At 38.9% G+C, this 72,089-nt stretch overlaps 2 protein-coding genes and 1 pseudogene across 3 annotated transcripts; 1 reads left to right on the forward strand and 2 right to left on the reverse strand.

Annotated features, from left to right (window-relative positions):
- Positions 1 to 4,224: 4,224 nt before the first annotated feature.
- Positions 4,225 to 19,782, forward strand: LOC127788457 (probable ADP-ribosylation factor GTPase-activating protein AGD6). Its single transcript, XM_052316730.1, has 3 exons — positions 4,225 to 5,203; positions 5,294 to 5,383; positions 18,900 to 19,782. The coding sequence occupies exons 1-3, from the start codon at positions 4,421 to 4,423 to the stop codon at positions 19,467 to 19,469; spliced, it is 1,443 nt and encodes a 480-aa protein (XP_052172690.1). The 5' UTR covers positions 4,225 to 4,420; the 3' UTR covers positions 19,470 to 19,782.
- A 168-nt stretch (positions 19,783 to 19,950) lies between these two features.
- On the reverse strand, positions 19,951 to 22,780 carry LOC127788020 (cation/H(+) antiporter 20-like; annotated as a pseudogene).
- Positions 22,781 to 36,215: 13,435 nt separating this feature from the next.
- On the reverse strand, positions 36,216 to 45,958 carry LOC127788305 (cation/H(+) antiporter 20). 2 transcript variants are annotated; one of them, XM_052316440.1, is made up of 5 exons: positions 45,720 to 45,958; positions 45,041 to 45,613; positions 44,330 to 44,779; positions 36,936 to 37,865; positions 36,216 to 36,731 (listed from the first exon to the last, which is right to left on the reverse strand). In XM_052316440.1, the coding sequence occupies exons 1-5, from the start codon at positions 45,897 to 45,899 to the stop codon at positions 36,333 to 36,335; spliced, it is 2,532 nt and encodes an 843-aa protein (XP_052172400.1). In that variant the 5' UTR covers positions 45,900 to 45,958; the 3' UTR covers positions 36,216 to 36,332. The 2 variants fall into 2 exon arrangements, with proteins under 2 accessions (XP_052172400.1, XP_052172399.1); XM_052316439.1 differs by having other exon boundaries at positions 36,216 to 36,740.
- Positions 45,959 to 72,089: the final 26,131 nt, after the last annotated feature.

The following is a 72,089-nucleotide window of genomic DNA, read 5'->3' on the forward strand; positions in this document are numbered from 1 at the left end:
GTTTTGAATAATTAGAGTCATTTTTAACTTGACAAAATTTCTTTTAAGAGTTTGAGCAACGAACAATTACAAAATGAAAAATAATTTTGAGTACACGAATATTTTAGAGTGGTTCGACATCAAGCCTAGTCCACTACCTTCAAGTTTTCAATCCCAATCACTTTTGACAAAGAAAACAAGGGTTTTACCAAGGTTCACCCCAAAAACTTTACATATAGTGAGTTTTTCAGGTTAAACTCAAACCTCACAACAAATGGTAAAATAAAAAAAATTAATTTTACACCCCAAACAACTATGATATGACTAAAATTCTTATAGCTTCTAATCTTACTACTGGTGCATAACGGTTTCATCATAGTCAATACCTTCTTCTTGACTATATTCTTGAGCAACTAACCTTGTTTTATTTCTTGTCATGTTCCCACTTTCATCAAGCTTGTCTCTAAAAACCCATTTTGTTCCTATAATTGGGTGATCTGATGGTTTAGGCACAAGAGACCAAACTTCATTCTTTTCAAATTGGTTTAGCTCTTCTTGCATCGCCTTAACCCATCCATCATCATTTAAAGCTTCTTGAATATTTTTGGATTCTATTTGAGAGATTAGAGCTAGATTGTTACCTAATCTAAGAGAGGACCTAGTTGATACTCCTTTACTAAGGTCTCCTAAGATTTTATTTTCTTTAACATAGCTTCTTTCTCTTGGAAATGAAACTTCTTTTGGGTCTTCTGAATTTTTGTTATCATTTTGATCCTCACATTTATTTGAATTTGCTTCATTTTATTTGAAATACCTTCTAGGTCATCATTATATCTTATTTTTGGTTTGTCATCAAACCCTACATGAATTGATTCCTCTATGACTAGTGTTCTTTTGTTAAACACTCTATAGGTTTTACTTTCCGAGGAATAGCCCATAAAGATCCCTTCATCACTCTTAGCATTAAATTTTCCTAATTGATCTTTTCCATTGCTTAGGATAAAACACTTACACCCAAAGGGATGAAAATATGAAATATTAGGTTTCTTGTGTTTATATAATTCATATGGTGTTCTTTTGTATGATTGGTCTTATTGATACTCTATTTAGGATGTAGCAAGCTGTATTTACGACTTCGGCTCAAAAATATTTTGACAAATTATTTTCTAATAACATAGTTTTAGACATCTCTATTAGAGTTCTATTTTTTCTTTCAACAACGCCATTTGTTGTGGTGTCCTTAAGACTGAAAAATTATGGTGGATTCCATTTTCTTCATAATAGGCTTGAAAATATTGATTTTCGAACTCACCACCATGATCACTTCTTATTTGCCTTATTTTTAAATCTTGCTCAGTTTGAATTTTTTTACACAATCTAGTGAATGATTTAAAGGCATCATTTTTATTTCCCAAAAATAGCATCCATGAAAACTTTGAGAAATCATCTACTATAACTAAGGTATAAGATTTTATTCCTAAGTTTTGAGTTCTCATGGGACCAAACAAATCTAGATGAAGCAATTCTAATGGTCTCGCTGTGCTCACTGAATTTATGGACTTGAATGGAGATATAGTTTATTTTCCCTTCATACATGTGTCACAAACATGGTCCTTTTCAAATTTTATGTTTGGCAAGCCTCTAACTAGATATTTTCTAGCTAATTTATCTATCAGGCTCATGCTTGCATGTAGGGGTGGCAATTCGTGTTGGCGGGTCGTAATCGTGTCGTGTCGAAACATACATATAACACGTATCAGGTTAACCCGAACACGACCCGTTTAATAATTGTGTCAAATTCTTTAAACCCGAACATGACACGTTTATTAAACGTGTAACACGACACAACCCATTTAACTAAACGTGTCGTGTCGTGTCACTTGTTAACCTGTTTAATTTAAATGGGTCGTGTTGTGTCACCTATTAAACGTGTTATTTAGTTTTAAACGTGTTATTTCGTGTATAATCGTGTTAATGTGTTCAGATCAACCCACTAACCCTTTTAATTAAACGTGTCATTTCGTATATAATCGTGTTAACGTGTTCGGGTCAACCCGTTAACACGTTTAATTAAACGTGTCATTTCATGTCTAAACGGGTTAGACGGGTTGACCCGCCTAAGACACGAAAATAATCGTGTCATAAACGGGTTGACCCGTTTATGACCCGAACCCGATTAACCCCAACCCTAACCCGCTTAACTCCGTGTCGTGTCATGTCGTGTAATCGGGTCATGTCCAAAATTGCCAGCCCTACTTACATGGCCTAATTTTTTATGCTATTCCCATGATAAATTTGCGTTTGATGCAATCAAGCAATAGGAGTATTTTGATTCTTTTTTAATCTATCTTGTGTTTATCCTTGTGTCAACCAAACATAAGTTAAAGATTAAACACAACATGGCCCCCAGGGCATAGGTCGAGCAGTTAGGGAAGCGATATGTCGAATTCGCACTAGTGAGTTGTGAGTTCGATTCTCGCTCTATATAGTATGACAAAACCTCATACTTGCGATTTACCTTATCTGCCAGAATCGAGGGCACGAGTGACAGGAGCCATGCGAGGGTGGTATCCCAAGATTAAACACAACATGCCCCAAGGACAGAACCCAGCAGATCAAGGGTTTGCACGAAAGGTCACATCGCTCTCACGTAAAGTAACAAGACTTGTGTTCAATCCTTGGCCGTGGGGACTCCCTGATTTACCTCCTTTACCATTCCTTTGGAGTTGGGTGGTATGGGGCGTTCGCGATGGGACGTCATCCCAAGATTAAACACAACATATCCTATAATATAATCCTTCTAACTAAACATTTCGCCTCTGTAACTAAAAATTGTAATGATAAACAATAATTCTTGATTACTTATCCTGAACCAAAAAAAAAAAAAATCTAAAAGAACAAAATGTATTACTTTTCGATCTTATTTTACTATTGTTATTGCTTGGATATAATAATAAATTTAGTTGATTACAAACGTTGTCGTCAAGTCACTTGAATTTACAAAAATAAAAAAAAACAATCAGAGAGTGCGAGGAGGTCCCCATATAAATATTCTGATATTTAAGTCAAATACTGAATATGATGAAAGAAACTATATTGAAACTAGTATTAAAGACGTCATACATTTCTAGAAATGAGTGATTGTTTATTTATAGAGAAATATGGAGTGATCTAAAGTGTAATAGAATTATAATTCTTTTAGATAACGCTTATCTTGATTAATCATAGTCTGGCTGAGACTAAATTTATTGTAAATGACATCTATCTTTTATAAACGATATTTATCTTGATTAATCATAGTATGATTGAGACTAGATTTGTTATATATGACATCTATTTTTATAGATGATGTTTATCTTGATCAATTCTAGTCTAATTAAGGTTAAAATTGTTATGGATAGCATTTATTTTTTATGGATGACATTTATTCTAATATTTTAAAATTATTTTAGAATTATAATTCTCTATGGATAATTGATTATATTCTCGAAGAAATTTTTAGATATCAAAATTAGTTTGTGTGAGATCCCTTATATGTGAGAAATTTAGATTGCGTTCTTTTTACTTTTCAATTTTCAATTTTGAATTCATTTTTAGTTTTTTGTTTTGATAGTCTATTTTTAGAAAATTGAAAACACGTTCTCTTTATCATTTTAAAAAACTATTTATCAAAATAGAAAATTAAAAAATACGTTCTCTTTGAACTTTTGAAAATAATTTTTTAATAATATTTTATTCAATAAATTTGATTATTCAGTAAATTAAAAATATTCAATGTTAACATATTATTAAAAAATATATATATTTTAAAGTTAATGAATTTTATAATATTTTTTATTATAATAATAAAATACAAATAAATAAATGTGTTTTGATTTTTGAGTTTGTTTTGCATGAAAATTTCTTTTTGTTTTCAAAAATGTATTTTTAAAAATAGTAAAGAGAATGAGTTTTCTTTATTTTAAAAAACTAAAAATTAAAAATAACTTGAAAACAATAAAGAGAACGAAATCTTATTTCAACCCAAAATATTATTTTAGACTTCTAATCTTTTAACTTGCCTTTGTTTATTATACAACAATTATTCACTATTTGTTTATTAGAATGAAAAAAAATAATAAAAATGACTTGGAGACCATGTGTGTGGGTTACAGACCGAGACAGCTCATCAAAGTGCACATAATTTGTGTGCACCTGAGGCCGAGCGGTTACCAACCTGGTGCGTTTTTAACGCTGTCGGCAATCCCGCACCATCCCTCTTCTCCCCTCGCAATCCCTGAGAAAGAGGAAGAAAGGTCGTCCTCAGACGCCTCTCTTTCTCGATCCATCCTTCTCTCTCAAGGATCCAATAGCTAGCCATTTTTCTCCAGACAAAGATATCAGATCTTTAGGTTTATCTGCAGATCCAAATCGTCAGGGATCGAATCGGACGATTGCGACAATGGCGGCATCAAGACGCCTCCGGGATCTGCAATCGCAGCCGGCGAACAAGATATGCGTCGACTGCGCGCAGAAGAATCCGCAGTGGGCTTCGGTTTCATACGGCGTTTTCATGTGCTTGGAGTGCTCGGGGAAGCACCGGGGCCTCGGAGTTCACATCAGCTTCGTCCGATCGGTCACCATGGACTCGTGGTCGGAGATCCAGCTGAAGAAAATGGAGGCTGGTGGCAACGAGAAGCTTAACGCCTTCCTTTCTCAGTACGGGATTCCTAAGGAAACCGATATCGTCGCAAAATATAATTCTAAGGCCGCGTCTGTTTACCGTGATCGCATTCAAGCCCTCGCGGAGGGGCGCCCCTGGCGCGATCCACCCGTCGTGAAGGAAAATTTACAGAAACCGCCGTTGAGCGGTGGCGGCGGCAGTGGTACTAATTTTGGGGGTGGATGGGATAGTTGGGATAGTTATGACGAGGGAGGAGCCAGATCGGCTGGTGCTGATGTGAGGAGAAACCAGTCAGTGAGCGATTTCAGGAGCACCGGTAGCGGCGGCGGCCGGGGCGGGCCTGCGAGGTCAAAGTCTACGGAGGATATATATACGCGGTCGCAGTTGGAAGCTTCGGCTGCGAATAAGGAGACCTTTTTTGCGAGGAAAAAGGCGGAAAACGAGTCGCGGCCCGAAGGTCTGCCGCCCTCGCAAGGTGGGAAGTATGTAGGTTTTGGGTCGAGTCCGGCCCCAGCGCCAAGAAATAATTCGCAAGGCGATGTGTTGTCTGCTGTTACGCAGGTGAGTTGAATGGTGTATTTCAACGTAATTTAAAGGATTGATCTTTTTGTTTATTGCTTAATCTTGTTTGATTTAATACGTGTTGTGCAGGGATTTGGTAGGTTCTCTGTGGTAGCTGCATCTGCAGCTCAGTCCGCGGCCACTGCTGTTCAAGCAGGCACAAAGGAATTCAGTTCCAAGGTACTTGGCTCTTTATTTGCTTCAATTTGCATAAGATTTTGCTATACCAGTACTTCTGATTCTTGTCAAATGACTAATTAAAGGGATTTCTTATAAATGAAAGTTTTTTGCTATACAATCTTTGTTCTTTGTGTTTATATTGCCTCAACTGCTTGCACAACAAGGATCTTCAACTCCTTTAGATTTTCTTGTAGTGTTAAATTTCGTTGATATTTATTTAGCTTCTGATTTCTTTATATAGGCCCAATAGTTCTGATTATTTTATAAATGAAAGTTTCTTGCCACACAATCTTTCTTCTTTGTGTTGATATTGTCTCAACTGCTTGCACAACTAGGAATTTCAAGTCCTTTAGATTTTCTTATATTGTTAAATTTTGTTGATATTTAGTTAACTTTTGCACAACTTTGGTTTTCAACTCTTTTTAGATTTTCTTCTTTGCTAATGATCATTATTGAGCATGTTGGTTGGAGAGCCTTATTCATGGATGCTTCTTTGAGTCATATAATGAGAGACATCTTAGACTTTGATTATCTACAATGCCATGACCATTTTTCAATTGCTTTTTCTTATAAGTAAAATGCATTGGGGAAGAACTACTTAAGGGTGAACCAGGTAAAAACAAATACAAAAAAAGAAACTGAGTATTATGTTTCTGTAGGCATGGACAACCCATTCAAGAACAGCATAAAAAAAAAGAAAATAAAAGAATAGAAAAGAAAAGGGAGCAACTGTTCATGGTGAAGAATAAAGGAAAATAAGATAGTTAGAGAATCGGATTCTCTGAACCATCTAGCACAAAGGTTTTTTTACAATGCATACATCACACCACATAGAAGGGAGTGATAAGCTAGGCAAGTCTATACCTCCTTGAAGGGCAACCTCTACTCTTTGAGATTCAATAATTTAAAACAATAGCCATCAAATAGATATAATCAGACCCTGTATGCCAAAGCCACCAGGCAATGAAAGATGTGGTGGTTCAGTCATTTTCGCTTCTTTTCTCCTTGAATTATTAATTGTGAGAATGGCGGCATGACTGGTTCATCATCACTAGCTTTAATCCTACAATGTGAGGTTGGATCCACAACGTTTTAGCTTTCCAATCATGTCTATCAATGACTATATCTTTTGTAAAGCTATTAGATTTCATGTCACGTCAAAGAGTTTATTGCCAATTTTCTTCTTTCTCTGTCTTTTTAATATCTTTTTATTTTAAATCTCTTTTACCATTCTTCTTCCATTCCATTTGCTTTCCTGGTAGGTAAGTCTTCAACTTACAATTCATGCAGCTAGTAGAAGGATTTCCTCAACCATAAAGTACAAGAGTGGATTGAAATGATTGCATTTTTCCCTGGAATTTTCTAATGTGTATATAATCAATCTCCCAATCTTTCATGTTTTGTCTAAACATTTGTGACAAGATATTGGGATTAGAGAGTAACATGAAACATTAGTGATGGTAACCTCCTTAGTCGTAGCTAATTGAGAAATGTTAGAGAAGACATTGCAAGAGCCTTAGGCTCGCAGCAACTAACCAACAAGAATGTGTCCCAACTCATTCACTACAAGGACTTGGGTAAACCTTGAGAACTCTTCTAAGTAAATATGATATCCTATGAAAGAAATGAACAATAAGGGCTCCTAATTGCCCAAGCTGCCCAAACATCATATTTGGCTACTCACTACTGGCATTGTCCTTTGGTGGCAAAGTTGTAAAACGGTGCGAGGTGCAGCTCTATGTGCCTCATCACCATTAAGGTGTTGTGCCATGCTTGAGGTGTTGCCTGGGCGCGGCGTGTGCTTGCTCAAGGTGCATGAGGCACGTTCCTTGTATATGTAAGTGTGCTAAAACTCTATTTCTTTTCCATTTGTCATCTTAGATCTTCTTTCTTGTTGATTTGATTGCATATTCTTGTATATCAGTGAGAGGCAAACCTAGCGGTGTAAGTCGGAGGTTTGTCGGATCTCCTAGTTGCTAGGATCCTTTGGTAGTGATGTTCACTCGCTGGAGAACTACTCATGTCAGCGTTTTGCTTCATTTTTGTTTTTTACTTCTAATTTCTTTTGCAATTTTTCTAAACTAATTCTATGTTGGAATTGTTTTTTTGCTATGCGTTCTAGTCTAATTTTTTTTTTTCTTTCTTCTAATTTGTGTTGCAATTGGGAAGAAACTAATTGCTAAGAAACAAAATTTTCATTGTGTGATCTATTGATTTTTTTTTCTCTTCTAATTTCTTTCTCAATTTAAAAGAAACTAATTGTTTTTTTACAACTTTTTATTCTGTGTGTTTTGCTGTAATTTTTTTCTTTCTTCTAATTTATTTTACAATTAGAAGAAACTAATTGTTTTCCTGTAATTGTTTTTGTTATGTGTTTTGCTATAATTTTTCTTTCTTCTAATCTCTTTTGCAGTTAGAAGAAACTAATTGCAAAAAGGAACTTTTTTCTTTTTGCAATAATATTAGTTGTTATTATAGGGTGGGTTAGTTGTCATTTATGATTTTATGAGTTTTTATCTACCTCCTTATACATATTGAAAAGAATAGTGTATAAGTATTTATGTGCTTGAGGCTCATGCTTTGCCTTGGCCCTCACACTTGGGTCCCAAATACAAATTTGTGCCTTAGTGTGTCTTGGACCTTTGACAATCATGCTTTATGGACTATTGACCTATAAAGTGAACCTCCATTGCCATTTATTGGAAGCCCTTTGTTGAAAAAGCCAATCTTCCTAATATCCAAACCACCTTTTGCAATTGATAAATAAATTTATCCTTGGACACTAAATGTTAACTTAGAGGTTGGTTGGCTTAGCTCAAATTATGGGAGCTTATAAGCTCTAGAGCTTTCTGTCGTAAATTTTAGATTTTAAGAAAGGCATTTTGGTCTTTAACTTGGTCAACTCTAGGCTCTAGCTTTTTTGAGATAGCTTATAAACTATACAAAAAAAGCTAGAGCTTTCTCCCTTTCGTTTGAACAATTGATTCAAGATATTTTAAACTGATTTTTTTTTCTTAGGCTAACTTGATTTCCAAGTCTCACAATGACATCATCCAGAATAGATATATATTTTTTTACTAAACTTACATTTCACATATTCAGTTTTCAACCTACCCAACTTTCAGCCTTTGAATTTTAAGGTTTTTCTCCATATTTAAAATTTATTATTCATGCCTTATTTTTATTTCATCCATGAAGATACTGTCGTCTACAAATAGGATATACCAAACTTTTCTTAGATGTACTTTTGTGAGTTCATCCATTACAAAAGTAAGAGGTAAAGTTTCTATGTAGGTCTCAGATGTGATCCAATTGTAATCGAAAAGTTTCAATATCTCCTCTATAAGTCTTAGTACATATTTTTGCCTGATGATAGATGTCCTAGACAACTTGTATATAAGAAATATGGTCTCTTTTCTTCTATAACACATTCCTTAGGTGTCATAGGCCTTTCTTTTCTCATTTGTAAATATCATATGCCAATCTTTTTGTTTATCTCTAAATTAGATTTTTCAATATGTAAATAAATTAAGTTCTTGACCTACCCGACTCAACTAAATTGGTTTTCAAAGATCTTGGTTTTTATCCTTAAACCTCTGGTTGATTATTCTCTCCTAAAGTTTCGTAGTGTGACTCATTGGCTTGATCTCTCTTAGTTTTACAACTTTGAACATTTTCTTTTTTCTTAAATAGGCACTAAAGTGCTCTTTCTCTACTCTTTTGGTTTCTTTTTTGATTTAAAGATCACATTAAATAATTTGGTTAACTAAAAAAATGCCATCTCTTGTATATATCCATGCTTTTGTAAGGATATTATCTGATCCAATTATTTAACCACAAATACTTGTCATGACCCAAGGATATAGTAGTAATTAGATAATATTTGAATTCCCTTTTAGTTGTATGGTAGTTGTAGTAGGTTATAACTAAAGGACAAATGCCTTCAACTATACTGATTTGAATATTTGGCAGCCCTATTGGTGCCAAACCTTAGCTGCTAGATCGTATATAAGGCTGTTCCAATCTCATTCAAGACATAGAAGAATATTTTGAATGAAATCTGATTTCCATCTCTCTCAATTTCCCTCTCGTTCTCCCGGTTCTCCCTAATCTCTTTGTTTCTGTTCTTCCCTAATTCCCTCCCATTTCTTCTGATCTAACTCCCCCAATTCCTTTCAATTACCTTTTAAACCCTAGGTCTATGACAATTGGTATCAGAGCAGTCGTTCTTCGATTGTGGTTCATGAAATTTTGGTAGTTGATTTCGACGACTCTCGGCGGAATTGATTGAGCAGAGATTCGTCGATTCTAGCGAATTCGATAAAGTTGGCGAATTCAAGAATTCTGGTGATTCAACAATCTCGATAGCTAGCAGGTTTAGGCGATCTTTGATCAATTTGCCACTGTGAATTTTGGTCTTTCCTGTTTGGAATTGATAGAGAAGCAAGGTGGGCGGGCTCCGACTATGATTTCAACGAACTCTCTTAGTTGTGACAGAATCGACGAACTCCAGCTGCTACAGTTGCAATTCAAGAAGGCAACCTCAGAGCATTTAGTGATTTAGGAAGGCGACTTCAGAAGTAGGTCTAGCGAATCCAATTCCTATGTTCCAAGCAAGTATACGTTGATTGATAGGCGAAGTAGATCCTGGCGCGCTAGGCTAATTTCTGGCAGTTTGCGTTCGAATTTTGCAATTGAAACAGGAAGCATTGCAGTTGAACAAGGAAGGCGAAGCAGAGCCAGTTGATTGCAACTGTAATAGGCGATTTATAAAAGCCGTTTCAGTGACGAAATTTTGGTGACTTTGGAAGTGGAGAGTAGGCGACCCTTAGGAAGCCACAATAGAGCTGATTGAGTATCTATCCAGGCAATTTCCGATTGATTCCTGGCCGCAACAAAAATCGATCGTATTGTTAAAAAGAGTGCAACAGAGCATATTGATTTGCGGAGGTAATTTAGATCTATTTGATTCAAGTGAGTAGAGGAGATTGAATTGCTGATTTTTAGGATATCTGACTAGAGCAAGGTCTTTGGCTAATGATCTCATTAGCAACCTCTTCACAATGGCTGACGACACTCGAATGAAGCAAATGGAGTCGCAGTTACAACTAGTCACGACTATGGTGACAGACATACAGGTTCGATTGGGAACTTTGGAGGCATCTATGGAATTAGTGGTGGAAAGGAGGATAGGAGGAGTAATGGAACGATGGAGCAAGGAGAGTCGAAATCAGCACAATTTGCTACGCGATCAAATGCATGAATAGATGCAGCAATTCATGATGATGATCACTGGCTAAAATTTGGTAAGGCTATTTCTTAGATTTCCTCCTAGAGAGAGGTCATAGCCAATCCTTCCCAGGCATGGAATGGCCCATCGGTCCGAGGGCTCGTCTGAATTTGATGTGGATCCACCATTGGTAGAAGAAAATACTTTGGAGAGGAGGCGAGGAGCTCCAGCTACCACTAATCAGCCCGATTTCCCTATGTCGAAACTAGAGATTCCATTGTTTGATGGCCAAAACCCAAGATGGTGGGTGAGGCGTTGTGAACGAATGTTTAGTGTGTATAATGTGCCCGAACATCAGAAGGTCACTTTGGCCACTGCCTACCTCAATGATGTTGGAGATGCCTGGTTTTAGGGGTGGAGTCGGGGAAAGGAAGGCTATTAGTGGGCAGAATTCGTGGATGACCTGTTCGAGCATTTTGGAGATTGGAATATGATGGATGTTGTGGAAGAATTTGAAAAACTGAGGCAGGAGGGGACAGTACAGTCGTATTAGCTTAAGTTTGGGGAACTTAAATTGCTCATGTTGATCCTTAATCCCTACCTAACGGAAGGGTACTACGTTTCAAGCTTCATCAGCGGCTTGAGCGAAGAATTGAGACCTACAATCAAGATGTTTCAGCCACAGTCCGTCAAACATGCTGTAGAAAGTGCGTGATTACAGGAAATGACCGAGGAAGCCCTTATGAAGAAACACTAGCCCCTAATCAAAATTCATCTTGCAAATAGTTCTCAACTGAAGGGAAATCCAAATCATGGGATTTATACTAACCCTAATTCAACTAAGTCTCTTCTAATTCAACTAAGTCTCTTCTAATGGAACAAAGGAGATAGGCAGGGTTGTGCTACTGTTGTGGAGAACAGTTTAGCCCAGGTCATAGGTGTAGGGAACGGTTACTACATATAGAAGGGCTAGAGGATGAAAGAGAAGGAGAGGAAGAGCAAGTCAGGATTGGGTGACGAAATGGGACCAACTGCAGCAAGTTCTTGGGGACAAGAACTCTTTCTAAGTAGGAAAAATTGTCATGACCCAAGAACATAGTAATAATTAGATAATATTTGAATTCCCTTTTAGTTGTATGGTAGTTGTAGTGGGTTGTAACTAAAGGATAAATGCCTTCAATTGTACTGATTTGAATATTTGACGGCTTTATTGGCACTAAACCTTAGCTACCAGATCAGTATATAAGGCTGATCCAATCTCATTCAAGACATAGAAGAATATTTTTGAATGAAATCTGATTTTCGTCCCTCTCAATTTCCCTCTCGTTCTCCCGGTTCTCCCTAATCTCTCTCTTTGTTTTTGTTCTTCCCTAATTCCCTCCCATTTCTTATGATCTAACTCCCCCAATTCCTTCCAATTACCTTTTAAACCTTGGGCTAAACCTTAGGTCCATGACAATACCATCTTCCAATTGTTTTAATAATAGCTTGCTTTATTGATTTAGACAAAATACTTCTAGTGAACATGTATTCATATTTTCTTTTGAGTTACTAAGATAACTTCATTGAGTAACTTTCATAAATACTCTTCCCATTTCTCCTTGATCACTCCCTCATTTACTCGCATGTTTTGATTTTCATAATTATGTAGTTCACTTGGTTTAGATTCTTTATTTTTGTTTCTCTTGCTTTAGCCAACACACACACACATGCACACATATTCCTTTCATCACCTGTGTCAAGTTGGTTTTATATTCATAAGATTTTGACTTTACTTCATTAATTGCTATCTTTTCTTCTTCTTTTGCCAAAATATGCCTTTTTAAGTTTCTTTGTTATGACATATGTAAAGTCTTGTTGCAAGCTCTATTGATTTTGTTTTTTGTTTTTTTTCAAAACTCTTTATTCTACCACCATAACTTTTCTTGGTTTGAAGCTTTTCTTGTTGACTCTCCCATAACTATTGTTGTTGCATTTCAAATAGCAGTAGCCATCTCAATCTGCTTTCAGGTTAGCTTCTTCTTCCGTAGTCCAATCTCTTTTGCCACGCACGCATACACACATATTGAAAATAACTTGTTTTTCACCTTTTAAATCCCACCATCTGATCACGGTCTTCATTTTATGTCATTTTCTATTCTCCATTTTTCGTATGACATCAAGGACCATAAGCCTATGTTGAGTGGTTAGGCAATAGGCATCTCTTGATATAATTTTGCAATCCTTACAACACAAGTGATAATTTTTCATAAGAAAAGTAATCTATAATGTAGATGGTAAGCCATTTTTGTATGTGACCAAGTGCTCATTTCACTTCTTTGAACATAGTATAAGCATGATGAGCTCATTTACAAAAAAAGGCATTTTGAGGGCACAAAAAGTTTCCCACTTTGCGAGGGTTAGGGGAGGTCATTTTTGCGAAGCATTACTCTTGCTTTAGAAAGAGTCTGTTACCATAACTTGAACACATAACCTTCCAATCACAATGAGCAACCTTATCGTTGCTATCAAGGCTCACCCCCTATAAATAGGGCATTTTGATAGCATGTTGTTGAACCTTGCTCCAACTGAGGCACAATCCTGTGACACTTCTATGAGAATTGCTAGGGATTCTAACTTCTAGCCTGTTGGTGTTAGAATTTCTTTCATTTACATGCAACAGTTTCCAGCCTACTTGAACTGCTGGGCTTATGTTGTTAGGCCCAATATTATGCTTTGAGGTCCCATTTAATCCATCTGTATGATCAATGTTATAGTCCTTGACTTTGCCGGTGTCTAGGCCCTTGGATTTCAGTTGTACCCTCCGATTGGTGAAACTTTAATCCTAACCATCGATAGTAGACTGCTGTTTCTTGGTAGTTACAATGCCCAGTTGACATCTTCTAGGTACCCTCTATAATGCTTGTTATAATAGAATCATCTTTTCACTAAGTATCACATTCATTATCACATGCATGTGATAAAGTGCTCCCAACCCAATACACGCATACAAGATGCGTGCTTGTTACAATTAGGTGTGTGCACGGTTTTGTTTGGTCCGGTTTGAAAGAATTTAGAAACCAGACCACAGATTACAGTTTGAAGAAATTCCATATCAAACCAAACCAAACTGTTATACTAATGAAATCAGACCAAATCAAACTATAAAAATTGCAGTTTGGTTTGGTTCAAAATGTGGTTTGAACAATATAAAAGTTATATATATTCTTTGTAAACAACATATTTTATTTTTTTTTGATGAAGCAACATATTTTATTAATACATTAATTATCATTGTTTGAGTGTTTATATTGCTTTAGGTTTTTAATAAGTTTAGATTGTTACTCTTTTTGATTTTCTACCCTTAGTATTTTTTGTTTGGAATTCTTTGCTCTTAGTTATTAGATTTTTGCTTTTTATGATAGTTTTTTTTTATATAAATTTTTGTGCAAAGTTAAAATGAAAATGATTTGCATAATGTATTTATATAAAGTTTATATACAAATTTTTAAACTAAAAGATTAATCCTTTTGTCATTAGAATAATTTTTTGGTACAAGATAAAAGATATATTTTTAAGTAAATATATAATATGTAAAATCGTTTAAAATGGTTTATGGATTGGTTTGTGGTTTTCTGTGACATAAATCAAAACCAAACTATAAACTGTTTTTTTATAAGAAATGCCAAACCAAATTGATTTGTAAAAAAACATAAACCATGGTTTAACAGTTTGGACCAAATTATGCACACCCCTTCTTGGAGAAACTCGGAAAAAGTGATAAGAATCTAGAAGCTGCTCCAGTTTTAAAAATAGATAATTCCAAGAGTTTAAATGTTGTATTTTTAAATTATAGATATTGTTGTATAAGTTTGAATTTATTTCCTAAGTTTTAGGAGATAAAATTCCTAGTTTCTAGGAAGTAGATACTTTATATCTTCTCCTAAATTGTAGGAGAATTATTAGCAGCTAGGGTGTATATATTACATTCATGCCTATAGGACAATTATTCAAGCTTTTTCAGCTATCTCAAGCTTGTTTCACCCCTAAATACAATTCATTGACTATAAACTTTGATGCATGCCCAATTGCATTGCCATACATACCATAGAGGTTTTCAGTTACATGACCCAGATTTGTTAACAAGACATCAAAACATATGTCCAGTGGCATCCAGAAACAGTAGCCAAAAGTACGACCTAACAGCATATGCTACTGCATGTAGGTCCAACACATAACAGTGAGCCCACAAGTCCTCAAAATACATCTGGTCAGTGGCATCTCCTGCCCAATATCTGTGGTTAACATAAACCACAAGAGCTGCAAGGCCTAGTAAGATAACAGTGCAGATGTGACACATATGCAACATGCACCGCATAACATGCTACTGTGCCAACTTTTTGCTGAGTTCTTGTTCTCACTTCAACAAGATAGCTTCTTGGCTCTCAGCTGGACCCTTTGAATGTCCAGCAGCTGGTTACTTTCCAATCCAGCAACAAACCGAAGAATTGCAGTTTCTGTCTGTCATATATCAATCAACTTCTATTCCAGCAAGCAAAACTTACCTCACAGGAAATAGAATACTAAAACCAGTTGATTCATCTCCTTGTTTAGCTCTTCTTCAAAATTCTAATAAACTGTGAGAGTGTCTCCTTCTATTTCCACCTTCCTCTGCATATCTCTCTTGCACTCTCTTTTCCAGCCAATACAAGAGTTTCTTCAAGGAAAAGGGCCACACAACTCATCATAGAGCTCCACCTCTTGCTTATCCAAACAATTACATGATATATGTCACTCTCTCAAAGTCACAATGGAGCTCAAAGACGTGCCCTGTATCACTTTAATACACAAATTCACCTAAAACCAGAGTGACATCACTTCCAGCTCAGAAAACTATTGGCACTTTGTCCAACTTTCAATTGGTTGACCAGAACTGTTGACAGTGTCGTTCTTCTTTCAACAGTTCATCAATTCTTCTGATTGTCTCACTCATACTGTTGTCTATTCTTCAGATTGGTGACACCTGTCTATTGTTTACAACTTTTGACAGCTTCTCCTTGCCTTTTGATAATCTTGAGTCTACTCACTTTTTCATTTGATTCACCAGCTTAAAGTGTTAAGGGATATTCTGACCTCTTGATAGGCTTATAATCATAGTATGAATACTGTATCGGACCTAATTTGGTACATGAAATTGTGTGTTCCACCCCAACTTAAAAACTAGATGTTACTAGCATTAATTAGTAGGTAGCAGTGTACCATTGGTACTAGAAATCTCTTTAATCCACAGGGGCCTTTGTCCCTGCATGTTTTTTATTTTTATAAATATGTAAAGTATATACTATATATTGTAGACCATATTTTTATAATGTATATGCAAAGTGTTATATATATTATTTGACATCTATCCTTTTTAATTTTCTTTTTGTAATTTTTTGACCTTTAACATCTAAATGCAAAATACCAATAATTATCTTTTTGTTTATATTTTTTTTTGTAATTTTGTGGTAAAAAGAAAATTACAAAAAAAAAAGATAACTACTGGTATTTTGCATTTAGATGTTAAAGGTATGAATTACATTTCTTAATCCTGAGTCTTTGTAAAAAAAGATATCTTTTTATGTCACATTTATGTGTTATATTATTAACTGTATAATTTAACAGTCTGTATAATTTGTATATTGATTTGAATGCATTTAAATCAATGAATCATTATATTACTACTTTATATTATTTGTTTATGATAAATTTTTGATAATAGTGATTGTTTTTATATGTTTTTATGTCATTTTATATGTAAAATTTCTTATGACCATATATACTTTTATAACATATTCTTTAATTTTATTATAGTGATATTTTTGAAACAATACTGAATGTTGTCCGGTAATATTGTACCAATGCAATCTGGTACTTTGTCCAGTATTGTATTGCCAACTATGCTTATAATCTAAAATCTTTAATTCATGATTTTCTTCATTAATTTCTCAAATACTCCAAAGCAACGGAGTGTTACACATAAGATGGTCTCACATTCCACAACAATAATTACAAGCTTTAATCTGATTAGGTGGGTTCGACTACATGGGTTCTAGATTTTTTCAATCAGCTCTATCCATGGTCATATCCTATGTAAGACCATTATATCCTATGTTAAGAGTTTTCCTCTTTTAGTTGTAGGAACTATAGTGTATGGAGGATACTTTTAAATATAGTCGCAACCCTTTGTGATCATAGGTTTGACCATCAAAATATATTGTGAACATAGAATGGAGAATAATAACTTTAGAGTCCTTTGTCTCTACATGAGATAATAACTCTTTTAACTTAGTGAATTCATTATTTATTCAAGGGGAGGAATCAAGTTGCAACGAGAGAAAAAATGGTTATACAGAGGTATTTACACAACAATGATAGAATGCTGGGACTCATAAAAGGTACAATGGCGGTAAAATTATGTGCTGCCATATCCAGCACACTTGGCTTTGTTTGCTTTGGAGAAGCAAAAGAGCATCATTTTGTATTGGATATCTTCATAATAATCTCTTAATGAGAAAAGAAAGGGTAAATAATATAGTTGGGCCTTCTGTTTGTACTTCAATTTGTCTTATAGAAACTATTAAACTTTTAATTTTGTTACAATTTAGTTCCTCTTTAAAAAAAATTTTGTCGGACTCTATTAAAAAATTATCACATTGTGGATATATAAAATAAAAAAAATAAAAAATGAAAACAAATAAGTACTGGTTGTCGGCAACTGTCACTAACTTTTTGAAGATTCTATTCTATACATACATATATATATACATACATAGTTTCACATATATATGAAATTGCAGTAAAATTTTGGTAGGCAAAGAGAAGAATCTCTTTGATTTTGGCAGGAATTTTCTGAGAAATTAAAGGAAAAGTGACTTGGAAGAAAAGCCAACAATTTTTGAATAAGAAAGAACCCAACAATGGGTTCTTCCACTGTTGGGTCAGTAGCGGTGGCTCTTGGCAATCACTACTTTTGTATTTTTCATTTTCTTTATTTTATGTATCTTCTATATCATAATTTTTTGAAGGAATTTTTAATAGGGGACTAAATTGTAACAAGATTAAAAGTTTAATGTTTGTTAATAGACAAGTTAAAATACACAGACTAATTTGTTACGAAGCATAAAGTTTAGGAACCAATAATGTTGTTTACCCAAAAAAGTACGAAGCCAAGTACTAAATGCATCTGCTGGTCTTCCTTACTCCATGGAAAAGAAATACCTGATCTCATGATTATTTATTATTTATTCACTTGGACTTAATAAATACATCTTTGTTTGAAGAAGCTCTTGGCTTTCCTAACAACCAACGAAAACATGCTAAACCTTAATCCCACTTGGAGTGTGCCGTGTGGTCGGTGACATGGATTCTAATGATTTCTGTGATCCCATTATAATCCATGTTATACTTCAGACTTTCTCACCTAATTTTTTTTTTAAGTTTTTAGTTTTCCTCCACTCCTTTGCTACACACTTCTTTCATTTTATTCACTCCCCTTACAGGAACATTTATTTTTATTCTTCTTGTTTGATCAAATTATCTTGATTGAGTCACACATATCTCAATAGGAGGCACATATTACAGATAACTTCTAATTTTGTCTTTTCTTGTATGGCCGCACATTCGCCTAACTTCCTCATCTCATTTACGCATATTTTGCACATGCTAATACTTCATTGCCCAACATTTTGTGCCATACAATAGTGTTGATTTTATAGTTATTTGATAAAACTTCTCTTTTACCTTTAAAAAAGGATCCTACAGCTCTATAAAGCACCAGAAACACTTCTCCATTTTAATCATCATGCCTTAATTTTGTGAGTAACATTTTTAATATCGTTGTCATCTTTTTGGATAATTACTTCAATATCTTTGAACTGATTTTTCTTAGAGTGACTTGATTTTCAAGTCTCACCATAACATTATTAAAATCTCTAGTTTTACTAAATGTACGTTCCATACATTTGGTTTTGGATCTGCTCAACTCGAAGCCTTTGGATTTTATGGCGTCTCTGTATATCCTGGGCTTTTTTCCTCCATCCACCAAGACAATATTTCATTTTCAATGTCTGTTTGGCAATTTTTCTTGAATTTCCCTTTTGCCAAAATGTGTTTTGTTCACTGGAAGTTCTTTGTTAATCTATTGCGTGCTTGTAACTATCTTGGGCTTGCCAACAATAAAATATAAATTATTATTGCTAAATATGAATAGATCAACAATTACCTTCTTTTTCTTTTGATAATTATTTGGAAAGTCATGTCCTATAGGTCAAAGAAGGGGGCTATGATACCAAGGTGAACGAAACAGTCAATATCGTCACGGCAAAAACAACAGAGATTGGACAGAGGACATGGGGAATCATGAAAGGGGTCATGGCATTGGCCTCACAGAAGGTGGAAGAGTACACCAAGGACGGTGTTAACTGGAAGGCTGATGGGTGGCAAGGAAACGAGAGTGGAGGAAACGGGTACTATCAGGAGTTTTCACACGAGTCAAAAGGAGGATGGAATTCTGGAGGAGGGCAATCCTCGTCTGGTTCACATTTTAATTCTGCCATTTCGGGCTCTTGGGATGATTGGGACAGCAAAGACAATAGAAAAGGTGATTCACATTTTAATTCTGTTAGTTCAGGCTCTTGGGATGATTGGGACCACAAAGACAATAGAAAAGCCGAACCTGCTAAGGGTGCAGCACCTACCAATGGGGATGCCTGGTCCGGTTGGGATGATGAAAAAGATGATGGATTTGATAATTTTTACCAGAGCGCACCTAATGTCAAAGCTGTTGGCCAGAATGGAAAATCAGATGACAAGTGGACTGATGGCGGCTTTCTTTAAGGTTAGTACACTATGATCAAATTTCTTGCCCTTTTTTATTCCTCTAATTTTTTTGGGTCAGGACCTCAATAGAATTTTCCTTTGCACCCAGTTGGGAAGGATTTTCTATCAGAGAATAGTTTACATATATGTATAATTGTGAACACCCGTGGGCTAAATTGCCCAACACAAGAGGACATCTGCTTGCGTTGAGTGTGTTGAGGATTACTGTTTGTGACTTGTGAATTTAGATTGCTCTCAAATTTGTAACTGTAGTTCAATGGATTTCTTATAATTTCCATCAATTGTACTTATTATTTTTTTTCTCTTTAAACCGGTGCATCATGTGATTTGAATGGGGTTCTTAGTAATTGCAAGATTTCCGTTACTTCAGGACAAGGTATTGTTAGGCATATGATACCAAAAATCACCACCAGTACTACATATTCTACTTCCACTCTCAAGAGTCAGTCAAGATGGTCGTAGTTATAGAGGTTCTGTATTTCTTCTTTTTTAGTGGGTAAAAGATTCTGTATACCATACTATAGCAGCCCAAAAATGAGGTGTTCTCGACAATCTAATCTCATGGTCAAAGAATTAAACATTGAATTGTGCAAGTGAGCACTAATTTTATTGCTGTAAATTGTCGATTATTCCCTCCAACAAGAAATCCATCGTTATCTGCTGACGATTATTTCTTATTCATTTTACATGACCAGTAAGTATAAAAACTTAAGGGCAGCTAAATCTGCTACAACCACAAGAAACCATTACCTATATATATAGATTGAAAGGTCTTCACACTGCAGCATCCTTGTCCCAAATTTGTTTAGGCACTTTGACCTCCTCCTGGTGGTGTTGAACCACTAACACGGAGGGCACCATTCCCTGCCCCGACGAAGCTAGCAGATCTCCGATGGGTCTGAGCTCCAGTGTCTCTGCATCCACCCCCGCCAGTTTTTCCGCCACCGCTGGTGGAAACCTCCCCGTCCCTACTATCAGCAGCTCATATTGCCTGCTTCTGCCGCTATACCCCCCTTTACCACATCGTTTGTCGTCGTCTGTCTTTGTGTACTCCGTTCCATCCCACCATCTCTAGAAGTCTCTCGTTGTTGTGTCGTCCGGTTCCTGATCATACCCCACTAGTTAGCTTTGCTTATCTACAAACATGATCAGAAACGTACTCACAATCTTATTCTTACCTTCTCCGGCCATGGCAACTCTGTTTTCAGGACAAATTTCTTGACAGTCACCTTGACTGCCGGATGCTCTGCCATCCTGCAGCCTAACCTCAATGCTTCGCGATTGTCAGCCCCCCCAAAGAATATGACACCCCCTTGTCCTCGCTGGGACTGTGTTGGCCGGTGCCTGATTCTGCTGGAATCACCGGTCCACGAACACCGCCACCGAGCACGGTGCATTCTTCAGCAGCCTCTGGTTAACCCCTCTCCAACTGTGCCCAACATTCTCCACTTGTTCTCCATCTCCTTTCTGTACGTAAAAAGGCAAGGTGATCATAGCCACCGTCTTCACCTTGGCAACGTGGCAGATGTCCTCATGCATCGAGGTCATGGGCCATGGCGGAGATTGCCGTGGTCGGCTGAACAGTTACACGGCCGAGGAGCTGGGTGTCAGCCTTAAACGCCGCCGCCATTTGGTGGTGAGCTGCCCCGGCCCCCATGAACCTGTACAAAAATGGGAAGCCATTCTTTCTGGCTCGTTGAACCATGAGGATGGAGGACGGCCGCTCCATGAGCTCGACCAATTGCATGACGTAGAGTTTTAACGGCGGTGGAACGAGTTGTCTCTATGAGGTTGATGAGGGACGTCGAGTTGCCAGGGCCATGGACGCAGGCGAGCACGCGAAGTTCGTTTTGCATTTTCCCGGTGGCCGTGGATTTCTCTTCTCGCCGGCGATTGGCGGCACGGCAGCGGTCGGACGGTTTGTATATGGCCACGACTGTTGGAGTTGTCATGAAGGTGGTGACGAGTGCCATCATCACTAAAATTGCAAACATCTCGTCGTTAAGTACCTGTTTAATTTCCACATATTTAATTTGTCAAGTGTGAGATGATAATAATTAGAATAATATTCTAAGTCCTGGATCTCATTATACTGTAAGAAAGGACCCCCTAAAAATAGCATTTTTTAAAAATCAAATTCTATTAGTATTGCCGTGCATTGTGTTTGAGGGTGATCATACCCTACCAAATGGGGCATATCTGATTTTTTTTTTTTAAAAAAAACACCTTTTAATGTTTAATGCCAACAGAATAAAAAATAATTAAACACGTCACCCACCCCAAAAGACAAGAGACAGCCAAAAGAACAGAATAAGACTGTTAAGGTATCAAATAATAACTAACACACCTCGTCTCTCGGGCATGAGGCAAATGTTTTCAAATTTTTTTGGGAGTGTTCGGAATTAACTTTTGGTAGAAACATAAATCTCTTATTTGGTGGAGTCTGAGCATGTCTTCGTTTGGGTGTATATAAATTTACGATCACACATTTAATTTATCTGCAGACCCAATTAAGGGAAAGACAGGATTCCTCTAAAACTTGGGGGGGGGGGGGGGGGGGGGGCAGACATTAGATCATAAAAAAAAAAAATTCAAAGCTCACCTTCTCCCTGCGGATGTTGAGGACAATGGGCTCCACCAAGCCTTTGGTGTTCATCAACACGCCGAGCGTCAGCGATTCCCTCACCGGAATCCTGCACAAAATTGCCACCACGAATGTCCCCAGAACCTTCCCGGCGGTGGCCGTCGATATCACCAACGCCAGCATCCCCCACGCCTCCACCCTCTGTATCTTTGCAATATCCGTCTTCAACCCACTCGACACAAAATACAGCGGTAACAATAGCCCCGAAACGAAGTCTTCAATCCTCTTTGTCAATCTCCCGGCGAATTCCCCGCCTGTCGGTATCGTTAATCCGAAAATAAGCGCTCCAAAGATGGCGTGGATCCCTATGAGATCGGTCATGAAGCCGGCTACCATAACTCCAGCGAGGGTTAAGCATATGGATGCGTCGTCGGTGCAGTCGTGCCTCGGCGAGGACTTGGCCACCCACGTCGTCACCGGCCGAACGACGACAAGCATGAACGTGACGAATTCAGCGCCGGAGACGAGGATCCATACGGAGACCAAGGGGCTCTTGGGCTCACCGCCGCCGTTTCCAGCCAAGGCAACGTACGGCTAGTCCGAGGAAGATCCAGGCTGCGACGTCGTTGAATGCAGCGGCGGCTATGGCGGTCTCACCGACTTGCGTGGTGAGCAGCTTGAGCTCGGATCCTAGGGTTGCTACTAAATTATATACGGACCACATATAATGGATTCAATGCAATTATTAACAAATATATATATATATATTTATATAGTTTCATTCCAAGCAAGAATAATTGATGGAAAACATGTGCTTTGGTTTATTAATTATTATTATTATTATTATTATTTGGGTTTAATTAGGAGCGAGAGGGTGAATGGGCGAGTCTTGTCTTGTAACTTTCAAGCTTGCAAGTGGAATATTATTATTATTGGTTGATTCTGGCTGGCTGGCTCAATTACCTACTATTGTCTTCCTTACTTAAACGGGTTTTTGCCCAACTTAAAAAGACGGATTTTTGACCTACGTACGTGTGTATTAAGAGCATGCATATTTAATAATTAGTTTCTAATTGTTTTACCCCCTAAGTTTAGATCCCTTTAATTACTCAATATAATTCTTCCATAATGACGCAACTTTCTAACTTAAAATAGCCACTTGAATTAATTAAAGACTAGAATTAATGTAACCGTACGTGCCATGCAGACTCTGCCAGTCTTGACAAGCTGGTAATCAATCTCAAACGTTTTTCTTGAAATTCTTTACTTTTAAGTAGCCCGAATTTCGTGATTTTTTATTAAGTCATTTTCCTAGCTAAAACATAATAAACTAATTAAGTTAATTAACTCGACGCTTTTCTATTAAGTCCTTAACCACGCACGATTATCATGATCCATGTATCGAGAGTAAGGAATATTTGTTGATGAGGTGTCAAAATGTTAGATCCCCTAATGATCTAGAGTCTCCTAATTAACTATTTTCCTTTTTGATTTATAGAAATACGTACGCTTATATTTTAGTATATAAGCCATATTTTGACTGATGATGTGGCGGGGACCCCCTAAGTATGTCTAGAAGTAATGTTTTCCATCCATTCATAATTGATTTTTACATTTAAGTTTCCATTCTTATGGACTAAATCTAATTTGCTAATTTCTAACCGATTAATGCATTTAAATCCCCACTATAGCACTTTAAATCTTTGTGGCTACCTCTCACCTTCCGAGGCATGTTTAGATATTCCACAACTATAGTAGGCAACTGATCATCTACACCCTTTTTAATGGATTAATTAATTTCTAGGCTTCATCATCGTCGGCTTGTAAGTAGATTTTTATTCTAGTCTTCCAATAAATTAATGTAATTAGTTGTATTAATTAAATAATGGTTGCCTATTTGTGTACTGACCTTTAGCAGTTTTATTTTCGATAATAATAATTGCCATTCTTAGTTTATGATGTTAAATAAATTATAAATACAAATTATATACATGCTCTAATACCACTTAATGCCTAGAAAAATAACCCCGAGATGAGGAGTGAATTAGGTTTCTAGTTTAAAAAAATTCTTTCTAAGTTTTTTATCTTTTAAAATTGAGTTTGATGTGTGCTTTGTTGATGAATAGATATGTGCAGTGGACACAACAATCAAGTACAAAAACATATAAGATTTTATAAAAATCCAACTTTTTAAGAGCTCGTGTCCACTCTCTTCAAATCTCTTCAAATCAAGAACTTGAAGATTCCATTAAAGTGGATAGAAACCCTATTTTTTGTACATAAGCTAAAACCTTGATTGCATAAATTAAGATCGCCTCACATGCAAGTGAATTAAATAAAAATACTAACTCACAACTATTTTATTTAGATTAGCAGTCAGTTGGGAGAGGTGGGCTAGCCTAGTTCTCAGGTTCGAATCCTCCTCTAGTGCAGTTGTTCGTGGATTATATCCGAGTTTATTCCTTATCACTGAATAAGTCAGGTGGTGGGGGGTTCGTAAGGGGCATAATCCCAAGAAAAAAGATTTGTGTAGCAACTAAAGCGTTACACACTTGACAGCTTTGGAACTTTGAATGCTTTTAGCTTTGAATGCACTAAGAGCTGAATAAGTTGCTTTCAACACTGGTGTTTGATGGATACATATACTTTTCTTACCAGAAATCCAATCGTTGGAGGGATATCCTTTGAACAACTTGAAATTTGAAAATCTACTAAGTCATTTTCAGTCTAAAGAGAAAAAAATTTCGTTCTAATTAACATTACAAAGAAACATAGCTCAAAGAAGACTTAGTCAAATTAGCAATAGGATATTTATAATTAATTAATGATATACATAAGAGGAGAAATAGCAACATGGAGGTCTACAATCATATTCAAAAGAATAGATAAAGAACACCATGTTATGAGCAAAGAAAATTAATGAGATAGATTTGGGTCATAAATAACTTTTATGAATACGAAAAGAGTGTAGTTCTAAAATATAAAATGCCTTGCAAAATGTGAGTAAAAAGAATTAATAGATGTGGTACAAGGGTCTAGTTGTAGACTTTATAGATGCTTTAGTGATGGCATTTATGCCTTTGACAAAACTATAGGTTTATTTTATGTTACAAATTAGGAAACATTTTAGACTTTGGAAAAAATAGGTAAAATAACATGTGAAATTTTTTTAAATGGTTAGATCAATGAGGGTTAAAATAAGAAGAGAATAGGTAGTGTTGAGAAATTTGTATTTTGATTTATGAAGAAAATAATTTTAAAAATTTTTCTTTCAGTAAATTTGGTTTATGGATGATTTTTAAAATATTTTTTTAAATCATTTTAAATTGGAGAACCTCATACTCATATACACATATATATATATATATATATATCCTTTAAATATGATTTTGTATCAATTGAGCATGATGTTAAGTTTTTGAGAAAATACTTTAGAAAAATTGGCTAAGTATAAAAATTCCTTTACAAAAATAATTGAGTATGACTCAGTATTGCTTTCATGTTAAACGAGTATTATAGTTATTCAATCGACTATCATAAGTACCTACTTGAGTATATGTTATACAAAATTTATATTTTTTAAAGTTACAATTGAGTATGAAACTTTGTATAATCAAGTGTTAATATTTCAATACTGAGTATGCCTCGGAGATTAATCGAGTATTTCTATAGCATTAAAATCTAAGCATATATTGAATCAAGTAAAGCCTATATTTCAATCGATTAATGTACTTGAATTAATCAAATATTTATATTTGTTAGTCGAGTGCTTTACATATCTCTTGTTCTTCATTTGAAAAATCAATCGAGTAATATTTTGTGTACGTTGCAAGTTAGTTGATTATGCACTTTTAGCAAAATCTTTCGTTAGACTCTTAAAGTTCTCTTAGACAAGTAACTTATACATGCTTTTTGTTTCTCAAATATTAATCAAATAAAACTTGTAGTCAATTGACTATATGTGTTTCTAAAAATCAAGTATCTTTTTGAAATTAGTCGAGTAAGGTTTGGAATGTCTTTGGCTAAGTTCCTGAACTTCAAAATTAATCGAGTATCAATTGTTTGTACTCGAATATTTATTTCTATTAGTCGAGTAAGTCTGGCCTAGTAGTCACGTACTTAATGCATAGTCTATGTGACTTATGAGTTAGTCGAATTATGCTTGGTCATATTCAAGTAAGCTCTATATATAATCAATTACTAAATTGTCCAATTGATTGGAATACTGTATTAGTCGAGTATCTCTTTAATTCAGTTGAGTAACTATCATTTATTTTTTAAAATTATAGTCGTTAAGCACATTCAATGCTTGACAGTTTCTACTTTTCAGATTGTTTAATGCATTTAAGACAACATGACATTTCTTGAATGAATTAATAAATGTTGTTTAATATTGTTAGAGACAAAAAGTGGTAGTTGTGAGACAAATAGAACATTCAATTTGAATTTTGTCATGTCAAATAACATTCAATGCAGAAAATCTATAAATAGAAGTGGAAACAATTTGAAGAAGATTATCAAACTATTTGCATGATTCATACCAACTTTTAAGAGTTTCAAAAAAATTTCTACATTTTATTCCTGCTTTTCACGTGCTTATCTTAAAATCTTTTTGTGAGAATCCTTATAGAGTGTGTTTTATTTAAAAATCTTACTAACTCTCTTTGTCAAGAAAAGAACATATGTGCCTACTATTTTATTCATTCTTCTCTTGAGATATATTTTCAGACTTTTTTGTAAACTTGTAAAAAGTTACACCTTAGCTTTTAAAAGATAGTGGTTGTGGCTTAGTCTACTTGAAAAGCCAAGTTGTAAATATTATATCTTATATTGTGAAAAGGTTGTAGTTGTGGTTGTGGTTGAGTCCATCTTAAAAAGCCAAGTGGAAAGGTTAGTAATTGAGACTACAAAAACTACAAGGTAATATAATACACCAGTGAGTGTGATTATAAAATCCTTGATCGTGGATCAAGGTAGTGAATTAAACAATTGAGGTTGAATCACTATACATATTGCATTTTTCTTTCTTTATTTCATTTATAACATTCCTACTTTGAATTATTTTATTCAAACTTTTTTTTAAGGGTGAAAAAAGTTAATTCACCCCTTCTTAAGCTAACTAGTTTATTAGATAGATTCTCTAAAGATAAAAATCTTAGAAATGACAACACCTGGTTGACTAAATTACTATATTGGTTGACTAAGCAACATTCTCAAAGATTCCAAAAACCAATTTGAATGATTTTGGTCGACTAACTTATGTCACTTGATCAATTAGACAGTCATTCATAAACCTTACCTAAGCCACTGGAATAATTCGGTCAACCAAACACTAGCATTTGGTCAACAAAATTCAAGTACCAAATAAATGAGAGCTTTCTATCCAACATTGGTTGACTAAACCTATACTTTGGTCAATCAAACTGGTTCTTAAAAGGTGGTTAAAACCTTCTGGAGGAGTTTGGTTGATCAAACTTGAATTTTGGTCTACTAAACTTGAACTATTCCCAAACAAAAATAGGTTACTACCCAACTTGGTCGACCAAATTAGTCATCACTTCAAGGAGTAGTTTTCTAACATCTTTGGTTAACCAAAGCAGAACATTGGTTGGCCAAACATCAGTCAATTTTGATAAAAATTAGAAGTAACTTTCAGGGTTTTTGAAGATAAATTTTGGTGGGAAAAAAAGTGATTGATTTAGGCTTTTTATTTACTAAAATACCACAAGGAATATTAAAAATATGCTTGTCTCTTTTTAAGGTAAGATTAAAACAATCTTCTACAACATTTGTTTTATAGAGATTATTTCTTATTATCATAAAAAGTCATTACCCTTGAGGTTAACAATTTTGTTGTCCACAATTTACTAATGGTAAAGATGACAATCTTCTAGGAGACTTTTCTCTCTTCATATTCCTTAGAGGGATTTCTTCTTTGTCAACCTTTTCACAAGGTAATCTTAACATTGCCTTTCACTTTTGAACCTTCGGGGTTCCCAACCTATTTTTTTTACTTGTTCCATTTCTCTCTTTAACTCTCGACACTCATTTGTGATATGTCCAAATCTCTTATGATATTTACAATAAAATTTGGAATTCACCTGTCTAACCTATTGAGGTCTTCCTACTGTCTCATGTTAAGTGGTGTCTCGCCCATTAGGGTTCACTTAGAAATAATAATAATAATAATAATAATAATAATAATAATAATAATAATAAAGCTGTGCATGTGTGTGTAACCTATTATATATATATATATATATATATTATAAAGGTGCACTGGCCCTAACTAAAAATTTGAAGAAAAGAAATTGAGAAGCAACGAGAGTGAGACAATGTTGAGAAGACTAAAATAAAAGGTTTGAACATTACAAACTTTTGGCCAAGATCAAGTGGTGATTTCAGCTTCAAACTTGATGAAATTTCAGTATGTTGATGTGCTATTCAAGTGCGACGAGGTGAATATTTTTTCTTAATCTTTTTTGGGTACTTTTCATATATCTTGTTCGATTAAATTTATCAATTTTTCTTCTATGTGAATGCCAAGAATTTGATTCTTGAGGTTTAATTAAGAAGATACTATCTAGTTGATCTAGGGAAGAACTTTTGTATTTACCCATTATTTTGATAGTGAAAGATTGACTAGCTTGTCCTTTTCGTCTTTACTCCCCCATAATGAGGTGGTTTTCCACCTAAAAGTATTGGTATTGATTGTGTGTTTTCTATAATTATTGGTTTATTGTTCTTTTGTGCGTGTTTCTCTCAACATGCGGTATCAAATTCAAGTTACAAGATTTTCTACCTTATGTTAAATATGGAAGTTAATACAAATAGAATGATTAATCTAAATGGTTCAGATTTTAATGCTTGGAAAGGAAAGATGGAAGATATTTTGCATGTAAAAGATTATTATTTACCAGTTTTTGCCACTTAGAAGTTAGAAAATAAAATTGATGAAGAATGGAAGTTGTTTTATTGACAAGTTAATTTGTGGGTACATTAGGCAATGGGTAATTAATGATAATGTTTTCAACCATATTAGTGGAGAGAGACATGCTTGTACCTTGTGGAACAAACTTAAGGAGCTTTATGCTAGAAAAACAGGGAACAATAAGTTATTTTTGATCAATCAGACAATGACTTTGAGATATTAAAACGGAACTGTTATAATTGATCACTTAAATACGTCCCAAGTAATTATTAATTAGTTGGTTGGAATAGGAATTAAGTTTGATGATGAGGTACATGGATTATAGTTACTTGGTACTTTACCGAACTAATGGGAAGGTTTCTGAATGTCTGTATCTAACTCATCCCAAGATAGAAAGATCACAATGGATTTGGTTAAAAGTAGTGTTCTGAATGAAGAAACGAGAAGAAAATCACATGGGTCTTTTTCATAATCAGGAGTACTAATTATAGATACCAAGGGTAGAAGTTAGATCTGGGGTTTGAAGAACAAAGATAAAAGTAAAGGCAAATCCAATAGATATGCTAACATTGAGTGTCACCATTGTGATAAAAAGGGTCACATTAAGAAATTTTACCAAAAACTCAAGAAGAAAATAAAAAGAACAAGGGCATGGAAGACAAGATAGATGACAGAGGGGATGAAGCACATGTTGTAGCCACCAGCGAACAATTTCTTATTGTCCTTTATGATGATTGTGTAAACCTAACAAGTCATAAGTCTAGTTAGGTAATTGATAGTGGTGGTACCATTCATGCTACATCCAGGAATGATTTCTTCACATCTTACACACTAAGGTGAATTTGGAGCTCCGGTAGTTGCTAGAGACAAGAAGTACTCTGCACTATATTAAGACACAGTGAATGCAATGGAAAAAGTGATGCAGTGGAATTGTGGCATAAAAGACTTAATCGCATAAATGAGAAAATGATGAGATGGTTAGCCAGGCAAAATGTGCTAATTGGAATGGGCAATGTTCTTTTGAGAAAGTGTTCTCATTGTCTGATAGGGAAGCAAAATAGTGTTGCTTTTAAGGGTTCTCCTTCCAGAATGAAAAACGTGTTTGATTTATTACACTCTAATTTATGTGATCCAATGCCAACTAAGTCATTTGGAGGTGCCTTTTAATTTGTGACATTTATTGATGATCACTCGAGAAAGATTTAAATCTACAACTTGAAGTCAAAGGATCAAGTATTAAATGTGTTCATAGAATTTCAGACTTTAGTTGAGGGACAAACTAGAAACAAGTTGAAATACATCCAGATAGACAATGGTGATGAGTACACTGGACCTTTTGAAAATTATTGTAAAGAGCAGAGTGTTCAACATTAGATTACCTCTAAAAACACCTTAATTGAATAACTGCGTTGAGAGGATGACATGATATTGATGGAGAGAGTAAGATGCATGCTTTCAAGTGCAAATTTGCCCAAGACCTTTTGGGGCGAGGTTCTAAATACAATTTTACATGTGTTAAATCTCTCATTATGTGTTCCTTTGCAATATGATGTTCCAGAAAGAGTGTGGTTAAGAAATGATATTTCCTGTGATTACTTATGAGTCTTTGGATGTAAAGCTTTTGTGTATACTCTAAAAGATGATGGATCCAAACTTGATGCCAAGACACGACAATGCGTGTTTATTGGTTATGACTAAGATGTTTTTGACTATAGATTTTATGATCTAGTTCAAAAAAAAGTTTGTTAGAAGTTGTGATATTGCGTTTGTTAAAAACCAAACCATTGAGAGCATTGATAAAGTTGAAAAATCAGTTATTTAGGATAGCTATGATCCAAATGACTTCGAAATAACTTCTATAATAATAGTGCCAAAATGAATTGAATAAAAGATACAAGATGACCAACGGGATCTAGGTGATATTGATGCTCTCATGTAGATTGAGTCAAATGACAATAATCATGATCAACCACAAGTGCTAGCTAGTATATTCACCCTTTGTTGTACCTAGGAGATCTATTAGAAATAAACAACCTTCTACTAGATATATTAGTAACCATTACATGCTCTTGACTGATGGGGGAGAACCAAAGAGTCTTGAAGAAACTATGCAAGATGAAAATAAGGAGAAATATTGATTGATGCCATGAAAGACAAGTTGAAGTTTTTGCATGATAATAAAATTTTTGAGTTGGTGAAATTGCCTAAGGGTAAGAGAGCTTTAAGAAATAAGTGGGTGTTTAGGGTGAAACATCAAGAATATAGTCCACACCCACAATATAAAACTAGATTGGTTGTCAAAGAATTCAACCAAAGAAAAGACATTGACTTCGATGAGATTTTTTCTCCTATTATAAAGATGTCATCCATTCATGTGATGTTTGGTCTTTCAGCAAGCCTTGATTTAAAGATCGAATAGATGGATGTTAAAATTGTTTTTCTTCATGGTGACTTCGATGAAGAGATATATATGCATAGAGTAGCTAAATGGTTCCACAGTTAGAGGAAAAAAGATTATGTTTGCATATTGGAGAAAAGTCTTCATGGCTTTAAATAAGTACCTAGACAGTGGTAAAAGAAGTTTGAGTCAATCAAGGGGGAGCAAGGCTACAAAAAGACTACTTCTGACTATTGTATTTTTATACAAAAATTCTTTAATAATGATTTTTTTCATTCTTTTGTTTTATGTGGATGATATGTTAATTATTGATAAAAACGCTTCTAGGATTGATAGCTTAAAGCAGTTGAATAAGTCTTTTTTTTTTCTTTTGTAAATAAGAATTGCATTAGAATAAAAAGCGCAAAAGCGTCTACAACTTTAGACCATGGATACCCTTACTCACAACGATAACAAAGAAGAGAAACTACCAAACATCTAAAGAAATCCTCTAAACTAAGGAAAAATAAGGTCTATATACAACAATGTACAACAGTCAGAGAAAGACTTCATGAGATGACCTTTGCGAAAAGGAATTGAGGACTTCGATGCTTGATAAAGATCACGAACAGGCAACAACACACCATAGCATAGGCACACTCATAACCCAAATCATTGTTTCACAAGAACGCTGATAAGGGAGCATACCATCAACCCCCTCGCTACTAAGCAACCCAAGCCAATGGAATATACATTCATGAAAGACTTAGGACTAGCAAAGTAGATCCTTGTTATGTAGTTCTTTTAGAATAGAAATGCCAAGAAATTATGGTTGTCACAAGATAAGTACATTGAAAAAGTACTCTAGGAGTTCAATATAGACAAGGCTAAAATGGTTAGCTCTCTTTTTTCTAATCACTTTAAATTAATCACTAGACAGAATCCTTCTACAAAGAAAGAAAGCATAGATGGACATGGTTCCATATGCTTTAATTGTGGGTAGTTTAATATACTCTATAATATGCACTCGACCAAATATAACTTACACCATTGATGTTGTCAATCGATTTCTTTCAAGTCCAGATAAATAACATCGGGATGTAGTTAAATGGATTTTCAAGTATCTTCAAAGTATTACGTACCAGTGTATGTTTGTGTTTTGGCTATGATGCACCCATATTAGTTGGTTATACAAATGCAAACTTGGCTCATGATGTTGACTTTAGGAAGTTTATTTCAAGGTACTTGATCATTTTTGCGCCGGGGGGGGGAGGTTATGTCATAGTAATCTAAATTACAAAAATGTATTGCGCTTTCTATCACTAAACAAAGTTTATTATAGTTATAAAAACATGTAAAGAGTTGTTATGGATAAAGAAATTTGTTCAAGAATTTGGTTTTAAGACAAGTACGGACTATTTTTCGATAGTCAATGTGCTATTCACCTTGATAAGAATTCTACTTTTCCCTCTCGATCCAAAAGTATTAATATAAGGTATCATTGGATTAGGAATGTGTTGGAAATGTAACAGTTACACTTTGTCAAAATCCATACTAACGACAATGGGTCCGATATGCTGATAGAGTCTTTACCAAGAGGAAAATTTGAGTTTTGTCCTTTGGGATGTCTACTTCTTTGTATAGGCGTGAGTTGGAGAATTGTTAAGTGGGGTCTCATCCATTGGGGCCTAATTAGAAAAAAATTAATAATATATATATAAAGTTAAGCATGCATACGTGTGTGTAATTAACCTACTATATATGTATATATACATATATTATAAAGATGTACCCATGCAACCCTAAGTAAGAATTGGAAGAAAAGAAGAAATTGAGAAGTAGCAACAGTGAGATGACGACGAGAAGAATAAAATAAAAGGTTTAATATACTCTATAATAGCACATCAATATGAAGTTGAAGGTTTGAAGTTGAAGGAGAAACCGGCCGGCACCCAACATAGCTTCCAATCACCGAGTTCGGAGCTTCCAAGAAAGTCGATGGTGCTGAAAATAATGCCGTCGACAACTCCGGGAGGAACCAATCACATGTGCATCCAGGGGCAGATCTAGGGGGGCAGGCACGGGCTGCAGCCCGTGCCCGCTCCAGCCTTCCCCCAAATATGTCTTGGGATTTAGATCATTGGAGGCTGAAATAGCTTCTGGATCTAGGGGGATCCATCACTAGATCCGCCCTTGTGTGCATCCACGATCATCATCGACGACACCAAAGAGAAATCAGCCATAGGAGCAGCCACGAACGCTATCGACGACACCAGCGTGGATCCTGTTGGAGATATCGAAACTAGAGAGGATAGAGGCTGCTTCATCTCTTCCGATTCCATGATAAGCAAAGAGGAAACATGGTCTTTACAAATCTGCTTTACCCGACTCCAAAGAACGTTGGGCAGCAGCTTGTCTCCGATATTGAAACTTTGCCACTCAATTTCACAATATTCTCTCAAGCTAGAGAGAGAAAGCTATCCCCAGCCTCCAACTTGAGGAGGGGCTATTGACCAAGAGTTAATTTGTTATGACAATTAACCTTATTTATTTAGTTAGTTTAGCAAGTTGTGCAAGTGAACATCAACCGTATAACTAAAACAAAGCAAGAAGTAGCCTCTATGGCTCAGTAGTAAAAAATATGTGGAGTTTCATAAAGAGTATCAGAAATCAAATCTTTATGGTGACATTTGTCTCATGTAGAGATATGAACTAAATGTCCTGTTCTATATGTATTTATAGGTTGTAATCCCATTCGGATTTACTCGATGGGTGAACTAGAGAGAAAGGTCGCTCGTCCTCAAAATTAGTCCGACGAAACTTAGAATTTGGGTTAAAAAAAAAAAAAAACAAAGCAAGAAGGAGATGTACAGACAGATAAATAGCATAGCAGAAATGATATGGATGTATGAGAGTGTGAACTAGAGAAAGTGGTTTATTTACATATAAAATTTCAAAAAATATACATATATATATATACAAACAAAATATATTTACATATATATAATCCAAAAAAAATTATCTTAATTAAGTTAAAGATGGTGCGCACAATATTCATAATTTAAACATTCACTAATGATGACTCAATTAAGATAATTTCAAAAGATGTATACAGTTAGTGTATGCCGAATTAATTTTTTTTATTTGAATTAAAATTTAAACATTCACTAACTGTTGACATAACATTCGAGACAGAGACAGGTTATATATCTGTAGAATTCGGCGCAACTGCACACGTCTTTACCATTGATTTAGATTTTGTAATAATTTTGGCTCAAAATTTTAATTTATTTGTGATTGAGTATCCTGTAATTATGATTTTGAATTTTACTATGTTGTCAAATTCAATTCCGATTATGATAATATCTTCTTGAATCATCTTTTAATCATGATATGATTTTTTGTATATATCCATAAATAATTTTAGATCTATAAATAGATACCCAATGTCATAAAATTTTACGTGGTAATATCATTTTTGTACTAGTAATTATTTACTTAGTGATATTTTATTCTTTTTATCCGTAATCTTTTCAATTTAGGTTTTTCATAAAAAAATTTGTGTTTATATGTCTGATTGATGGTTTGATCGGGATTCGATCCAATTTCGTAATAGAATTTTTTGTGTTTTTTTTCTTGACATCAATTGATGATGAAAAGTCATGCGGCATGATAATTTAATTACATATTTATAACAATTGAGGGATTTAGAAAGATATGTTTTTTACTCAAATATGATGATTTACAAATACGACACACCTCTCATCTTTATAAGCATGATGGTGAATTATGTTAAATATTTATAATAAATCCACCTACTTAGTGAGTTGGTGTCACCATGCTAAAGATAAAATCGCACTTAGGATCTTAATATATTATGTTACTTGACGTAAAATACAAGATATGGGTATGTGAATATCACACTCCTCATAGGATTTACGCTCCCTATCTCTCATTTTGCCTGTGTCAAGTAACATATGAGTTACTCAACGTAAACAACAGAATAAAATCAATCACACTTATATATGAACGCTTTATAGATATCCCAATTTAATAAGTGTTCTCTTTAATATGTGATATAATGATATCACAGATCAAATCTATACATTGTAAAGAAAACACAAAAGTACATAAGATGTCTTAATTGATAACCGTCCATTTGGAGAACTAAAAGTCTACTTAGTTTTATATCTTTGTTGGGCCCACGTGACTAATTAGAAATAGTAAATACTATTTTTTTTTTGAGTTAAAAATACTAAAATTGTGTTCTTTTTTTTTTAATTTTTTTATTTTAAATTTTTTATTTTGATAGTTTATTTTTAGAAAATTAAAAATGAGTTTTTTTTATTATTTTAAAAAATTATTTCTCAAAACAGAAAATTAAAAAATTCATTTTCTTTGAAATTTTAAAAATAATTTAAAAATATTATTATACATAATATGTGTAATATACTTAATAATATATTATCCTATATTTTTAATTATAATATAAATATATTATATTTTTTAAATTTTAAATAAATATATAATTTTATTTTTAAAATTTAAGAATATTTTTTTCTTTTTTTCCCTTTTCTGTTTTTAGAGCCAAAACATGAAAACTGCATTGGTTTTTCATGTTTTGAACTTAAAGATTGTTTTGGCTAAAAATAATCAAAATAATATTTTTTATTTTGAATTTTTTTGATAAAATTTTTTCTTGTTTTTGAAAATATATTTTTAAAAATGATAAAATAAATATATTTTTATTATTTTAAAAAATTAAAAACTAAAAATAACGCAGCCTAAACGACTTTCTAACTTGTGCAGTGTCACTCTCGAACACTATTAACATAACTTAAAGCACTCAAGTCACTTGTTTATTTAATTCAACTTCTGGAAAGCCCAATTCAAAAAAAAAAAATTACATGTCAGGCCACATATCATATGAAAGTACATTACACCCCTAAAAGTTTTCATATTTTGCTGTCACGCCGTATCTTGCTGAATTTCTATTGAGCTCGATGGGCCTTGGGCCGTTGCTATTGGGCTCTCCTGAGCGCTCAAAATCTTCGATACTGGAGCCTCCTCGTTGTGGGCTACATCGTGTTGTTGGACCACAAGCACTGATGCCATGATGCCTTTTCCCGGCGACGCCAACGCGTCACCAATCGGCCCCAACTCCGCGTGCTCCGCCTCCCGGTCGGCCAGCTTCGCTACCGTGGCTGACGGAAACCGCCCCTTCCCCACCACCACCAGGTCGTAATCCCCGCTCCGCCCTATTTCTACCACCGCTTCCACTATGTTCCCCGCCGCCGCCTTCTCTACGTACTCCACCATTCCTTCCCATTTCTGTCGGAAATCTGCCACTGCCATCTCGTCCGCCTCCTGGCACAACTAAACGAAGAAAATTAGTGTGTGTGTGTGTGTGTGTGTTGCTAAGGAAATTCTAAATTGAATATACTTTGAGCTAGCGAAAAATAAAAGAACAGTCACTAAATAGGATATGGTATGATGTGATATTATTGTAAAGATAAAATTAAACGGAAAAGTAGCTTGTGATTTAGAATTGAGGCGTAGGAAAATTCTTACCTTCTCCTTCTCACGGTTCATGATGGCAGTGGAGAAGCTGTAGTTGTTCTCTCTACATTTGTTGGGTGACGGCCGTAAAATGACGCCGTTGCCATGGCTGCCCTCTTTCTCGACGAATCTGGTCATGGTGACTTCCACCGCCGGATGCTCTGCCATCCGGCCGCCAAGCACCAGTGCTTGGCGGTCGTCGGGCCCGCCGAAGAAGATGATGCAAACCATTTGGGCCACCGTGGCAGTGGGGCCAGGCGTCTGATGGGACCCACTTCCGAATCCACGGTCCACAAGCACTGCCACCGAGCATGGCGCCTCCTTGATTACCCGCTGGTTCACCATTCTCCACCCGTGGCCGAGGTTCTCCACCTCGTCGCCGCCATCCTCTTTCCGCCACTGCTTGTGGAACGGCAAAATGATCATCGCCGCCCGCTTCTCCTTCGCCACATGGCAGACCTCCTCATGCATCGTGGGCAGTGGGGACATGGCGGTAGTAGGCCGGACGCTAACTCGGCCGAGTTTCCCATAGGCTCGGAACGCCACAGCGACTCGGTCGTGCAACTCACTGTGGTGGCGGATGCGGTGGATGAAAGGGAAGCCGTTTTCTCCCGCACGGTGGGCGAGGGCGATGGAGGAGGAGCGCTCGGTGAGCTCGACCAGGTGGAGGATGTAGAGCTTGAGGCGGGACTTGGTGGTGGAGCAAGTCGATTCAATGAGGTTGATGAGGGAGGGGATATTGCCGGGGCAGTGGACGCAGGCCAGGACACGGAGCACTTGGTCGGGGTTTTCCGAGGTGGGGGATGAGGACTGCAGATGGTGGTGAGTTGGGCCGGAGATTACCCGGGCTGGCTGGTAGATGGCCATTACCATAGGAGTTGTCATGAAGGTGGTGAACAGGGCCATGAGCACCATTATGGCAAACACCTCGTCATTTAAAACCTGCAAGTAAGTTATTAGCCAAACTTCAAAAAAAAATTTGAACTGTGGTTGGCAAAGTTTACGTGTGATCAATTCATTTATATATAATTAATTGATTTTAAGAAATAAAAAAACCTAATAAACCTCTACTACGTACCTACCAAAGTCTAATGGGCTGACTGAATCAAATTTTCAATTTACAAATTACGTACGTGGTCTTCAAATACCTAAACTGCCCTTCCCCTCTCCCTCCTATGTATTCCATCTAATTGGAACTTTATTTCTCTTCCCTTCTTTCTCCAAGAACCATACATAATGGTGACAATGGGATGTGATTTCCTCTTAGGATAATGCTATTTATATAGATAGAGTTTTCATATGTGGACTTACATATGACTAAAAAAGACTATTTTGTCCATTTTTCCTTCTCACGGTGATCATTTTACCTTTTTCTTTCATCTCTCATTTTTCTCCATCTCCCTCTCTTATTTCTCTCTCATCTCCTCCCCCTTCAGCATCTCCCACCGTTGCTTGCCTCACCCTCGCTACTTACTACTTGCTGCCGCCTGTTGTATCCTCACCTGGTCGACCTTTGACGCGAGAGGTGAGGTGGCTAGGTGAGGATGCAGCAGGCAACGAGGGTGAGACGAGCGACAACGGTCAGTCGGTTTGGTGAGGATGCAGCTGCGGGTGTCGAGCGACAAGTGCGAGGCAGCGACGGTAAGAGAAAGACTATGAGAGGCAATGCTAAAAGAGAAAGGAAAGAAAAAAATGCAGTTGTTGGAGGGGGAAGGGGAAAGAAAGGAAGAGATACAGAGAAAAGAAAAAGATAAAAGAAGAGAATATCGCGATAAGTCCTCAATTTATCGCAAGAACATCACTTGTAAACCTCCATGTAAAACACGTTGTACGAATAGCATGACTATTTTCTCTTACCTTCTTTCTCAAACCGTATCGACCCAATCTCGGCCTTCAACCTTATCTCAACCCACTGCCCAATCTCGGCCAAAGCTCGATCTTAGCACTGCGCCAACCTGCCTAGCCTGTAGCAGCATCATTACAGTCGCATGCTGGGTATTTTCGTGCCCGCTCGAAATATCATCTTCATTAATGGCTGATCTTATATACATTAATGAGGGTCCCGTCAACACCATGTTATCGTCTGGAAACCTCCGTTGGTGCCGGATACCCAGTCTCATCTCCCTACAAACGCACGACGCATGCATGCAGAATGATCTCTCATCTTATATATAACCTGACTCTATTTAGAGTCCAGGTATGTTTTCTTTCTACCCTACCCATATTCTGTTACTTTAACTCCCTCACTCACTTAAGTGTCGAAAAACCTACAATTGTCATTCGTCTCCTGACGAACCAATCATCGAAACCCATCCCTTACTGTTGCAAGCTTACCTCCAACCATTCTTTTGGCTAGGAAGAAATATTTTTTTTTTCTCTGACACAACCTATCGATGTTCGATTTTAGCCGACCGTGATTCATTTTGGGCCGCGGTGAGTAAGTCCAAAAATACCAAGAGGAAGAAAGAAAAAAAGTTTCAGACGTGAGTCCATATCGGAATATTTTATGTGGTTCGTCCAGAACGATACCTACTCCACAACTGCACTCTGATTATTTTCTCAGAATGGCGGTATTTGATTATCCTCCCCTTTCTTCTGTTCCCCTGACCCCCTATTTGTACTGAGGGGTCTTTACAATTTAGATAATATATAGAAATATAAAGACTGCATAATGGGGGACAAACTGCCCTTATTGTTTACATAAAATCGGGAATAGGATCCCCATTACGAGGAGCATGGGCTGTTGCAGGTAAAGTAACTGGACCCTACCTCTGACTTCTTAGCAGCTTTGCCGCTTATGCGAGCTGGGAGTTTTGGGCTAGCGACCTGGGTGGTTCAGCGAATTAAAGGACATTGCTGGGAGCTCGTTAGCTAATTGCTGGGAGCTTCTTGGGAGCTCGCTTTACGAGTCTCAAATTTCGATGGTGGCTGGACTTTCCTTGGCGAGGTCGTCTGGGCTTTCTCGGCTTCGGGTGATTGGGCCGGTTCATCGGATCGAGCCTGGCCCAAGTGGAGTGATTTATGAAATACATATAACATAAGCTCCCTAGTTTGCGGTGCGATCTTCGCGCTGGGAACTGACGCGTGCCAGCTGTTGTTCCATCTTTCCGACTTTTACTCAATCACTTTGAATCTCGTCATTCCACACAGCACGCCTTGTCTGTAGCGCATTTAGTGTGCACGTTCCCCCATTGCTGCGCATGATTGTATATGTGGGACCCACAAACTGTTGTGCGGCCGCTGGATGCGGGGCATGCGGTAAGTCGTATTTTGATCCGACGGTTGGGGTCGATCGGGCTATTGGTATAAATGGTAGAGGGTGTCCCCCATTTCCCTCTTTCATGCTATTTTTGAAATCCTCTCCAGCCTTTGCCTTCTTGCTTTCACCTTCTTCTCTTTAGGCTTCCATTGCTGCCGTGCTCTCAGACGCCGACTGTTCTCGCCCGGCTCTAACGTTTGGTAAGTCTACTATGACTTATTTTTCTTCTTTTCCTTTTTGGTGGGGCCCTTCCATCCCCGGTTGGCCGTCGATGGTTTCTCTAGCCTTGTCGATCCCGTCGGTGTTAAGATGCCTTCGAGTCAAAGAAATCCGTCGGATCAAAAGAAGAAGCAGGGGGCTCTAACCAAAATAAGAGAAGAAATAACAGAAATGCCGGAAGGAAAGCTCGAGGGGAATGCTCGAACAATGAAGTCTTCAAGCGAGCTCGCAAGGCGGAGAGAGATGAGCGACCTCAAAGGTCGCAACGCTTTGACAGCTATTGCGCCCTGTCTGACCCCCAAGAGAGGATCTTCACCATGGAAAGGAACAAAGAGGAATTCGGAAAGCCCAATCCATTAAGGACTCCCAACAAATTCAGGAACAAGAAAAAATTTTGCTCGTACCATAACGAGGCTGGTCACAACACTTTAAAATGTTGGGCCCTGAGGGACGCCATAGAGGATCTAATAAGAAAAGGTCGTTTGAAAGATTACGTGATACGACCGACCAACTAACCAAGCCAGCCACCAGCACAGCAGCCGCCTCCCTCCGATGATAAGCGCTCACCGGTTGTGCGAACTATCTACACAATTCATGGTGGACCTCACCTCGCGAGATCCTCCCACAAATCTTGCGACAAATACGTACGTGCAGCCAACCATGTCTTGCTGGTGAGGTCGGCCGAACAGTCGTTTCTCACGAAGCGATCTAGGAATAACCCAACTCCGGAGAACATGGTTTTCTCAGAAGAAGAGGCCAGGGACGTCCATTAGCTGCACAACGATGCACTCATTATACGGGGCCAGATCGGCAACTCCGAAGTGCGAAGAATAATGGTGGACACGGGCAGCTCGGTAAATGTAATGTACAGAGTGTGCTTTGATCAGATGGGTTTGGGACTAGAACAGTTGAGCTCGTCTCCCGAGTTGCTCTATGGATTCACGGGGGACGCAGTAATCCCTGTCGGTCAGATCAGCCTTCCCTTTACCATCGGGGATGCGATTCGCCAGGCCACTACTTTGGCAGAGTTCCTAATTATAGACTGCCCCTCAGCATACAACATCGTGCACGGAAGACAGGCAATGAACGACCTGGATCTAGTCACTTCAACTAGGTCGCTTATAGTGAAATTCTTGACCCCCAGTGGAGTAGGATGTGTACGGGGCGAACAACACCTCGCAAGACGTTGTTATGAAGACGCCCTAAAAATAGGAGCAAAAGGAAAGAAATTGAATATCATCACAAAAGATGGCCCGCGACCGACCAGTCAATGGGAGGCTAATCACAACCTGGATCCCCGCAAGGTCGACTGTGACAGATCCGCCGGCCCCGTGGAAGAACTCGAAGACATCTCAGTCAGCGAGCCAGACAAGGAAAGGCGTCTCAAGCTAGGGAAAAATCTCGCTCCTGAGGTAAAATCACAACTTATCAATTTCCTTAAAGCTAACCTCGATGTATTCGCATGGGACCACGAGGATATGGTGGGAATCGCCCCAGAAATCATGTCGTGCAGGCTTAACATAGATCCGAGTTACAAGCCAGTGCGCTAGAAGAGGAGGCCAATGACTCCAAAGCGTTATGCCTCTTAAAGAAGAAGTGGACAAGCTCTTGACAAACAATTTTATCAAGAAGGCCCACTATCCGGTCTGGGTGGCCAACCCAGTCCTGGTAAAAAAGAAAAATGGGAAGTGGAGGACCTGCATCGACTTCACCGACCTAAACAAGGCTTGTCCCAAGGACAGTTTTTCTCTCCCCAGAATCGACCAGATCGTGGATGCAACAGCTGGTCACCAGCTCATCAGTTTCATGGATGCCTATTCGGGCTACAACCAGATCCCCATAAACCCCATCGACCAAGAGCACACCTCGTTCATTATCGACCGGGGGCTTTACTGCTATAAGGTCATGCCTTTTGGATTGAAGAATGCTGACGCGACCTACCAAAGACTGGTGAATATTATGTTTGAAGCACTAATCGACAGAACCATGGAAGTGTACGTCGACGACATGCTAGTAAAATCTGAGCAAGTAACGGACCATATTTCCGATCTGAGAGAAATGTTTGGAGTCCTCAGGAGCTATCAAATGAAGCTCAATCTACTCAAGTGTGCCTTTGGGGTAGCCTCCGAAAAATTTCTTGGATTCATGGTAAATAACAGAGGCATCGAAACCGACCCGGACAAAATAAAGGCTTTGGTCGACGTGAGGTCGCCCGTGAGAAAGAATGAGGTGTAGAGCCTCAATGAACAGGTCACAGCTTTGAGTCGTTTCGTTTCTAAGGTGACCGATAAGTGTGCCCCGTTCTTCGAACTTCTGAAAAAGGCGTAAGACTTCATATGGACAGAAGAATGTGAGTCCGCATTCCAGTAGGTAAAGGAATACATGAGACGGACCCCACTGCTCGCCAAACCCAAGGAGGGAGAGAAGTTGATCTTATACTTGGAAGTATCCCAACAGGCTCTCAGTGTGGCCCTCGTCCGCGGGGAAGATGGGGTGCAACACCCCATTTACTACGTCTCCAAAAGCCTAATTGATGCAGAAACAAGGTAAGCACCAATTGAAAAATTGGCTTACTGTCTAATAACGGTATCAAGAAAGCTGCTTATGTTATATGTATTTCCTGTATCACTCCACTTGGGCCAAGCTCGGTCCGATGGACCGGCCCAATCACCCGAAGCTAAGAAGGCCCAAACGATTTCGCCAAGGAAAGTCCAGCCACCGCGAAATCCGAAGCTCGTAAAGTGAGCTCCCAACAATAGGCTAACGAGCTCCCGACAATGTCCTTCAGTTCGCTGAACCACCCAAGTCGCTAGCCCAAAACCCCCAGCTCGCATAAGCGGCAAAGCTACTAAGAAGTCAGAGGTAGGATCCAGTTACTTTACTTGCAACAGCCCATACTCCTCGTAATGGGAATCCCACTCCCGATTTTATGTAAACGATAAGGGCAGTTTGTCTCCCATTATGCAATCTTTATATTTCTATATATTATCTAAATTGTAAAGACCCTTTAGTACAAATAGGGGGTCAGGGGAACAAAAAAAAGGAGAGGATAATTAGATACCGCCATTCTGAGAAAATAATCAAAGTGCGGTTATGGAGTAGGTATCGTTTTGACCGAAGTGTGGACTCATATCTAAAACTTTGTTTGTTTCTTCCTCTTGATATTTTTAGACTTATTCATCGCGATCTAAAACGAATCACGATCGACTAAAATTTAACGTGGACACAACCCATATGGATGAAGGCTACCAAGCCATTGATAGGGTGCAACCCTTGTATTACAAACAGGGGATACTTTTAATTGTAACATTCATCTGCATTCGATAGTGTCCAACCCATGTATAGAGGTTAATCAAATATATATATATATATATATATATAACCACCCTTTCCACCGAGGATTGCATCTAGTGATCACGATCGACTATGGTGGTTAGTCACATTAGTATGTTTATTTAGATTATATAATTATTATTATTTATATTTATATAAACTTTATATAATATATATATATAAATAAATGTAGTTTATATGTACGTAGTTAGTATTTTCTTTTTCAAAAAGATATTTACATATATATATTTATTCCTCATGGTTATACATATTTCATTTAGATAAATATATATTTTAGTTCATATTTTATATTTAGTTTATATTTTTTGTAAATATATTGCTATATATTTTTTATAATTTAAAATATAGAAATTGCATAAAGAGATAGAGGAGAGGGGGAGAAAAGTTTAAATATATATGTGTAATGTTAATAAGTTTTTTGCAATATATATTTATATAAATATACCTTATCTTTACTTAAAATTCATTTATTATACTTTATTTTTAACCTCCAAATCCAATCATATTTTAAAAGTTTTTCATAATAATATAATAATAATAAAGGAAGAATATTAATTGGGATAAACAAATTAACCTTCTTCTCCTTCCCAATGTTGAGAACGATGAGTTCCACCAACCCTTTGGTATTCATCAGTACACCCAGCGCCATCGACTCTCTCGCCGGAATCATGCACAGCATCGCGACGGCGAACGTTCCGAAGATTTTTCCGGCGCAGGCCGTGGTGACTACTAGAGCCAGCAGCCCCCAGGACTCCAGGCCACGTATCTTAGCCACGTTGGTCTTCAATCCGCTTGAAGCGAAGTAAAGAGGAAGAAGCAAGCCGGAAACGAAATCTTCGATTCTCTCCATCAATCTCTCTGCAAACTCTCCTTTCGGAATTGTTAAGCCGAAGACGAACGCTCCGAAGATGGAGTGGATGCCTATCAGATCGGTCGTGAAGCCGAAGACCATAACTCCGGCGAGCGTCAGACAGATGAAGGCCTCATCGATGGTGTCGTGTTCCGGCGAGCACCGGCGAGATATCTGTTCATATTTATAAACCAAATTAATTAGTATTTTTTGAGGAACCTTGGTAATTCATTTATTTAAAAATATCTTTACATCAGGCTCAGGCGTGTTTTGGTCCTCCTTTTCAATCATCCCATCCCATCCCATCAGACACATTTTTAAATTAAACAAAGAAATATTTTTGTAAAAATTTAAATCAACGGAATCTCCTCCATACATTTAATATATATACTTCAATATTTTTCCTACAATTCTCATATAGTGTTCCATCCATACCCAATTCATCGCGGGCCTGATCGCGACCATCATGAAGATGACGAAACCCACCCCGGAGAGGAGGACCCAAACCGATATCAATGGGCTCTTTGGAGGCCCGTTTCCGCCGTTGCCGGCCAGGGCGACAGCGAGGGCGAGCAGAATCCAGGCGGCTACGTCGTTGAAGGCGGCGGCCGCCATGGCTGTTTCCCCAACGCGAGCAGTAAGTAACTTCAGTTCGGCGAGAATGCGAGCGAGCACCGGGAAGGCGGTGATGGAGAGAGCGACGCCCATGAACAGCAAGTACTGGCCGTAGCCAACCTTATCGGCGCCGTCGATGGCTTTCCGGAGGACGAAGGCGACACCAATTCCTGACAAGAAAGGGAGGCAGATTCCGCCGGCGGCTATGGCGAAGGCCCTTCTCCCGCCTCGGCGAATCGAGGGCAAGTCGAGCTCGAGGCCGACGAGAAACAAGAAGAAGAGAAGGCCCATACTGGCTACGGACTCGAGAATCGGAGTACTCCATGAGGGGAAAATCCTGCGCATGTACTCCTTGTTTCTGCCGAAGGCCGATGGCCCCAGAAGAATCCCACCCTGAAAAGGGAAATTAAACCCAGCTGTGTGGTTACCAAGAAAAGAAAAGAAAATCAACAGAAAAAAAAAAAAAGAAGGGACAACATGATGAGTATGTGGAACATACGACAATCTCGGCAACGACTTTGGGTTGGCGGAGAGGCTTGAAGAGGAAGCCGAGGGAGCGGCTGAGGAGGAAAACTAAGGTGGTCTGGACGATCAAGAGGGGGATGGCATAGTTGAGAGGGTTGTTGCCTTGCCATGCTCCATCAGAAGATGCTTTAATGGAGGTTATGTTCACTGCCATGGTAGCTGATAACGATAGCTGACGATGAAGATCCAAACCTCCTGGTTAATGTTCAGAGACGTACGTATATGTAGTAGTTGTTCATTAAATTAGGCAATGAATGAATGTGCGAATTCATCAAATGATGTCAGCGTCTGCTGGCCACGCATAAAAATGCTATGTGAAGTTAATTACTTACTAGGATATTTATTAACAACAATTGTTTTAGTTTTCAGTCCGAAAACTACGAAAGTAAAATTTATAATGAGAGAAAGCTGGAGTTAAGGCAGAGCGAATGTTGACAATTGGCAAGAACTTGTTGATGGAAATCGACGTTGGGTAGATTCGATCCTCGATATACTGATCGGGATCGTAAGTGGACCTCTGAGGGCATCCTCAGGAGAGCTGGAAGTGTCCTCCTGTGTCCTTGGGACATATCTTCACTAATAAGAACAAATTAGAAGGCACATGAGAATTTCTCATTTGCGTATACCCTCCAATGCTTAAGTCAGTACGGTTAGGAAAATAGTGCAATAGATAAGTAAGGCATGCTATCATAGAACAATTATACCTTTCTCGACGAGAGAAAGTCAATCTTGGTACTATTATAAGAAATCGGGAATGTGCCTACACGTTAGTAGCATTCAGATGAGTTTAAGAAGAATCTCCTAGAGGTCCGGCCAGCTTAGAGGGTCTTTCGAGAGAAGGTGAGCCTCACGACGAGCTATCTAAGCAGGGTCTTGACCCCTAAAGAACTTGCCCGGACACACCTCCAAACTAGACAAAAATGCCTCTAGACTTTGCTAAGTGCATGCCTTATGTGTAATTAACCACTTATGATCATACAATGCAAGTATGCTCAAGGTGAAGAGCAATTGAAGAATGTACAGGGCAAGCCCAGGGCGCGAGCCCGTTAGGCACCTAAGGTGGAGTGCGATTTTGTTCACCCCGTTAAAGGGGGTGAACAAAATCGCACTCCCTAAGACGAACCACCTATATGCATGACATGCGCATGTGCCTAAATGTGGGGCTTTGCCCATGAGAGTCACATTGGATAATTGTGGGGAACAAGGCCATGGAGAAGGGCCCGCCATACATATGGAAGACCCATTATCTTACATAAACTTACAAAATACTTGGCCTATAAACATATGAACGTGGGCTCTTTGGTCACCACGCAGGCACACATGTTACACATATATATTATTGGAGAATGAATTGAGTGATTAATTTTTTTATTTTAATAAATATTTTTAATTAATAATTTTATTGAAAAATACATATTTGATAAATATAATAAATTATATTTGAGATTAATAATAAATGTAAATTATAAGATATAACAAAAATAAATACAATAAAACACAACACAATTTATAGTGGTTCGGTGTCTTCACACACACCTAGTCCACTCTCTCAAGATCTAACCATCCTTGAGATTCCACTAAAATAATTTCATCAAGTTTTCCACACTAACTCACATTGAAAACTAGATACACGTCTAGATTATAACGGGTTCTAGGCAACCACTACACCAAGATTTTCTTCCTAAATTACCTTAGAAACTAAATTCACCTAGATTTTAATGGTTCTAAGAAATCTATACAATCCACAACAATAATTTAAATGTTACAAATAATTTGTCCACACTTGGACACAAATAAGCAATTAAGAACAAATTATACAAGACAATAATATTTAAATAAATAAATTTGTAACTTCAAATGGAGAAGTTCGGATTTGTTGTAGAAGACTTGAAGAACTTTTCTCCTCTTGCTTTATGGCTCTTCGGTGGATGTGCAATAATATTTCAAGAGTCTCGGATTGCTTGGATGCTTTGTTTGAGAACGTTTAAGAGATTTCGAGTGCTTTGGATATGCAATGAAAGTACTTGGATACCCAATAAATTAGTTTGGATGGGTATTTATAAATATTTTAGCAAAAACAAAAGGGTTAATATGAAGTTTAAAATTCAAAAAATATTTAAGTTTTCTTAAATAATAAAAAAACATGTCTCACCTTTAATTCAAAATAAATTTACTTTTTGCATAAAAAATCAAGATTTAAAAATTCAAATATAAGTTTTTGAGACATAAATGATTAAAACAAGAAAACATATCTAAAAGCAATCTCCTTTAATTCAAAATAAATTTACTTTTTATATGAGTAAGAGAAAATATGTCTAAAAATAATTTTCTTTTAATTCAAAATTTGAAAATTCAAATATAAACTTTTGAAACATAAATGATTAAAACAAGAAAACATGTTTAAAAATAATTATCTTTTAATTCAAAATAAATTTACTTTTTCACGAGTAAGAGAAAACATTTATATCATAAAAATATTTTTGTTAATTATCAAAACTTAATTAATATGAGTAAGTTAGCTCAACATTCGCCTCCTTTTTTATGATAACAAAAAACATGATTTATGAGGTGATTAATGTGATAAAATATTTTTGAACTCCCTTTAATTTTATACTATGAGCTCCCCCTTTCAAAAATACTAATAACATAAAAATATTTTGGATATAGCTTAATAGATAAAATAATTTTTAAGAGTTTTAAAAACTAAACCTGATTGCCAAATCTGATTGCCTTGATTGCACCTGCTTGATGCCCTATCTCTCAGATATACTATTTCCTCACATATACAAAAAAATATCATAATACTTTTTTCTCCCCCATACAAAAATAATATACAATTCACACTCTCATATATACAATCTCTCATCTCATAATATCTTATTCTTCTCCCCCTTTTTGTCATAATAAAAAAGATAGTGTTAACGAAGAAAATAAAGATTTAAACAATACAGTCCATGAGAAACATATACCGAGCATAATCCACAATATGATGGATAATGAATAAAGAGTACTGAAAATATAGATGCAACGTTAAATACCAAAAACAGTACATCATATCCATTATGGAATTTCGCGTTAACCATTCCAACCATAGATCCAAGATTACACAACATAGAATATATCTACAAAGAAAGCAATCATAAAATAGTCAAGGGGTACAGTAGCATTACAGAATCTATAAAGTAGTAATCTAAGTCACCTATGTTGATAGTTTTGGATTTCGCCGATGCTCAGTGCTAATGATGGTTGCTGAACACGACGGATCCAAGTTCATCGATATTACCTGGGAATGGCCACTGGCTGCTGCTAGTTTCGATTGGGTAAGGTTGTGAACTAATCTCTTGGAAATAAGGAAACAATACATTTTCTTCTTGGATGACTGGATTTTCAAAATTCCAAATAGGGTTTAGATCATCCACGAGGAAAGATCTATTGTCATAATATGGGTTTGAATTGATTTTTGGGTGAAACCAATTTTGACTATTGAAAGGGTTTGCAAATAGTAATTGCTCCAATAAAGCTAGATAAAATTAAAGATCGACGACCTACTATTGGAGGGCAAAAATGTAGGAGACACAACCGTAAATAGGATCTTGAAGCTTAGCTTGAGCTTCATACAAGAGTGTAGCAGCAGCCCCATAATAATCACTTATCGGAAGCTGGGCCAGGAGCTTGGAGCATTACTGGCACCAAAAATCGTGTGGATAACTGCAAAATCAGTAGGTCCTTCTTCATGGCAGAAGTAAGGGGCAAAGACGCATGATTGGGTATATTTTCTTCTTAATACTTTGCAGACACCGCATGGAGAACCGGGTCTTGACATGATTTTTTTTTTTTAAAAAACTAGGTAGATTTAGCTAGATCTGGGTATTGAGCAGATCTGACTTGATCTAGGTAGATCTGGATAAGTCTGACAAGATGTTAGGACTGGGTAGATCGGGCCGGACAAACAAACGGTCAGACGGATGAATAAACAGATAGATTTGGAGGTCGGATCTGGATAGATCTGGCTAGAACAACGAATAACTGGACCATAATCTGGGCACTAGCAACAACGGTGGCATGCATGGACCTGGGTGGCTGTCAGCGCAGATCTGGGAGGCGGCTCGGCGTAGATATGGGCGATAGAGTAGTGAGAGGAAAGAGAGACAAAAAGTGACGAAGCAGCAAGAGGTGAGAGCGAGGGCGAAGGCAACAAGCGAATCAACGAGAGAAGAGAAGAGGGAAGCTCATAGGGGGAAAGGAAATAGATGAACAGATGGACAACTTTGAACAAGGTCGGGTCGGGTTTCAAAGCAAACAGATGTCAGATCGACAGAGGGTTAGATACAAGATAAATGAAGGAACAATGAATAACTGAAAAAAAGAGACTTACCGTGGATCTGTTCGGTGCTGTGGATCCGATTGGTAGCACGACGACTACTAGCAGAGAAGGCAGCGAATGGCGAGGGCAACGAGAGAGAGAGAGAGAGAGAGAGAACAAATGGGTTTCGGTGATGACGACTTCTTCTTTCTTCATTTTTTTTTGCGTTTTTAATTTAATTTATTTAATTTATTTATTTATTTATTTATTTTTGTTATTTATTTATTTTTATTTTTTTATTATTTTTAAATAGAAACGAAATTTACACAAGAAATTTTTCCACTTCAATATTCTAAGCTACCCAAAGGGATTTATTATTCCTAATTCCCTTCTAATTTATTCTTGAAAATTCATTGTGTTTCAAATATAGAAAAATCTTTTAATTTTGGAACTAATTTCCAAAATTATTTTCTTGCACAACATTGATCCAAAATTCATTTTCTAAGGGTTGATTCATGCAAGTTGGCTCAATCATTAGATATGAAGGCCGCATTGTAAAACATATAGTCCTTACACATTGAATTAGTTGTCCAATTATTTTTATCCATATGATGATTACAAATTTGTATTCTTAAGAAACTCATCTAAATCTCCTTAAATGGATCTATTGTTACCTCATTTTTATCTTCATTATTTCTTTTTGGCTCAAAGGATTTATTAAATATAAATAGATTCTTTCAAAGAGTTTGTCCTAAGATTATACATTTTATAAGCCTTACTAGTATTTGAATATCCAAGAAAGATTCTTTAATCACTTTTAGCATCAAATTTTCCTATATTGTCCTTTGTATTCAAAATAAAACATTTACATCCAAAGGCTCTAAAATAGAATACGATAGGCTTCTAATGTATCTCAAATGGTGTCTTCTTTATGCCTTGTCTTAAAATAAATCTATTTAAAGTGTAACAAACAATATTAACCACTTCGGTTCAAAAATAGGTAGGTAATTTATTCTTTAAAAACATAATTCTAATCATTTCTTGAAGAGACAATTTTATCATTTAGCTCTCTTTGAATTCTTTTAGCTTTCTTCACAAAGTTTTGAAAAACTTCATCCTTTGAAGTCAAAGGCATAACTCAAGTATCATAGAAAATTTCTTCACTAATTTTCATTTTAAGATGCCCGACAACTAGATCAAAATTTTCTTGATTAGGTTTGGATTTGCATGACCTAATATGTCTTTTATGGCGTAAAAATAATATCCTCATTCTTTACTATTAGACATTATGTTTAGAAAGTGACTGTTCCTTCCTGACCAAAAGAGGAGGATCGGAGGCGGGTGGCGGGCTCCGGCGATAGGTCTGTTCGGGGGGTGGCTGGCACCTGCAAGCACTCCGACGGTCGAGTGAGTAAGAGAGTAAGGCTAAGCAGTGTGTCAATAGGTCAAAGATCAGAACATATCTTGACTCTGAAGAGAACTGGTTGATATAGAAGAAGGAGATGTCCTCCTGCATACATACGTCGTGCGTTTGCAGGTGATGGGACTGGTTACCCGGTGCTAGTGGAGGTTTCCAGGGGGTGGCATGGTGGCGACGGGACCTTTATTAATGTGGATGGGAGGCCGTCGGTCAAGCCAATTTTATCTTTGTTGGGATGACGATTCTAGAGTCATCTTGAGGTCGGGCCGAGACTACTAAGGGGGCAATATTCTCTACGCGTTGACTCACGTCGCCTGTGGCTTTCGAATTCGAAGATGTTCATCCTCGAAGGGGAAGGCGTTAGCTTGGTGTCGTCCGAGTACGCAGGGCGACTAGCCACTGTGAGTATATGTCGGTAGGGTCTCGTACTGCAGAGATATGTCTGGGGTATGGTCAAGTTCTTGCTTACGTATGCTATCTAGGTTTAGGAAGAAGAGGTTGCGCTTTTCCTGGTGAAGCTTTGGATATGTTTTTAGGCTCTAGCCATAGCTAGACTCCGACTTTTACAGGGTGAAGATTGATCCTAGCGGCGAGGAAAAACTCCTTTGATGCGTACATCGTGTGGGACTTTGGGATATGGAGCGCTATCTCGTCGTAGGCGTGCATGGCGGCTTCTGATTTCCTTGAGAACTTGAATGCGCGATAGGTACATGATAGGTGGAACGCCCCTAATGCTCTAAGCGTCTGGTGGTGTTTTGCTTTCTTCTGGATGCGACGTATGGGTTAGTTTAAAATGTGTCTCTTGCTTTTGTGTTTTTCAATGTTTCTTTCTCAAAATGTGCGTTATTTTCCCAACCTCTCTCTCAGATAGAGGCAGTTTCTTGCTTTAGTAGAAGGATGTTGAGGGTTAGCCCTATTGGTCATCAAGGGGAAGCTAGCGGCGATGCTGAAGGAGGCGCCACTTTTCCATTCGTCGGTCTAATATCCTTCTATTGTATTTGAGTGAAGCTTTAAACGACATCATTTTAGGTAGGGCAAGAGGGTTTTTTGAAACCCCCATGGCTGCCCAAAACGACAGCATTTTGGGCCCTGGGTGGAGGGCTAAAACGGCAATCGCCTTTGCCATTTCACTTGGCGTGCTTCTCTTTGTCTTTTAGCCCGCCTCTTCGCTAATCGTCGATGCTCAGCTACGCCTTTATACGATGCAATTTACACCGCTTGAGTCTTCTTTATATCAGCTACAGTCGCCTCGGGATGGTAAGCGAGACGGCCTCCGATTATCTGTTTCAATTAGGGTTTGTTCGATCATTCTCTGTTTATTCTTTTTGTATAGATGATTTGTTCGTTTTCTCTCTAAGGTGTAAGCCTCTAATCTGTAGCTTGTAGTTATGGGGCTAATTTAATTTGAGAGTCGTTTTTGTACAGAGAGATCAGATAGTGTTTTTGTTTGTAATCCGAGGCTGTAAACAGATTTTATCCTTATAGTGCAGTGAACTCCCTTTGCCGGAACTCAACGTGGACATAGCCCTTTGTAATGGGTGAACCACGGTAAATTGTTTGTGTTCTTCGCTTTTGATTTGTTTTAAGTTTCTGTGTATGATTCTGTCCATTTATTCGTGTATGAAATCGGTCTATTTATTTATGTTATAAAGGGTTAATCTAGGGTTGAGCTTCGTCTCATCCCAACACCTTCATTGTCGGGCCTACTCTTCCGGCTACTCATGATGAAGGGCAACCGTCGATTGGGAAGCGTCAAAGGGGCGCCGGGGGGGCTGAGTCATTCGCTGGGGTGCCATCTACGGGTGATTCCGATCCCTCTGCCTCGGGGAACCGTCAGGGGACGTACCGCCAAATGGAGGATTAGGTTCTAGAGGTTTTGGTGGAGTACCGGGCGGTGGAGTTCTGATTTCTCTCAGAGGCCGCTGCCCTCTGGCAATCGCACCGAGATGAGGTGGAGCGTATCCAAGAGGCGGCGGAGAGCAAGGCAAGGGAAAAGGTGGCCAAGGAGACAACTGACCTGTATCAGGGGCTGGGGGAGTCAAAGGTGTCGTGGACTCGTTATCGCGAGGTCATAAGTCGTCTTAGCCGCCAGCGTGAGGATGTCAGGGTGGCACTCTGCCATTCAAAGGCAGAGGTTGGCCATCTGCGAGCGACGCTCGAGGCCACCCGATCGATGACGGATGCTGGCACGACTCTGGTGTTGGAGGCCACGAATGAGTATCTGGAGGACTACGAGGAAGCTCTTCTCCATGTTCGAACTTTGTTTCCCAATCTAGACCTGCAACCCTGTAAGCCATATATGAGGGTCGAAGTCAGCGTCTTGTGGACCCAACCAAGGGGACGCAGGTTAGGACTTCGAGGGAAACTCCCGAGATGGGTCGAGTTTGGGAGGGTGCTGCCGAGGACGCTGAATCCCTAGCCGAGCTGGGCTAATTCGCTCTTTCATTGCAGTTGTGTAGGTTTTCTGTAATATTTTCTTGATTTCGTTTGGTCTTGTGTTATTGTGACTTTTTTTGCTGCCTTTTGACTTGTCATTCGTAATGGAATATTCCATTTCTCTTTTCGCAAGGCCCCCTCCTTGTTCCTTTCTGTTATGTCTTTTTGTTTTTTTGTTTTTTGTCGAGCCAGGGCGTTTTTTTGGGGACCTAGTGGCTCTTTGAGTTGGATGGTTGGTGCCCAATTCTAGGATTCAGGGTGCTAACTCCGTGAGTTTGGTAGAGGTTTGGAGGGGTTGTGTGTGCAGCGCAAGCTTCGAGGTTATAAATGAGATGACGTTTCAGGGCCGAACGTATTATTTTTTGGCGGGACGCTTCGTCCTTCAAGCATTTTATTAACACGCGGGGGCGTTGATTGATCAGGGTGGGAGTGGTGCGATTTTTTGTTTTTCGTGGTAGGGATATGACTGTATTGATGGCGTGATTTTTCGAAGCCCGATCGTATTTAATTGTTTGGGAAACATTGGGGGTATTCTAATCGTCGAACAATCGTGCTTATAAAAGAGGAGGGGAAAGCTCTAGGTTTCTTTGCTTGTTTGCATCTTCGCTTTGAGAGACTAGGGAAATGTGGTTAGTGTTTGACGGTGGGAATTTTGCACCCAGGTGTGGTGCTTTTGTTGATGACCCTATGAGTGGCAACTACCTGAGTGGTACAGCGGGGGCCGAGAGGTTTGTGGTTGAGTGTGTTGAGACGAGGGTAGTACTAGGATGGGTGAGCCATGTCGTGTCTAGAATGGGTGATGTGGCTTTCTCGGAGTTCAACTCTGGTGGAAGTATCGTGTTCCAGCGTCCGAGGGTTTGATCCATTAATGTCGATATTATCAAGCTGGAGTTGGGGATCATCTACTAGCTTCAAGGTTGAAAGTTGGAAATGCTGGGATCGCCTAGGTGGCGGGTTATCCCGGATTTTCATCAAGAGTAACAGCCGTGCTGGCAGAATCTAACCCCTTTGAGAGTATGATGTCAAGAAGTACAAAGGGGGTCCAGCCATTTTTGGGCAGTTTACGAGGGAAGTGATTCCTAATGATCTAGAGGAGTGTGTTATAAAGAGACTGCTGCTTGGCCCTTCTTTATCCGTTTGCTTTTCCCCTATTAGGCTTCCAAGCATTTGTATCATACGGTAGATGCAGTGTGATAGGCAAGTGTAACGTAAGATTATTATAGATATGAGGCTTGTAATCAGATGTAAAATTTTATAATGGAATGTAATTGTTTTCTGGGTACCTTGTGCCTTGATGTAAAATATTCTAGGGTTGGACCAAGGGAAGCTCGAGGTCCGGCGTGCCTGTCTGTTATAAGGTGCGACTTTTGAGTCGGACCGGGGGAAGCTCGAGTCCTAGCATGCTTGTCTGTTACAAGGCACGATTTTAGGGTCGGACCAGGGAAAGCTCGAGGTCTGACGTGCCTGTCTATTACAAGGCACGACTTTAGGGTCGAACAGAGGGAAGCTCGAGGTTCAGCGTGCCTGTCTGTTACAAGGCACGACTTAAGGGTCGGATCGAGCGAAGCTCAAGCCGAGGTTCGCGCGGGCCTGTCTGTTACAAGGCAGGACTTTAAGGTCAGACCAAGAGAAGCACAAGTCGAGGTCCGCACGGGACGAACTGACCATGTCGGTCTGGGTCCTAAGCAAGTCTTAAAGGATGACCGAATCTGGCTCAAGATCCTGTGCGCCTGTCTGATACAAGGTGTGGCTTGATATGGCTGAGGCGAACTCAAGGCGCCTAGAGAAATGACAAGGGCTCGTACCTGCATCTAAGTTTATTTCATAAAAGTTGGAGTGTTTGGCATACCTCGTTACTTCGCACCACTTTGGTGGTGGTTTATCCGAACATTTGTCCCTGCTTCAGCATGCAAACCAGGTGAGTCAGGGTTGCAGATGGCTTGCACTTCGTATTTAGTTGATCAGGTAGGGCCGAAGGGATGATGAAATGGGATTATGCTAGGACTTATTGGGAAGTATCGAAGGAAAATCCATGTTTCCACAAGGAATATAACGAGTAATTAACGGAAGTAACTATCTTATTTAGCAAGGGATATCATGATAATGAGTCCCAAGAATTATGGTTGCTTGGTCGGAGTGTGCTCTCCCTCATGCCACGGATTTAGCTAGGTGGCGGGCTCTACTGCTGATATTGGCTTGAGGCGACGCTCACCCCACAAATAGCTTGTTCTGGGTAGGAGTCTGACTCTTCGAGGTAGAGTTCTGTCTCGGGTCAACATTGGTCATCTGTTGATTGGTCTTGTTTTTCTAGTTCTATCGTGTGCACATTGAAGTGCGGGGCTTAGCCATTTGTCTTTGCCATTGGACCATTATTCCCAAGAGTGCCGCTTCCCCTACCATTCTTACTGGGCCTAGGGGTTTCGAATCCTGAGGCTGCTGTGGTAACATTGTCGAGCTTCTTTTTGGTCAATGTGGATGGTTCCGACCTTGGTGTATGTTATTGGGAACTTCATGGCTAGGTGGGGGGTGGACACTACTGCGCCTAATTTGTTGAGAGAAGGGCGACTAAGCAGCACGTTATATGGTGTTTGACAGTCAATGACTAGGTATCGGATGCAGATTGTCTTGACGAGGGGAGTTGTCCCGAATGAGGTTAGCAAGTCGATGTAGCCTTTGACTCCTACTTGTTCTCCTAAAAACCAATCAAATTTCCATCGAATGGTCTTAGTTCCTTTTCGGGGATTCCTATCTTCTTTAGGGTTGACAAGTACATCAGGTCGGCTGAGCTACCTTGATCCATGAGTACTTTCTTCACCAAGAAGTTGGCGGTGACAACCGAGGTTACCAGGGGATTGTCGAGATTTTTGTTGTCCCCTTCGAAATCCTCCTCAGTAAAGGAGATTAAGAGGTGGCGGGGAATTCTCCTTGGTTTCTTTTCGGTGCTGTCTATTGACATTATCAAGCATAGATATCATTTTCTTGCCCAGCTTGACTCTTCCCTGCTAGCAAAGCCTCTAGAGATGGTGTTAATAACCCCGGCTACCAAGTTTCCTAGAGGTGGTCCGGCATTTTGTCTGTCGCCAGCTTGGTGCCACCTCTGAGGGTTGTGGCTCCTTTTCCTTCCTGGGTTGCCCTGGGGGGATCGCCTTCAGTTCTGTTGGTAAACGTATTGAAGGAGGTAGTATTCCCTAACCAGCCGCTTTATTTGGTCTTTTAGGGCGGATCATTCTTCGGTCGTGTGTCCAAACATGCAGTGGTAATCACACCGTTTACTAGTGTCGATGTTGTCACGGGGGGGTCGTTGTTCACTACATCTAAAAGATGGACAATCCTGGTGTTGTAAATTTCATGGAAGATTCAATCCCACCTTGTTGTGAGGGGAGTGTACACATTGTAGTGTAACCAGGGTGGTTTGAGGGCCTGGGGTGGTTCTCTCCGCCCTTTGCTGTGATCCCGGCCTTCTTAGTTTTGGTGAGGGTCCCTCATGTGGCTGTGTTGATGCCGGGGAGGGGGTCTTGGCTAGTGGGCCGACTATGATTGTACTTGCAACTCAGCTTCAGCGCGTCGGGCGGACGAGGTTTCTTCTATGTTGATGTACCATGCCGAGCGTGTTTTAAGGTCAGCCAGGGTGGCGAGGGGCTTTTGGGCCATTGAATCGGCAAAGGGACCTGCTCTTAATCCAATCATAATGGCGTGCAGGGATACCGCAGGGTTGAGATCGTTGATCTAGAGAGCTTCTTGAAAGAACCTGTTCATGAACACACGCAGTGGCTCGTGTTTTCCTTGTTTCAGGTTGATAAGACTGGCCAAGGTCCTGCGATGGGCTCGACTAGTGGAGAAATGAGTGAGGAAGTAAGTGGCTAGCTCAGAGAAGTCATGGATAGAATTCAACTCTAAGGATGAGAACCATAACATGGCCGATTTCCTCAGGGTATTAGGGAAGGTCTGACACATGATCGGGTCTGAGCTTCCACTTATCAGCATGGTAGCGCTGAAAGTGGTAAGGTGATCCTGGGCGTCGGTGGTGCCGTTATAGGGTTCTAAGGTGTAGGGGGCGGAAGACGTCGGGTAGGGGAACGGTCATGATGACCTCGGAGAAGGGATGGCTGTGGGAGTACAGGAATGCGAAAGGTGAAGGGATTGGGGTATGGGTAGCCTGGTGGTGTTGGTGACGACTACCTTCTGCATCACAATCGGTTCGCTCGTTGGGTTGGTCACACTGCTGGTTTTGTGTTAATTCGGTAACTCGATTCTGAAGCTGCTCAATTGTCTGGAAAATGACTTCTATGACAGCTGGATTTTGTGGAGGGTGATCAGGGTTATTTGGCTCTTGGGCGGGGGCGCTTCTGGTTGGCACCATAGCGTGGCAGCGGTGGGGGGGGGTTGATTCGAAAGGCTTTTTGTGAGCTTATGGGGTAGGTAAGTTTTACTGAACCCCACGGTGGACGCCAGATGTTCCTTCCTGACCAAAAGAGGATTATCGGAGGCAGGGCACGGGCTCCGGCGATGGGTCCGTCCGGGAGGTGGCTGGCACCTACAAGCACTCTGACGGTTGAGTGAGTAAGAGAGTAAGGCTAGGCAGTGTATCAGTAGGTCAGAGATCAAAACATACCTTGGCTCTGAAGAGAGCTGGTTGATATAGAAGGATGAGATGTTCTCCTGCATGCATGCGTCGTGAGTTTGCAGGTAATGGGACTAGCTATCCGGCGCCAGTAGAGGTTCTCAAGCGGTGGCATTGTGGCGATGGGGCCCTCATTAATATGGATGGGATCCGCCATTAATGAGGGCAGGGTCTGAGACTGTCGCACGGATATTCAATGGGATTGCAATGATGCTGTGGCAGGTTAGCGTTAGGCCAAGGTTGGGTTTAGAAGGAAGACCAGATTAGGCCTGAGGAGGGGGCCGAGATTGGGCCTTAGGAGAAAGCTGAGATTGGGCCTAAGAGAGGGCCGAGATTGGGCCCGGACGATCCAGTGACAAACCTTTGTTCTTTGGAAATGAGATCTATATATCTCTTCCACTAGTCATGTGCTGTGAGCATTCACTATCCATATACCATTTTGCTTCACATTATGGTCCTCATGCACGTCTACATATTTGATGAGATCATGTTTTAGGTTTGGGTACCCATCTATAAACTGGTCCCTTGAATCTTTCTTCATTTGTATCAAATGATTTAATTATTCTTTATGTATGTGGATGAGGAGTAACATTTAAAATTTTATGATCTAAATCATTCGTTATTTGTATTACCCCTTTGGGTATCCACATTTGTACTATGTTGTTTCTCTTAGGTTGGAGTCTCCATCTAGGTTGTTTCCATTCTCTCTTAAGTGTTTTGTACTTTGGTTTGGGTTTTGAATTTTTCTTTGGAATTAATGTGGCTAAACTTTTCTCTATTGCATTCTTTTCCACTAATAGTTTATTATTTTGAGTTTTTAATATTTTGTTTTCTTCTTGAAGGTTAGTTAATTGATCTTTTAATTTATCTTCATTTTCTTTCTTGAGTTCTTGTGATTTTTCTTTTAAGTTCTTTATTTCACTCTTTAATTTTTTGATTTCTTCTTTGTGGGATTTCTTAGAATTTTTTAATTCTTTCTTAGTGGATAGAAATTTTATATATAGTTTTTCGTACACTTTTTGTAATTTTCTACCTCCATGTTATCTTGCTCTTCTTCATCTTCTTTTATAAACATAAAACATTTCTCTTCATTTACTTTTAAGGCCGAGGTTTTCTTATCTTTCTTGCCCTTCATGTCTTCATTTATTTTTCTTAGCATTCTAAAAATATTTGAGGCTTTTTCAAACCATCCATTCAAAATACTAATTGTCTCACTAATCCGTAATTTACATCTTTGATATTGAGACATAAGAAAACTCTTCTTAAAATTATTAGTTCTTTTATGAATTCTCTTTAATTCTTTCCATAATTCATGAGATGTAGAGCATAAAGACAATTTTTCACACTCACTAGGTATTAAAGAACTAAAAATTAAATATCTTGCCATATGGTCAATTTCTATTTTTCTTAGATCTTCCTTTGACCATTATTCCTCATATTGAGAGGATATATCAAATTTATCCCTAACAAGTCTCCATAAAAGATAGCTATGGAAATGATATAGGATTTCATCCTTATCTTCCAAAAAACATAATCATTTCTAATAAGCATTGGAGGACTAAAGGGGATTGAGACATCACCTAGGGATTGATTAAAATAAGAGGCCATTATAAGATCTTATCCTAAGATTTGAAATTTGAAACATAAATATTTTAGGACCTGCTGTGATACCAATTGTTGGTCTCTTAGGATATGATCACTCAAGAAGGGGGTGAATTGAGTGATTAATTTTTTTTTCAATTTTAATAAATATTCTTGATTAATGATTTTATTGAAAAAAATATATTTGATAAATATAATAAATTATATTTGTGATTAATAATAAATGTAAGTCACAAAATATAATAAAAATAAATATAATGAGGCACAATACAATTTATAATGGTTTGGTCTCTTTACACATACCTAATCCACTCTCTCAAGATTTAACCACCCTTGGGATTCCACTAAAATAATTTCATCAAAGTTTCCACACTAGCTCACTTTGAAAACTAGATACATGCCTAGATTCCAACGGGTTCTAGGCAACCACTACACCAAGGTTTTCTTCCTAACTTACATTAGAAACTAGATTCACCTAGATTTTAATGGTTCTATGAAACTTATATAATCCACAATAGTAATTTAAATGTTATAAATAATTTGTCTACACTTGGACACAAATAAGTAATTAAGAACAAATTATACAAGACAATAATATTTAAATAAATAAATAAATTTTTAACCTCAAATAGAGAAGTTTGAATTTGTCGTAGAAGACTTGAAGAACTTTCTCCTCTTTCCTTGTGACTCTTCGATGGATGTGTAATAATATTTAGAGAGTCTCGAATTGTTTGGATGTTTTGTTTGAGAGCTTTCAGGTGCTTTAGATATGCAATGGAAGTATTTGGATACCTAAAAAATGAGTTTGGGGTTATTTATAAGCATTTTAGCCTCTAAAGAAAGGGTCAATATGAAGTTTGAAATTTAAAAAATGTTTAAGTTTTCTTAAACAATAAAAAAACATATCTCACATTTAATTCCAAAAAAAATTCCTTTTTGCATGAGAAATCAAGATTTGAAAATTCAAATATAAGTTTTTGAGACATAAATGATTAAAATAAGAAAATATGTCTAAAACCAATCTCTTTTAATTCAAAATAAATTTACCTTTTGTATGAGTAAGAGAAAACATGTAGAAAAATAATTCTCTTTTAATTCAAAATTTGAAAATTCAAATATAAGCTTTCGAGACATAAATGATTAAAACAAGAGAACATGTCTAAAAACAATTCTCTTTTAATTCAAAATAAATTTACTTTTTGCATGAGTAAGAGAAAACATTTATATCATAAAAATATTTTTGTTAATCATCAAAACTTAATTAATATGAGAAAGTTGGCCCAACACGTATATATATACCTATATATACCTTGCACACACGAGGGGAGAGAGAGAGAGATGTCTCTCGGGAAGAAGCCTCCTTGAGAGGAGCTTGTTGCCACCGAGAGACTATTTCCTGAGAAAAGCCATGGTCGCCGTCGAGAGAGCTCTCGGGAAGAAACCTTTTCGAGAGAAGCCATGGACACCGATATGCGGCCTTGCCTCGCCAAGAGAAGCCACCGTTACGGATTACCTTGCTGAGAGCCACCGCTAGGGACTGCATTACTAAGAGCCACCGAGAGGGCTACGGAGAAAAGATGATGCGGGACTCTCCGAGAGAAAACAAGGCACTCCGAGAGAGCTTGGGCTTATCGAGAGGTTGCAGAGAGGCCTTGATCGATGTGCTTGCTGAGGGCTCCATAGTGGGAGCTTGTTGCGGGGTTGTGCCGAGAGGCACCATGCTAGGTACTTGTTGTGGGGACTGGGGCTTTTCGGAAGGTTGCTGCTAGAGAGGGAGCCCTCATCGAGAGGCCTTAAGCCTCTCTAAGAAAAGACTGTCGAGAAAGGGAGAAACCTCTCGGAGAGAGATTGCCAAGAGAGAGAGAGAGAATGCATGGGAGAGGGGAAGAAGATGAACAGTCCTCCCTCTCCCAATTTGACCATGCTATTTAAAGGGAAGACTTTCCCTCTTTGTTTTATTACACTTCCACCCCTAAGCTTGGATATTCACCTAACGACCATTACTGCTAATCCTTTTGTTAGCTAATCGTAGTTTCTTCTAGTGAAACACGTCCCAACTCTGAACCTCTTTTGGGATTCGCCCACCTAGGCCTAATGACGAAGATACCCTTGGGGGCCTAATGACCAAAATACCCCTAGTTGGACGCTCAGAAATTCTATGGCACAACAATTGCCCCTGAGTCTTTGTTTTGATTATTAAGTCAAATGGAAGATTAATGCCACTCTCGCGTCCACTTGCCTTAGTGCACAAAGCTACTCTATTAGGATTTTACGGCCTCACGCCCACACCAAAATGAGATCATTTGCTGAAGTAAGTCTCGATAGCCATACAAAGGCATAGTCTATTGTGCCAAATGGGTGGCAGAAGATACTAAGGTGCAACTTGAGGCATCTAAAACAAAGAATGACCCGTTTGAGTGAAAGATACCGATGTGCCTCTAAGGCGCTATAGAAGGGGCTTGAAGAAGCACGGGCCTTATTGTCTGGGAGGCACTCGGAGACTAGCCTCATGGCTCGGGAACCAGGAATGTTATGGTCGCAATGAGATTTTTTCCACAGGCGATGACACAAACATAGATAGATCAGGTTTTGAGTGCCTAGGGGCACTGGATTCTTTAGATCATGGTTTTTAGGCATAGAGGAACTTATGCTGATGGTTTTGCTATATTTAGATTCGGGCTTAAGCTAAGCTAGCTTTTTCTAGGATCAAGGTGCCTCTGTGGGTCCATCCTGAGATGAGGCATTTGCCGATGGGCACTCTCACCAATGCCTTGAATCATCGCTCACTCGAACTTGATTTGCTAAACTCCTACGAGGGTCTTAAATCGAGAGTTAGAAACGATGTTGCCAACCTGAAATCATTGTGTCAAGAGTGTTTCTCTCTTATACCATTATCAATGGCTCTACTTACCCTGTCTCAAGGGTTCCCTTGGTACTCTATCATAACACTTGACGAAATATGGTTATCCATCTTCAGTCATTCTCCCTGATTTAAACCAGTTCCCTGGGTAATTGATGCCAAGGCATTCTCCATAACCGCCATCTATGTTATAACCATGCTCCATTTTATCTTGCATTGAAGACCAATAGTCATTGTCTCTTCTTCTCTTACCTAAAGATGTCCTGGAATATATTTCCACATTAGATCCATTCTCCATTCCATTTTTCTTCGAAAAGTTGTTATCTTCTAGTCTTCTGACACCACTATACAAGCTCCCGAAGCTCTTAGCATTTATCCCTGGAACAAGACCATCATCCTCAAAGAGAGTTTCTTGCTCACGCCTCATATTAAACCTGCCTTCCCCAACTGTTATTACATCTTTCTCGATGGATTTTTAAGTAGGTCTACTAATTTGCCTTTAGTGACTCCCATCACTACTTTGGACTATCACCCATACAACCCTAGCCTTCAAAGCTCTTTCGAGTATCTCAAATTGAAGGTGGGAAATGATATTATCGATTCCTCCAAGTCACAGACTCGATATATACCCAAGAGAAGAAAATTTCTTTAGGCATCCTAGAGGCGGTCTAGAAAATGATAGATAGTCTTTCAAATGAGTTGAAGGAAAACCTTGGGGGGGATACTCTAATCTGGACTGCGAGAATGGTTCGCCAATAGCCAGTCATCCCAACCCCAACCGTCCAGATATCAAGCCTCACTCTTTTAATTGTCTTTCACAAATTTTGCTCTATAACGTTATTGAATGCTTTTATCTTAAAAGAAGAGAGTTAAACATATTTTCTTGCACCTGGGTAGCCTTTTTTCTGAGAGATTCAAGGTGCTTGGATGAAGCTTCTAGAGTAGCGACAGTCTCAGCACGATGATGAGAAGCGTTTTCCAAATGTTGCTTGTGACAAATGTATATGTCAACAAGCTGCTACAAGGAGTTATCTTATTGGGTAACCAGTTCAGCTTCTGCAAGTGATGTTGCAATGCCGACAAATTCCATTACTTGTTGTTCGAATGGTTGATAAACAACAAGCAAGTCATCCAGAGCCCTAAAAACTGAACTAGGATCACTGGCCATGGTCTTGTGGTCACAAAAATCCGTCAACTCTAAGACACTGAGAAGTTGGCTCTGGATTTGCTTTGTTGCCTCGTGGAATGCCTCTTCTACTGGTTCTGTGATCTTACCTCCTTGTAACATTTTGGGAGGCTGTTTGAGACACGATTGCCCCTCGAGCAGAGGAGATTGCTTGTCGAGTTCAACTGATAACTGATCATACGGCACAATAGTCGTGGCTTCAGCATTCGATACGTTGAAAGTTAGGATCCTAGATGGAGGAAACAAAAGCTAGTTGCACTAGCCTCTAAATTGAAAACTTAAAACTTAATGGATAGCAGACTCCAAACAATTCCATGTCACAGGGACTCGGAGACTTGGCGCGACAGGATAGCGATGACCAACTAGAGCGAAGTTGCCCACGCTACTCTTACTATCCCTCAGCCTTTCGTCAAGCTACTATGGGGAACTGTGGTGTGGCTATCTCTAACTTGAGCGTCTCGGTGGGTTTTAAGTATATGGGACCCCTAGAGCCAAACCGTTTATCAGACTAGTTTTTAGGCTAGGTACGCCCTCATTCTTACCATTGAGTAGTTCTAAGGCCAAGTTGCTCACATCGGGCCGCTCGAGTTAGAGCCATGGGCTAAGCGAATTTTAGCGTAAAGTTAGAGCACATACCTAGTCTCCCTGAGTATAGCAAATCATGTTTGTCCTAGGAGCAACCTAGTGCCGATTTTTCAAAGAGACATCTAACATTCAATACCTATTTCATCGCTCGGGCACATTACATACGTTACCTTTCCATTTAGATTATCCACTATGTGGTCTCAAAAAGGTAGGTTATTGAGCGTTGGCAGTCGCGCTCTCGATGAGGATCGGGGTATGCTTTCTAGCTTCTCCCGCCTACACTTGCAGCCCTAGCTTGGGGTCTGCTCACCAAAAGAAATATGGACTGGAGTCTATGTCCTTAGTTTGAGCGTGATGTCTATGCTTGACTCATGTCATAGCCCTGGTCGCTCGATGATCCTTTCGCTATATCTTCATCGAGTCTCTTCATTTCATCTCTTCTCGAGTTTGTCCACCATAAAGAATCTAGGTTGGACCAGGGGTCGGTTGCGGAATTCCCACCAGTCATTCCAAGTTTTCCAGGAGGCTTAGCGCCAGATCCACCAAGGAGTCAAGCTTAGCTCATATGCTTAGCACCGAACTCTAGCAAGGGATCTAGGTTAGCCTATGGGCATGGCATTGGAACACATCCAGGAATTCGAGGTAAACACTTAGCCTTATAGGCACTTCACATTTCTTTCTTTCCCTTTTTAAGGTTTGCTTTCCTAGGCTTGTCTACCATGGGGAATCTGTGTTCGGCTCGAGATCCATCATCAAATTTCTACAGGATGTTCCAAGTTTGTCGGGAGGCTTAACGTCGGATCCACCGAGGAGTCAAGGTTAGCTCGTAAGCTTAGCATCGAACTCACTCAAGGGATCCAGATGAGCCTGCAGGCATGGCATCAGAACACGTCCGAGAATTCAGGGCAAACACTAAATCCTTATATACACTTGGCATTTCTTGATTCTCTTTTCAGACTTGTCTGCCACAGGGGATTTGTGTTCGATTTGAGGCTTATTGATGAATTTCCACTGGATGTTCCGAGTTTACTGAGAGGCTTGGCACCGGATCGACCAAGGAGTTAAGGTTAGTTCATAAGCTTAGCACCGGACTCATGCAAGGGATCCAGGTTAGCCTGCGGGCATGGAATCAAAACACATCCGAGAATCCAAGAGGGTTCAAGGCCATTGAGCCAGATCACCACTGGGAGGGGCTTGTCTAAAAAGGTAGGGCCGTGCCCATTTCTTCCACGTCGCTCCTTCGAGTTCGTTCGACACAGGGAATCTAGGTTAGACCCAGGGCCCTTCTTTGAATTGCCACCAGTCGTTCCAAGTTTACTGAGAGGCTTAGCATTAGATCCGCCAAGGATTCAAGGTTAGCTCGCGCACTTAGCACCAGACTAAGATAAGGGATCCAAGTTAGCTTGCAGGCATAGCATCGAAACACATATAGGAATTTAGGAAGGTTTGAGGTTTTAGCACCAAATTACAATTCGTCGAGTCGGACCTCTTAGGATATGGGCCTACCTTTACCCTTGCTGGCCTATCACCGCTATATCAGGTAGCTTTTGTCATTTTTTCACATTGTGCTTAGGTCGTGACACCTGCGCTTGATCTCACATCGAATATACGAAAAGTATTATTCATGAAGTAATTTATAGGGTTAGGCATACCTCGCTTACTTTCACATCACGAATTCTGTGATGGGAATATTAGGGGCATGCATATGTACTGGCGTGGATAGCCACATCGAAATTTTGTTTCAGCGGTTCGGTATGCCTTGCCCACATCTACGATAAGAGAGTGCTTGTATTGATGTTTTGTTTTGGCGGTTCAACACACCTGGCCTACATCTGCAACTTAGAGAACACCCATATCTTCATTGCTTGATTTTTCTTCCCAAACATGTCTGTCATAGAGGATCTGGGTTTGGTCCAAGGTCCCCAGCCGAACTTCTACCGAATGTTCCTAGTTTGTTGGGAGACTTAGCACTGGATCAACCAAGGAGTTAAGGATGACATGTATGCCTAGCATCGGACTCACACAAGGGATCCATGTTAGCCTGTGAACATGGCGTCAAAACTAGTCCGAGAGTCTGGGAAGGATTGAGCCATCGCGTTTGATCATAATTGAGCAGGCTTGTATGGAAAGGTCGTCTGCGGTCCCATTGGGCCCCTTTCGGGCTTGTCTGACGTAAGGGATCTAGCTTAGACATATCACTACCCACCTAATTACCACCAATTGTTCCAAGTTTTTCAAGAGGCTTAGCACAGGATCCGTCAAGGAGTCCATGTTAGCTCGCACGCTTAGCACTGGACTCAAGCAAGGGATCTAGGTTAGCCTGCGAGCATGGCATCAAAATGTACCCGGGATTCTAAGAGGGTATGTGGTCTTAGCACCAGATTACCATTTGTCAAGCCAAACCTTTCAGGGCTTGAACTTTTCCTTACCTTAATTGATATGCTTCCATTGATTTTGGGAGTATCACTGCTCATCCTGTCTTCATGCCATAATTCATGTATCGCATTTCATGATAGCTATATATATTTATATATATATATATGATACACAGGGGATTTACGTGGTTCGGATAATAAGATCGCCTTGATTCACAAGAACACAAGGGGTATATTCTTTTATTCATTTTGGAAAGGTTACAGTATATGACAAAACTTTAAAAAGAAAATACCATTCATCCCAAAATTGGGAGGTACTCCTCGAGATGTACTGCCTCTGACATTTTGCTCCTTATCTCTCCTAGCAACGTCTGTAACACGCTCGTGTCAGGTCCCCGCATTTTGCGATTCCGAGAGGCCTTTCTCGGCTTGGCTAAAGCTTCTTTTCCTTCTTAATGCAATTGCGATAGCCTTTTTTGTTTTTTTTTGAAACACCATGTCCCACTCCCGAAATGCTCGAGGGTGAACTTTCTCATTGTAAGGATCTCCTCCTTGTGGGACTTAGTCAACGAGACACTTGATGATTACAATGGGAACGGCGAAGGAGTAATCCTGAGGCGTTAATAAATTACTCTTGTTCCTTCAGAGAAGATCTAATTGGGTGCTCTAGGTAGCCTTCTCTTCCGCAATTGGCTTTGAATAATTTCTCTTTGCAGATTGGACATGTTTCTTTATTTTCTCACGAAGAAGATTCCATATCTTCATCTGTACAGCACATTTGTTGTCTTGGGCAAACATGTTTGCAAGAAAGGGAGTTGGTGAGCAGGTAGGGATGCTTCTCACGAGATGCTTGAGAATTATGATAAGGATGGCGAAGAGATCATCATATGCCATCTTGTGACGCTAACCTACTATCCACTTAAAACCTGTTGTGGACTTCCTTGCCATACTTTCACCTACCAAGATTACCTAGGTTCACTCTCGAGTAGGCCAACTTCTCTTTTCTTGGGATTGTCCAATGCACCATCCTTTCTCTGGCTGTCCTTGTTTCAGTTGCCTTTGTCTCCGTGATTGTGCTGAAGTGGTGGCTCCCTACACCTTAGCTTTTGTCTATACCGTGGGCTAGTTTGTGGTCTTGGTTTGCCAAATTCAGACTAATCTGATTTCTTTCAGCTAGTCAATTGCTCAAATTGTTTTCACTTTGCTTCAGGAGATTTCAATGGCTTCAACTCCTCTAAAAAATCAAGAGCCACCTCAAGCTTTTTCAATTGAAGTAGGACTTGTCCGTTAGACTCAACCTTCACAGCCTTATAAATGATTCATTGCTCTTGGGTCCATAATCAACTTTGTTGTTATCATTAGCTACCATAGAAAAATTCTTTTCAGTATAGCCAGGAGTCTGCTCACAGAGTTGAGTTACCTCTTCATTCCTCTAAAGCATGAGACTAGCCCCTTCCTTCCAAGGTTCTATATTAGGTCGTCCTCGATGCCCTAGCTCTAATGATCATATGCCCCAGACCTTAAGTTGGCTCCTTATTTCTTCTTGGGGTCGTATCTTCAACATATCCTTCTTTGGCTGACTACCTTTTGTGCCATCTCAAGTCTTTCAGCCATCTCGTTCTGATCCTCATGCTCATAGAGAAACACTTAGATGGTCTGGACTCATGTCTCTTTGAGACTCTCAATAGACCAATTTGGGCAATGACGATTCTAAAGAAGTTGTTGTGACCTTCTTATTAGCAATGCAAGTAAAACTCCTTTAACAGCCCTGCTACGCTCTAAATGTATCATGGTCTTTCCTTGATTCTCTGCGTTTACTGAGCAAAACAGTTGCTGACGCCCGATCAGGGACTATGGGGTAACCACGGTAGCTGGAAGACCTCGCCTTGGAGCCGTTGAAGGTTTTTGGAAGCCCATACACGATCTCTGACAGCTTCATACTAGGAAACCCAATCGTCGACCAAGCCCTCCAGCCCCCCAGACAAGGTGTGTTGGTTATTCTTGTATTACCCAACTAATATCTGATGCTGGCAGACTTGGTTGTCTTCCTCATAGATTTTAGCTTCTTACCCGTTTCCCACAGACGACGCCAATTGTTTTAGTCCAAAAACTATGACAATAGAATTTGTAATGAGGGAAAGCTGGAGCCAAGGCAGAGCAAGGCTGACAGCTTGCAGGGAACCTACTGGTGGAGATAAGCGTTGGGTAGCTTTGATCCTTGATGTACTGATCGGTGTCATAGGTGGGCCTCTGAGGGCATCCTCGGGAGCGCATGAAAGTGGCCTCATGTGTGTTTAGGACATATCTACACTCATAGGAACAAGTTAGAAGGCACGCGGGGATTCCTCACCCATGTATGCCCTCCGATGCTTAAGTTAGTACGGCTAGGAAAATAGTGTAATAGATAAGTAAGGCATGCTATCATATAATAGTTATACATTTCTCGATGAAAGAGGGTCAATCTCGATATTGTTACAGGGAACCGAGAATGTGCCTGCACGTCAGTAGCATTTAGATGAACTTAAGAAGAGTCCTCCTTGGAGGGCCGGCCAGCTTAGGGGGCCTTCCGGGAGAAAGTGGGCCTCACGGCGAGCTGTCGAAGCAAGGTCTTGACCCCTAAGGGACTTGCCCGGGCACAACTCTAGACTAGACAAAGATGCCTCTAAACTTTGCTAACTGCACACCCTATGTGTAATTAACCACTTATGATCATACAATGCAAGTATGCTCAAGGTGAAGAGTAATTGAAGAATGTACGGGGCAAGCCCAGGGCGCGAGCCCATTAGGCACCTAAGGCGAACCACCTATATGCATGATATATGCATGTGCCTAAATGTGGGGCTTTGCCCATGAGAGTCACATTGGATAATTGTGGGGAACAAGGCCATGGAGGAGGGCTGCCATACATATGGAAGACCCATTATCTTATACAAACTTACCAGAATACTTGGCCTATAAACATATGCACATGAACTCTCTGGTCACCATGCAAGCACACATGTTACACACACACACACACACACATATATATACATACTCACTGGTTATCACACTGACACACACACACATATATATATACATATATATATACCTTGTGCACACACGGAGAGAGAGATGTCTCTCGGGAATAAGCCTTCTCGAGATGAGCTTGCCACCGCCAAGAGACGGCTTCCCTAGAGAAGCCATGGTCGCCGCCAAGAAAGCTCTCGAGAAGAAACCTTCCTAAGAAAAGCCACGGACGTTGAGAGGCGGCCTCGCCTCACCAAGAGAAGCCATCACTTCGGACTGCCTTGTCGAGATCTACCACTAGGGACTACATTTCCGAGAGCCACCGAGAGGGTTGCGAAGAGAAGATGATGCGGCATTCTCTGGTAGAAAACAAAGCTCTCCAAGAGAGCTTGGGCTTGTCGAAAGGTTGCAAAGAGGCCTTGATCGAGGTGCTTGCTGAGGGTTCCATAGTGGGAGCTTGCTGCGGGGCTGCGAGAGAGGGAGCCTTCTCCGAAGGGCCTTAAAACTTTCTGAGAGAGATTGCCAAGAGAGGGAGAAACCTTTCCAAGAGAGAGAGAGTGCGCATGAGAGGGGAGAAGAAAATGAATAGTCCCCCCTCCTAATTTTGACCATGCTATTTAAAGGGAAGACTTTCCCTCTTTGTTTTATTACACTTCCACCCCTAAGCTTGGATATTCACCTAACGACCGTTACTACTAAACCTTTTGTTAGTTGATCGTAGTTTCTTCTTGGGAAATACATCTCGACTCGGGACCTCTTTTGGGATTCGTCCACCTAGGCCTAATGACCAAGATACCCCTGGGTGCCTAATGACCAAAATACCCCTAAATGGACGCTCGGGAATTTTATGGCACAATACCAATATATATATATATATATATATGATTGGATGTGGTAAATGCGTGGAACTTTGCTTGTCTTCACCTAGCTAATTGAGAAATTATGGAGGGTGTTCCCTGCATATAATGGCTCCTTTATGTTATAGAAAACAATTAAAAGAGCAAACACAATTTCAAATAGTGGTTTGGATCTGATAAGTAATTTGAGGGGGGGAACGTTCACTATCTTTAAAACATCAGTTGTTACGTTCCTGTCACAGAAAATAAACAGTCACTTGCAATGAAAGCCAGGTAGCCATGTTCCACAACAATTTTCCCCACCACCTATAGGAGGCCCAAAAAATCCCCTTTGCCTAATTCCTCCAATGCCATCTAAATTTAACCTGCTACCTTAATTGGGACCCAACCTGCCTAGAGAAAGAGGAATCAAAAAATAAATGTGGTATTCAGATGCGCTCTGACACAGGTAGCATCTATTAGGAAATGGTAAAAAAACAGGTTCAGCCGTTTAAGAGTAGATAGACACTCACGAATAACCAACCAAAGGATAAATACATACGAGGGGACCCCAAAGCTATGCCAAACAAGGTGAAACCAAGAGACTCTACTATGATTAATCTGAAGAGTCCTCACTACTTATCGCACTGTAAAAACACCAACAAAAGCAGGGAGCCACCTCAGGAGATCAAGAGAATTAATCCGAGACTGGCTCGGTATGGATGAGAGAATAAGTTGAAGAGCCTAGGAGGAAACTGACATAGGCCAGTTCCAGGCACCATCAGCAATAATATCAGACACCTTAGCAGTAGAGGAGATAGAAAGTTGATGGGGAAGTTGACGTGAAAATTAATCCACCAACTCACCCAATGGATGCTAGTTATCATACCACAAAAAAATCTTGCTACCATTTCCCACATTCCAGCCAAATAATTGACGCACCTTACCCTTAATGTGGAGAAGTTTGCACCAGTAGCAAGGGCAGGAATAGGGAGTAGGGAGGAACCAGAAACAAGAATCTCTTATCTGGAATGAATGAATCCAAAAGGATTCAGAGAAAGCAAACATGAGACGCCAGATGATCACTACAAGAAGTATGACATTTGGCTAC

This window comes from Diospyros lotus, chromosome 13, assembly GCF_014633365.1.
Source record: "Diospyros lotus cultivar Yz01 chromosome 13, ASM1463336v1, whole genome shotgun sequence".
In the NCBI taxonomy this organism is placed as follows: Eukaryota; Viridiplantae; Streptophyta; class Magnoliopsida; order Ericales; family Ebenaceae; genus Diospyros; species Diospyros lotus.

What these genes read in the sequence shown, in the direction of transcription:
- LOC127788457 (XM_052316730.1), top strand. Translation starts at nt 4,421, where the DNA reads ATGGCGGCATCAAGACGCCTCCGGGATCTGCAATCGCAGCCGGCGAAC. An exon ending in TGTTGTCTGCTGTTACGCAG is followed by an intron (nt 5,204 to 5,293) that starts GTGAGTTGAATG and finishes CGTGTTGTGCAG; the next exon opens with GGATTTGGTAGGTTCTCTGT. An exon ending in CAAAGGAATTCAGTTCCAAG is followed by an intron (nt 5,384 to 18,899) that starts GTACTTGGCTCT and finishes CATGTCCTATAG; the next exon opens with GTCAAAGAAGGGGGCTATGA.
- LOC127788305 (XM_052316439.1), bottom strand. Translation starts at nt 45,899, where the DNA reads ATGGCAGTGAACATAACCTCCATTAAAGCATCTTCTGATGGAGCATGG. An exon ending in AAGTCGTTGCCGAGATTGTC is followed by an intron (nt 45,614 to 45,719) that starts GTATGTTCCACA and finishes TTCCCTTTTCAG; the next exon opens with GGTGGGATTCTTCTGGGGCC. An exon ending in TCAGGCCCGCGATGAATTGG is followed by an intron (nt 44,780 to 45,040) that starts GTATGGATGGAA and finishes AAATATGAACAG; the next exon opens with ATATCTCGCCGGTGCTCGCC.